Source organism: Cnephaeus nilssonii, assembly GCF_951640355.1.
Source record: "Cnephaeus nilssonii genome assembly, chromosome: 8".
NCBI lineage: Eukaryota > Metazoa > Chordata > Mammalia > Chiroptera > Vespertilionidae > Cnephaeus > Cnephaeus nilssonii.
In genome coordinates this window covers 48,201,598-48,273,686 of record NC_137079.1, presented here as the reverse complement: position 1 = coordinate 48,273,686, position 72,089 = coordinate 48,201,598, and the positions used below count along the sequence as shown (strand labels likewise).

The 72,089-nt window shown below is 37.0% G+C and overlaps 1 pseudogene across 1 annotated transcript; it reads right to left on the bottom strand.

Annotated features, from left to right (window-relative positions):
- Positions 1 to 44,472: 44,472 nt before the first annotated feature.
- LOC307104556 (solute carrier family 25 member 16-like) lies at positions 44,473 to 45,048 on the bottom strand (annotated as a pseudogene). The gene has a single exon. The product of its transcript is annotated as a solute carrier family 25 member 16-like (transcript).
- Between the last annotated feature and the right edge of the window lie 27,041 nt (positions 45,049 to 72,089).

Genomic DNA, 72,089 nt, shown 5'->3' with positions numbered 1-72,089 from the left:
ACTTATATTAGTAACTGAATGTTTCTATATACAAATAATGTTTTACTTAACATATAAAATTGAATATTAATATGAAATTAGGTAGAGTCTAGAAATAGGATTTGATGTATTTCATACCATTATTTATTCAGCAGGACAGCGAGTGTTATGACCTTTGCTATGAGTAATTAGTAAGTCTAAACACGATTCTGTCTATAACTACATGGATACAATGACTGGTGTAATCCTTTTTTACTTTATTTTTGCTCTTACTATAGTTTTTTCCCCCATTCATTCATGTGTTTATCTTTCTCACTACACTATAGGATTTTTTTTTCATGAAGTTACTATGATTTTGTCATTATTTAAATTTAAATAGTGCCCAACAAGTGTGTCTTGAATTTTTTTTAAATGTTCTTCAGTCATATATCAAGTAAGATCAATTTTATATCAGATTAGCACAATAAAAATACATTTTAGAAAAAATACACAATTAAATTGGTATCTAAGAAACCTGAAATAATTTAAATATACCTAGAAAACCATCATATTTTAATTTTTATACAATCTTTGAACTCAATAGCTTCTTTCATGAAGACTTTATACAACTAAAAATAAAAATTGGGCGCTTGAATCATATTTTAAAAACACTATTAATGGTAATAAAAAGAAAGACTTTAAAAGGGAAACTAATATCTATTAAAATATTTCACCCAAATCTGCAAAAATAAAGGTGCATCCCGTCCCCCCCCCCCCCTGTTCCAACTATGTAATTATAAGGTTACAGAGGCTATTAGCAACTTGATGGTTCAAAGATAATGGTGACAATCCTAGTCAAAGTGGTGATCTGGCAACCATAACACAATATGTCTCAAGTTCCTGGGGAAATTACTTGGAGCAACCGTCTGGGTTGATAGGATTGATGTTTATATTTCAGAACGATGTCTGAAGGACTCTACTTTCTCAGATGCCTGATCCAGAACCCTGAAAGAATCTCTGAAGCTTTCATTTCTCTAAGTTACCTAGTTGCAGTCACAGAAAAGGTTAATGGAAAACAAAGGAGATCAAGTCATTTCACACCTGTACTAACCTCTTATTCTGATGCATTGTACTAAATTATGTCACTTCCAAACATATTTTCCTTAGACATTCTGAAACTATAAATAAGGAATCAAACATTTTAAATATATATATATATATATCTCCTTATTATGACCACTGAAATTTGTCTGGGCATTTATTTTCATCAGAATAATAGAGATGCTTAAAAATATTCTAGGCGATTATAGAGACATTAACGCTGGAGGCTAATTACAGCAGGTCATAAATGCAAGAAGTTCATCAAAAGGTTGGTGGACCTTGAGCCTTCAGCAGGGGCTGAAGATACATATTATTGCCTACTTGGAGTGGCCGAAAGCATTTCCCCAAAGCTGAATTTACATAAATGATTGCTTGCTGCCAGACAGCTGAGGGCATTTTAATCTACATGTTATTGCCTCCTGCTGGCCAAACACCTGAACAGCCCAAGGCAGTTCCCCCAAAACTGACAGTGCCTACTGTATACTAAACCTTACCTTTGATATGTATGTCTACTTTGATATAGGGAAAAATGTGGGAATAAAAAGAACCCTGGTCAGGAGACAGGGAGAACTGGGTTACTGAAGCTAAGCCCTCCTCTGGCTCCCCCATGGATTACAAATTTATATTATATTTCTAGTCTCTTCATTAATTTATGCCGCAGCCACTTCTTCAGATTCCTGAACCCTTCTAGATGCTGGGAAAGACCCCCGGCATTACATCAAAGAATGAACTATCTTATTGCTTTTGTGCCATATCGAAAAGAACATTGGGAGAGAGAATTCTAGCCTTATCCGTGACCAGGCTTGATTGTTTTAAATGAAATGAAGAATGTGGGAAGAACTGTAGCTGAGGGGGAACAGGGCTGTCAGTTGCTCTCTGTGAGCATGTTCATACGCATGGCACCTTTTAAAGTGAATATGTTGACATGACATGATGTCTTGTTAGCGGAACCCATTAAAGAAGGCAGTGCTGAAACAAGTTCATGATATTCACAGAGAGGACAGGCATTAGGAAGTAGTATTTTTTACATGCTACTTTTCACACCAACTAAAAGCACAGGCTTAAAATTACTCTCAGTTATGCTCCAAGTCTGATGTTAGAAATTGTGCCTCCCTCTGGAATAAACAAATTCACATCAAAACCACAGAGCTGTATTAAGGCTATCTCTCCCATTTGAGTATGTGAATGTAGTTTAGAAAGTTTGACTTCTTGCTCAACAATGTCGAGGCTCTCTACTATTCTAGTACTAAAACTGTGGTGCTCACAATTCTGCTCAGAGGGAAGTTTGAATCTCTGTGGTGAAGGACACAAAGGCACTAAATTTCCTAGGACCCATAATAACTACTACAAGCCTATCATGCTCCAAACATGAGAAATGGCAGTGAGAGCTCTACAATGAAGCCAAAATGATTTCCTAACACTCAAGCTAGGTCTTTTAGGAGTTTCTTTCCTATGTGAATTAACAGCTGTTTTATTACGTGGGAGACTGGATTATAGAATTGATCATAGCTCTTTCATGGTGATGCACTGGCTTCATAGACTCTGACTCCATTTGTATTCTCACATTTTGTGCTGCAATATATGACTCACAAATAGCTCATGAAACTTACTATCCTTGAGAAAATTGTGTGAGGTTACTACCATGTACCCTATCACTGAATTTGCTATTAGACCAGAGGAAGAAGGGATAATAGTCCCAGTTTCAAAATTGGGAAGTAATCCAGTATTTATTAAAATTATTTCCCAAGTTATAGCATATAGCCAAGTAAATGACAAAGTACAGGTGACTGGCATATCAATAACTAAAACTGCATGTCCAATATTAAAATAAGAATCAACTCCTCAAAAAGAACCAAATTCCAAATCATGTAAAAGTTCATTTATAACATATTCTGTTTCTCTCTCCCAAGTATCTGCAAATGATTCTCTGAAAAAAAGACTGAACCTAAATCTTAGTTCATTAGATGCCTTAAGAAGACCTGACAATTCCAGATAACATTGGTACAATAGATTTGTTAACAGAGGGGACAAGGGCAGAATACTTCTCCAAAAAAAAAAAAAGGAGGTTTAAGTCATATATGTGCTTCTGACAAACAACACTGAACTAGTCCGAGTTTGCATCTTGGAGCTGATCGAAATGATCTTCACAGGGAGGTAGATATTTCTGCTTATGACATCATCAGGTGGTAGAATAATAATTCCTTCCTTTTAATTATAAATGCAAATCTGAACTTTTCATGTGGTTACTGAATCAAATGATAATATGCTTTATTTCAAAAGAGTGGCTTTTTAAAACATTTCTCATTTGTGGTGTTATTATCATTTTTTTAAAAGAGCACAGGAGTCAAGCTTGTCCTTTAGTGCATAATTAAGTAATCAGAGCCATGATAGTCCTACCCTGAGCTCAAAAGGTGAGTGACTTTTAAACTCACTCTCTAAAAGTGTTGGGGATGGATGAACAATAGAATGGCTTGCTTACAATTTAAAATCCATCCTGACTAAAAGAATTTCAGATAGTCGAGTGGAAGGTTGGTTTACACAGAACCCTTCTTTAAGCACAAGATGCATGATGAATCTGTTTCTTCATTACATTCGTCTAAGGGGAAAACAAGAGAAGGCCTATACAGGGCCCCACAATGTCTTAATTCAGTTTGTACTTTTAGAAAAACCATCTCTAACCCAAAAGATGAGAATTAAGACTTTAAAGCTAGTGGCTCTCATTCTAAAAAAAAGAAAAAGAAAAAAGAAACTGGATGAAAGTTATATAAGGGTAAATTACGGAGATAGTTTGAGGAAACAGAAGTAGTGACAGCTTTTCTTGGAATGAGCAGTCTTGACTTTCACTATATTCAGGCACCACCATAAAATCAATTTGTCATCTTCTGTGCATTAGTAAAGAAAAAGAATGGATCAATTGCCCTGGAACCAAAACAAACTTGGGAAGTTGCAGAGAATATGAAACAAACATTAAATTTATGTTACAAATAAGAAAGTAGGAAGCAGAGGTCAAGTGTGTTTGAGCCATTTAAAACCAAAGTCTACAAAAATCAGTCTTGAGAAGGTAATTTTGTCCAGAGTTGAATCCTGTTGAACTATTTCCCAGAACCATCGCCAATAGCATGACCTTAATGAAGGTCAAAACTTTTCCCACACATTGATAGGAAAGGAGACAATTAGTGGGACTAGCCATCTTGTATTGGAATCAGTTGAAAATTGGTCCCAAATATGAGAAATTAAAGGGAACAGGATGTCCTGAGACCTCAATATGTTGCTCACTCTCTCTAGACCAGTCATGTAAGCATTATAACCTAAATCAAATAGACTACAGAAAATGAGATATTTTATTGAAAGTTTGTTATTACCTACAGTGGTGGGAAACGTTGACATTTCATTCTAAATATAATTGAACAATTAACAGCCCAAATTTAGCCCATGACACAATCTCTTATAGGTCTCTTGCATAACATGAAAAGCCACAGTGCAAGTTGTCTTATTGGATCCAATTAGAAGTGGTTCAGTCCTGCAAGGGGAAGCTCGTGTTTTGTAACCTGATTCATGCATTTATTTCATTACCATCTGGCTCACTTGCTATTTTTGAATAACAAAAGTATCCGGTAAAAATCAAGACCTATTCCTCACCTGGTGGAAGAGGAAGAAAAGAATACCACACCTGGTAGATGCAGATGCAAGGTAAAATCTTCATAGGTGGGAACATTTTTTTACTCTAAATGATCTTTTAAGACTGGTATATTAATAGTCTAACCAAATGCTCACAAAAATATGCAAAAAAACAAAGTTGGAAACTGAATATCCTAGGAGGAAAGGCAGGTAGCTGGGGCCCCAATGCCTACAAGGCACAGACAGGAAGAAGCCTACGTACAGAGGTCTGTCATGGCAGATTTCAAATATAGGTTATCTGTACAGAGACTAAATGCTGAGAAATTTAAACTACTTTCACTTCTAGCTCTGGCAAATTGGATAAGCAAGATTATGATTTTTTCCTAATTAATTAATAGGATAAAAAGGTAAAATATTTAATACAGAACTGAGCTTACGGAAACTAAGGGAAATTCACACATAAGAAATACATTGTAAGCATGTAAACAAATGCTGAACAGCCCTTAGAGTGGAATCATTGGATCTTGTAATGGTGAGGGTCTTAGGAATTTTCGATCCTTTCTGTATAATATTTTTCACTTATAATACTCTTGAAGTGTATCGTGTTTTAGCATAAATTGGTACTTAAATCTTTCTTCTTATTGAGAAATAGTTCATTATATGAGCATTAAGTAGTTGATTGACATTTGGATTGGTTCCACATTTGTCTATTACAAGTAATGCTGTACCAGTTTTTGTATGGGTATATGTTTTCATTTTTCTTAGGTATAAACCTACCAATACATTTCTGGGTTATATAGTAACTCCATGTTTAGCATTGTTAAAAACTACCCAACTAATTTTCCCAAGCTACTACACCATTTTATATTTCTACCAGCAATATAAGGATTCCAGTTTCTCCACATCCTCACCAATACAGGTTATTGTCTGTTATTTTGATCAGAGCAATTCTCACGGATGTGAAATGGTTTTTCTTTCACTGTTCTAATGACTAATGACATTGAACATTTATTCATGTACTTGCTGGCCATCTGTACAACCTCCTTGGAGAAGTGTCTGTTAAAATTACTTGTCCATATTTAAAATTGGTGTGTTTGTCTTCTTTATTTTCAGTTGTAAGTGTTATTTATATATTCTATATTCAAGCCCCTTATCAGACATATGATTTACACATATTTTCCCCAGTGTCTGAGGTGCCTTTTATTATTTTATTTGTCTTTTTTAATATATTCCTCCTTAGTGAGATTTGATATTTTCATCATCAAGGAGTCTATTTTATCTAAGTTGTCAAATTGTTAGAAATAATGTTGTTCAGAAGGAATTCTTATTATCGCTTTACTATCTATCGACTCCATAAGGATGATTTGTCTCTGATTTCTGGTAAATTATGCATAACCACCTTTTGTTTTTCCTAATTTATTAATTAATTTGATTGGTCTTCTCAAAGATCCAGGTTCTGGATGGTGCATGCAGGCAGGCTAAATAGCCATCTCAGACAATGATTAAAGAAAATTGAATTTATTTAAGGGAAGGGGATGGGGATGGAATATCCAAAAGCACTGAGCCAAGGGGACATTGGCTCGATGTTGGCAGCAACCAAGGGGCTTGAGTTTCATCACCAGGATCACCTTTCATTTTGGTTCACTGGGCCTGGTTCTCTCAGCATCAATCTAACATAGAGGACTTCTCTTTGGTTTCTTGTGCCTTTGCCAGGGCCTACATACTCTTTCCTGGCAATGTGCTGATGTCATTATAGACCTTATCTCATTTGTTTCCTGTTTCTCAGGAGTAATTGGTTATTGTTCCCTGATGCTTAATATCTTAAGCATCACCAACAAAAAACTATCTTATTTATTTTGTTCATGTTTTTATTTGATTCAGGTGGAAGACTATATGTTGTCTTTCTTTCTAATTTTTGGCCAAAAGCTGAAGTTTAACAATTATCGAGTACTTAAGTCAATTTCTCCGAGTTAGGCACTATTATTTTCATTTCTCTACTAAATCAATATGGAATAACCACAAATTTGCTTGAAGGGTTTATTATGTTTAATATTCCAGAAAATTTCTATAGATAACACAGATACAAACGTATGGCTAATATGAAAATTGGAGGACATTTAGATCTTGATGAATAATACTACTTTATCTTCAAACATGGGGTGGGTTAATTTGAATCAATAGTGACAAAGCAGTTTCCACTGAAATAAAATAATTGTCAACAGCCTCTTGTCAACAGAAGGAGAAAATAAGGTTGAAAATAAAGTTACATTTCCTTTCTTATCTTTATATTCTCTTCTCTCTGTTGACAGGTAATTAGGAACATTCACGGTTTTTGTTTTTTCCTCTTCACTGAAAGTAAAGGAGACTGATGTGTCTCCTATTATAAATCAGATAAATCAGACTTAAAATGGTTTATTTCAATGGGCTCTTGCATTAACCTTCTGCCTAAATGTTTAGCACATGTTTAATTTTTGCTTACACTATATGCTCTATGGCTTAAAATGTATTATATGCATATTTTGTTTGTGCAAGAAATTTAATTAATCACATCATGTTTATTAATTTGCCTTAGGTTTAAGAAGAATGACTCTGTCTCTGTCCAGCATCACAAACTGTGCTTATTATTTTTCCTTCAGTTTCAGTGTGTTTATTGCATTTTTCTTCAGTTTCCTTTACTTTGTCAAATCAATGCCCTCTGCCAGTGACCTTGAAAATATCCTTGCCATTAATTTCTGGAGTCTGTTGTCTCTGTTATCTGATGTATTTTCTACATCTATTGGATTCTTTTTCTGTTGATTTTTTTATTGTGTTTAGTGTCTGTGATCCTTTACACCTGAATAAAGAGCTCAAGTTTCTCCTATTTTATAAAAGCCCTACATGACCATTCATTTAGCTTCAGCATTATATCTCTGAAATTTTCTTTAAATTGTGGGTTCTGGAACTCAATTTCTCCTGATTCCATTATTTATTAACTTCTAGTTAGCTCTTTGGTTTTGAGTAATCTAAATTTTGTCTTCTTTCTTTAGTGAAATTTTCTAGTTAAAGGAAGCCAACATCTTTTATATATATTATGAAATTATATATATATATATATATATATATGTGTGTGTGTGTGTGTGTGTGTGTGTGTGTGTGTGTGTGTGTATATATATATATATATATATATATATATATATATATAATAAAGAGGAGCCAGGGTCGTAACTACCATTACCACTGAAGACTCCACCAGACCAGAAGTCAGTGCTGGGTTGCAGTGGCGACTTAGCACTGACTGGGGCCACTGCCACCCCGACCCAGCACTGACTGCCTAGGGAGCTAAGGATCAGGCCCAGAGAGAGGCTGCAGAGAGAGAGGCAAGGTCTGATCTGTAGCCTCTGTGGCAGCCATTGATCAGAACTTGCCTCTCTTTCTCTCCCTGCCTGGCCAACAGCCAAGCCTCCATTTCTCTCCAGGCCTACACCTGGACTGCTGCTCAGCCCCGCCTTTCTGATCAGGTTCCTTGATAGGCCCAGAGATGCTGACTGGCATAGAAACTGACCAATCAGAACCAAATCTGGGTGAATGTAAGGAGCCAATGGCTGCCTAGGAGGTGGAGCTTTTGATGGTGACTGGCATAGAAACTGACCAACCAGAACCAAATTGGCTGGCAAAGGAGGGCAGCTGGGGGCTTGATAAGGCCAGCAGAAGAAGGCAGTTAGGGGTGATCAGGCAGGCAGGCAGAGAGGTTAGGGGAGATCAGGCAGGCAGGCAGAAGCAGTTAGGGGTGATCAGACAGGCAGGGGAGTGGTTCAGGGGTGATCAGGCAGGCAGGCAAATGAGTGGTTAGGAGCCAGGGGTCGCAGATTGTGAGAGGGGTGTCTGTCTGCTGGCTTAGGCCTGAGGGGTCCCTGATTGGAGTTCCCTCAGGCTGGGCTGAGGGAACCCCCCTCCATGCATGAATTTTGTGCACCGGGCTTCTACTATCCTATATAATAAAGAGGTAATATGCAAATAGACCCTCACTCTATCACACCATCACAAGATGGCTGAGCCCACAGGGGAGGCAGGGTTCTCGTAACATAAGATGGCTGTGCCCACAGCGGAGGTGGGGTTCATGTAAAGAGCCATAACAAGCGATCAGCATGGACCTTAGGCTGCGTGGTGCCGGGCTGGAGCAGGGGACCTCAGGTCATGCCCCCTGCCATGGTGCTGGGCTGGAGGACCAGAGGGTGCACCAGGGGACCTGAGGCTGTGCCCCCAACCTGGAACTGGGCCAGGGAACCTGAGGCTGCTTCCCCCACCAAGTGGGGCTTGAAGGGGGACCTCAGGCCGTGCCCCCTGCCCTGAGCCAGGGACCTGAGGGTGCTCCAGCGGACCTGAGGCTGTGCCCTCCACCAAGCGGGGCTTGACAGGGGACCTGAGGCTGTGCTCCATGCCCGGTGGGGCTTGATGGAGGTGGGGCCCTCTGGGTCTGGGTCTCGCGCAATTTCGAGGTGCACATGGGTGGGTGGGGACTTGACTCTGGGTCCTGTAGCATGCCCCAGACTCTGACAGGAGGAAGATTTTCATATACATTTTATTACTTTTCTTTCATCTGTGACACTTCTATTATAGAGAAAGGGCAAATAGCAATATTAAAATATTTCCTCTAATTAATTCCCTTTTAATGTGCATGAGTTTCATGCACTGGGCCACTAGTATATACTGTATTTTCTGGTGTATAAGACGACTGGGTGTATAAGATTTTCCTGGGTTAAAAAGTTGTCTTCTATGCCAGAAAATACAGTATATTGGACTATATTGATGGGATTAGATATAATGGATTAGATATATTGGACTACCGTATTTTCTGGCATATAAGATGACTTTTTAAACCAGGAAAATCTTATATGCCCAGTCATCTTATACGCTGGAAAATACGGTATATAAAATCCTTTTATTATTAGACATTTATGCTGCATTGAGCATATTACATGTTCAGTCTTATATGTTTAGTCACTGACATTCTACTTTAAACAAGACACCCCAGCCAAGATAATAATTGTTTCAAAGGATGTTACTTTTCAGATTGTATTTATTAACTCAGTATCATGCTCAAGTAATTGGAGATCATTTATAAAATAAACTTAGGTAAATTTTCATATAAAAAATCTTAAAAACCAATACAGACAGTAATATATCATGCAGAAACTCAGACAAGAATTATAAGATAACTAGAGGCCTGGTGCAAGAATTCCTGCATAGGTGGGGTCTGGCCAGCCCTCCCTGATTGGGGTGATCGGGCTGGGCCGGCTGGAGAGAGGGGCCTGGAGAAGACCCACTGAGCTGGAGCTGAGCGCAGGCCCCAGGCTTCCCAGGGAGGATGGCCTAAGAAGGAAACAGAAGCCACCAGAAGGCTCTGCACACAGGCCCTGAGCGCCCTCTGGCCAGGCGGACTCAGAGCTGTTATCTGTGTGCATTAGGCACAGCCGGCACTCGCCTTGCCTGTTGGCAAATCCACTGCAATGAACAATGTGTTCCCTTCTCCTCTTTGGGCCCTTACAGCAAACACAGGCCAATTGGAAGACGTGGGCTCCGTGACAGAGCCAGGCCCACAATCACCCGGAATTTAGGCCTAAGACAACCGGGTAGCAATCTCCCCAGAATAGAACACACTGTTTTAGAGTCTTAATTCTCCCCTGACATGTGCCCAGCTGCTCCTCTTTAGCCGGGATAGACAGAACTAAGGAACCAAAGACAGAGTTTCCTTTGAGGTGATCCTCCAGGAGCCGGCTGGTCGCAAGGCCCCTCACAGGAGGCTGCCTTTCCCCGAAGCTCGGTGTGCTCTGAGCCAGTCCATTTCTGGTGGTGCCAGGTCCTGGGCTGCTGGTCAGGTGGCAGGCCCACAGGGTTTCTCTCCACTGCCTTCCTGGCCTCCAGAGCAGTATCCTCTGGCCTGGCATGCCAGGCGGCTGTTGCAACAGCAGGGACTCTGAGAGCGAAGGAGCTGGCCTGCAGGTAGCCAGGCCATACTGTCACCCACTTCTCAGTCTCTCTCACATGGATTGAGCCAAAGCCTGCTGCCCGAGACTGGCGCCACGTGGAGAGGGTCGCAGCAGGGAGAGGGGTGCCCTGATCTGCCAGGCCTGGTGATGATCATGTCAGTACCCAGCTGAGTGAATTTGTTCCACAGAGCCTTCATCTCAAGTTGCATGCTCACGCTGGCCACCTTTTTTACTGGTGCCTTGGCGGTGGCCAGGCAACTGGCCCCACGCAACTGGTCCTGGGGTCCTCGTGCTCGGCAGTGGCGCTGGTAGCAGCCCCTGTGGCTGGCACGACATAGCGACTGGTCTTTTTTGGTCGTTCTGCCATAAAGGTCGCTGGGCTTTTATTATATAGACTAGAGGTCCGGTGCATGATATTTGTGCATGGAGGGGGGTCCCCTCAGCCCAGCCTGTACCTTCTCCTATCCAGGAACCCTCAGGGGATGTTAGACTGCCGGTTTAGGCCCGATCCCAGGAATTCCTGGGATCGGGCCTAAACCGGCAGTCGGACATCTCTCTCATAATCCGGGACTACTGGCTCCTAACTGCTCACCTGCCTGCATGCCTAATCACCCCTAACTGCCCCCCTTGCCAGCCTAATCACTCCTAACTGCCTCTGCCTGCTGGCCTGGTTGCCCTAACTGACCCCCCTGCTGGCCTGGTCGCCCCTTATTGCCCCTCCCACCAACCTGGTTGTCCCCAATTGCCCCCCTTGCTGGCCTGTTTGCCCCACACAGCCTGCTGTTCAGTCGTTTGGTTGTCCCTCACTAACCCCCCTGCCAGACTTGTTGCCCCATGCAGCATGCTGGTCATTATTGTTACTGTGATGGCGTCCCAGACAATTTGCATATTCCTCTATTATTAGTATAGATTTTTTGAAAGATACATGGTACTATCTTGTTTCCACAACTTGAGTAATGCTGCCCTACTTTCTTTCCTTCCATGGTATTACTCTTTCTTTCTTCCTTTCTTCCTTTCTTCCTTTCTTCCTTTCTTCCTTTCTTCCTTTCTTCCTTTCTTCCTTTCTTCCTTTCTTCCTTTCTTTCTTTCTTTCTTTCTTTCTTTCTTTCTTTCTTTCTTTCTTTCTTTCTTTCTTTCTTTCTTTCTTTCTTTCTTCCTTTCTTCCTGTCTTTCTTTCTTCCTTCCTTTCTTTCTTTCTTTCTTTCTTTCTTTCTTTCTTTCTTTCTTTCTTTCTTTCTTTCTTTCTTTCTTTCTTTCTTTCTTTCTTTTTACCTCAACATGTTAAGTACCTATGTGAGTCTATTTTCTAGTACCAACACTTGCAAATTTATTCTCATGCTTCTTCTTTTCACTCTCCTGTAGAGATCCTACATATTCTTATCATTTTAACATACAGTTACCTTACAAATACATGTCTCTAGCTTTAATGTGTATACTTGAAAATCCTGAAGCTACATCACACTTAATAATTGTAAAGCCAAAATTGTTAAAGTTTCCCCAAATTTGAACTACTTTCTCCACCCCCCATCTCTGAAAATTGCACCAGTGACCCAAGCTTTGAAACCGGAACATCATCTACAGCATGTTAGATTCCTTTAGAACCTGCACATTCTTCAAGTAATTATTCATAATATACAGTCAATATTAATTATGAAAGTGTTCTTTAGGGAGTGCTGGCTAGCAAGATGGTCATCAGTCTTTTATAATCTAACATGTAAAGCATATTCCCACAACATTACCATGTTCTACTGGTTAGAAGAAAGTTACACAGGGAAGGAGATTATAAAGAGGCTATTTGGGGTATTTTTATTCTGCCTGCCTAACATTCCATAGAATGTGAGTGCTTTACATGTGTGGGATAAAAGATTTAAAATATCATCATTATAAAGACTGGTTTGGAGAATGCAGCTTTGATGGAGGGCAAAGACAACCTTCCTACTCTACAGCCAGTAAAATGAACCTATTCCCTCATTCACTCATCTGCCCTTCACGTTCACTGGGCTTCATTCAAAAAGGAGAGGGGGAAAAGGAATGCACCTCTTAGGGTTGATAGTTCTGTACTGAGACCTCACCCTTTGTCAATACTTTTTAACAACATGGAAAATACTAACTCCAGCTTTGAAAAATTGATTGTTTCAGTTGTCAGATTTTCTATAGCAAACCATCATTTATCAAAGGTTAATTTTATATTTTTTAATATTAAACAGAAACATAATTGAGAATAACTCTATGCATGCATCACTTATGGACACTTTGTGGTCAAAAGTGATGTTATCATTAAACCACAGACTTAGTTTATTACCATTAATTTTAAAAGTGAATATTTAAAATGAAAAAATTGGTAACCAGGAAAAGTTTCTCAAAGATCTCTGCACTGTATCAGACGTCTGCCGCCCTTTTATTTACTTCATATTTCTCTGTTGTTATATCTTCAAATAAATCTATATTGATGCAGGAACTTTAGCTTCTATATATGTCAGTGGGAATTTCATCACTTTCAACCTCTCGACTTTATAACAATCTTAAGATCATATCTAACTTCAGTTCCAATTACTTTATAGAAAGATAGTGATCTGTTATTCAACTCTCTCACCAACAAAATACAAAGGAGTTGACTGAATCATTGGAGGTGATATTTAGGTCAGAGAAGGTAAAGAACCTCCTTCTATTAGGAAAGATACACACTGGGATGCCATTTTAAGTTTTTAAATTTTTTACCTTGAAATCAATCAAAAATAATATAGGTATAACATTGTGAGAAGACTCTGAACTTTAATAACACATCTGTAGAGCGTGTTAAGTTTAAGGTTTTGATGATTTTACAATCACTATACAATAAACTATGAACTAGTTTTTCTGTTTGGCAGTTACTCTCACCACTTTCCTCAGTCTACCTGCCACATTTTGCCATCTGCCTTTCATAACTTTTATTTATTTTTAAATTTATCTTTATTGTTGAAAGTATTACATATGTCCCATTTTTTCTCCATTGACCCATTCTAGCCAACCATCCCCTGCCCCAGGCCTTCACCACACCATTGTCTGTGACCATGGGTTATGAATATATGAACATAAGTTCTTTGATTGATCTCTTCCCACACATCCACCCACCCCCACCCTCCTTCTGAGATTCAACAGTCTTTTCCATGCTTCTATGTCTCTGGATCTATTTTGTTCATCAGTTTATTTTGTTCATTAGATTCCATATATGAGTGAGATCATGTGATACTTGTCTTTCTCTGACTGGCTTATTTTGCTTAGAATAATACTTACCAGTTCCATCCATGCTGTTGTAAATGGTGAGAGTGTTTGTATCTTGTTTCTTGTTTTTTTTCGGGGGTTTTTTTTTGGTCTTTTTTCTCTAGGTCCCTCTGTGCTGTCTCAAAGGGTGAGAGATCCTTGTCTTTTACTGCTGCATAGTATTCCGTGGTATAAATGTACCGCTCATACACTGATGTGCACTTGGGCTATAGGCAGCAAAATCTCAGACTTCTCTCATAGCCATATACATTTCCCAGGGCAAGGGAGACAAAGAAAAAAAAAATAAACAAATGGGATTACATAAAAATAAATAGCTTCTGCACAACAAAAGAAACCATCAACAAAATGAAAAGGGAACCCACTGCATGGGAGAACATATTTGCCAATGATATATCTGATAAGGGGTTAATATCCAAAATATATATGGAACTCATACAACTTAACAAAAAGGAAGACAAACAATCCAATTAAAAATGGGCAAAGGACCTAAACAGACACTTCTCTAAAGTGGACATACAGAAAGCCAAGATGCATATGAAAAAATTCCCAAAGTCACTAATCATCAGAGAGATGCAAATTAAAATGACATTGAGGTGTTACCTCACACCTGTCAGAATGGCTACCATCAACAAATCAACAAATGACAAATGCTGGTGAGGATGTGGAATACACTGCTGGTGGGAATGCAGACTGGTGCAGCCACTATGCAAAACAGTATGGAGTTTCCTCAGAAAATTAAATATGGAACTGCCATTTGACCCAGTAATCTCACTTTGAAGAATATGAAGGCTTGGAGGGAGGGAGAGGGAAATGGGGGGGAAAAAAAGGGACATATGTAATACTTTCCATAATAAAGATTTATATATAGCCTAAGAAACTCGAAACACCAGTCAGAAAAATATATGCATCCCAATGCTCATAGCAGCATAATAGATCTGGAAATTGCCTCTCATTACTTTTAGATATTACTTCTTTAAGTCAAATGTCTTCGTTTTGCATAGTAAGAAACTATAATGTGTTAAATGTTGTTTTATTGTATATTTTTGAGCCAGGTGTTAGAATTTCAATTTTAAATCAATAAATTTAGACAATTGTGTGCCAGATAAACAGTCTGTCCCATATAGTTTAAACACACAAAAAAAGCACTTTGTTAAAAAAAGTCAGTTTGCCCTTACCATGTTGAAAATCTGTTGCTTAATTTTGTGGTCTAAGATATCAAGTATTACCAAAGTCCACTAATTAACAACTTATTGTATTGCGTGCATTATTATAGCTGAGAATGTAGACCTGAAGATAAGAACTATTTTTCCATATCACAGCAGGGAAAAGTGCTTTTGAAGTGTGCATTTAAAGTATAACAAAATGTGCAATATATTTGTTATTAACACATTTAAGGAGCAGAGAGGTTGTAACCCACCACACCATTCTTTTGACATTGTTTCTGTAAACAGTGATTCTGACTAATATGTAACTTGTAGGTACACAGCATGTTTGTGTAATAATTCTAGAAACTAACTTCAAAAGATGCAGATTCTGACCTCTGGGCATTCCAGCTCCGACAGAGTGTCAACTGTAAAACGAGGATGATGGAAAACCAGGAAGAGAAAAACCAAGATGACGTACCCGTCAGTTCACTGGTTTCACGGTGAAATAGTTTTGACAAATTTTAGTAAAATTGACAATGTACATGCTCTATGACTCAATTTAACTCAAATTTCTTTAAAAATTTCTAGATCTCTACCAAAATTAAAGGCAAAATAATTGTCATAGCAGTGGTTTTTGTATTAAAACAAATACTCTAAACTTTCATCAGCGGTGATAATGAATGAATTGAGCTACACAATAAAATCAAATGAATTTGAGATACATATTATAATAGAAAAATGAAATTTACTAGAAAAAGAGTGATGACACAAAATATATTTTAAAAATCATGTTTTAATCAATATGTATATATATATGTTACATATAAATTTAGACAGATGTAGATGGAGGACTACAAACCAGCTATTAAAGAATATCTTGGGCACTACCCCAGTTGGCTCAGTGGATAGAGTGTCAGCCTGCTGACCCAAAGGTCCCAGGTTCGTTACTGGTTAAAGTCACGTACCTGGGTTGTAGGCTCCTCCCACCCAGCCTCTGGTTGGGACTCATGCGGGACGCAGCCAATCAATGTGTTTCTCTCAGTTTCTCGCACATTGATATTTCTTTCTGTCTTTCCCTCTCTCTTCCACTCTCTCTAAAAATCAATAGAAAAATATTCTAGGGTGAGGATAAAAAAAAAAAGAATATGTTGGGTATTGAAATAATAAGTGACCATGATAATATTTTTTATAATACTTATTATTCTCATTATAAAAATATTTGGATAGACAGCTTTACATTCATTTTGCATATAAGAAAATTGTACATTCTTTTCCATAAATTACTGCATACTTAATTCTGATTTGTTCTGAATACTGGGAACTGGAACAAATATAACTCCCTGCCCTTTGACAAACAAAACTTAGAACAAGCAAAAATAACTTAGCTGTTAGCTCCAGAATGTGCTTGTTCCTGGAAGACTGTGAACCAACTGAAATACATGCTTTGTCAAGACTTAGAGCTTTTCTATCAACAATCTTCCTTGTTTCCAGGAATCCAAAGCGAGCATGGCATAACAACCCAGTACCAACGAGTTGCTCACCTTGCAGTGCCACTGTAAAATCACTCAGCCTATTAGTATTTTCCTCTCTAATTTCTTTCTTACTGATTTTTCCTAAATCAACAAATTTTTCCTTTTACTTGTTCAACAGATTGGTTTGGTGTTTTTGTCGGAGGAGCCTATTGACAATCCAGTGTCTATGTTCTGTATCTTGTTTCTGGAACCAAAGAATATGCCATTTTAAACATTCTTAGTATTATTATAATTTCCTTTTGAGTTATTTTACAAAATATTTTATCAGCTATTGAAACAATTTTTAATAAGTTAAAATTGAGATTGAATTTTAGATGAGAAATTACTTTGTCATCTTTGTGCAACTTAAAGTTAATTAGTGGTAGTGATGATATTGCTGCTATTTTATCTCTCTCATGGCTATGTTTTTATAGAACATCTAACCTAAAAATTCAATCCATAGTATTAGAAGGTGGTGGTGTTGGTAGAGAATAGAAGAAGAATGCTAAAAAGAGTTGTTATTTTTTTAGCCCGAGCTGGTTTGGCTCAGTGGGTAGAATGGCAGCCTGTGGACCAAAGGGTCCCAGGTTGGATTCTGGTCACGGGCACATACTTTGGTTGCAGGTTCCTCCTCAGCTCAGACCCTGGTCAGGGCTACTGGCCTGATGTGGTATGTTTCTCTCAGATTGATGTTTCTCTCTGTCCCTCTCTCTTCCACTCTCCCTAAAAATCAATGGAAAAATATCCTTGGCTGAGGAATAAAAAACAAACAAACAAAAAGAGTTGTGTTATTTTTTAAAAGAGAACATTTTCTAGGCCTTCTCCTGGAAAAATACTCTTTAAAACATTCAAATATAATCAACTTGGGCTTACCCAAATGTATTTATTTTATTTAATGTATATGTACATTGTACCTGATTTTCACTTCTTTTTATTTCCTTCAGTTTATAATATCTTTCTAGTGATTTGTGTAAAATACCACATTTGAGATAAGGTATGGACAAAAATACTAGATGAAAAAGCTAAATATTTTTAAATGTTATCATTTGATAGAGACTATATGGAGAATTGTAATAAAAATGAATATTGAGTATTCTTTGAAAGGATATGAGATATTGGGAATGTGCACCCCCCCCCCCAAAGACTATCTTTGGCTGTCTTCTCTATTATTGATTAACAAATATATGTTTTCCCCTTTTCGGGGAAGTTCACCTCTATTATTCTGTCTTTGATGCTACCCTATGAATCTAATAATTTCACTATGGACTGAATACCTATTTTCCTGGATTATCAGACAACAAAAGTTTTACAGTATCATTCCTTATTTCAATTCTCATTTCAAAAATCTTCTGCATGTCTTCATCAGCAACCAAATCCTTTACACTCCCATTCTCCGTGTACCCTTTTTCCTAACCCTCTGCAACTCTAAGCCCACAAAGTTATTTTTAAAGAAAAATTCATCGAAATCCTAGCCTTTCCCTCAACCACTCAAGTAAATCCTATTTATCGACTTAAATTTTATCTGTCTTAAGATGAAAAAGGGTGCTCAGCATTTCCTTGCTTCCAAATATCATTTCAAATTGTTCCATCCTTTTTTTAAATTTTAACAGTTCCCATTACTTCAAAAAGAATATTATGTTGAGATCCTTGCTTCCTCACTAAACTAAGTTCTATCACTTGTCATTCCCATTATATGGGTATATTACATTACATAAATGTAAGAAAGTGGCTCGCCAAATATTAAATCTTTGGCACATTAACTTCAAAGCATAAAATCGAGAAGTATGTCCCACTTTTTTTTGTCTAAGGACTGCTTCTTTGAGGTTAATCATGAGAAATTTCATCATATTTAACAATGAGAAAACGTAAGTTTCATGCTTAACAAAACATGCTTTGAAAAACCCATTGTATTAAGGGTAATAGTGGAAATTGAGTTATATCTAGGATTGGACAAGCCTTAGGTGAGAAGTTCATGACCACAGAACACTGTCTATGTAGCCAGCATGTGAAATAACACCTTCAGAGTACCATACATTGATTTTTTTGTAGCAGGAATAAATTGGATTAATTTAAAAGGGTAGATTAATACATGGGTTTTTGATGGAAATTTTCTCTGCATTTTAGTGAATACAATATTATTATTCTTTGGCCAAACCCTGGATAAAATGAAGTATTTTAACAAGTGGAAATGTAGAAAACATTGTTTCAAGCAGAGTAATTATAGAAGAAAATGCAGGAGTAAAGAAGACATGTTTATGTTCATAAAGTTTATAAATAGCAAGTGGAGTCTATGAATGGAAGATTTTTCGGGCCACATTTTAAAACACTATGGGAAGTTTTCTTAATTGGATCGGGGGATTTTGATCAGGGACCTGTTTTAGATATATCAATCTGTAAGTGGAACTCTAAAGGATGAATTAGAGCATAAAGAGAAAAAGAAGGAAACTGGTGTCAGCAAGCCAATTATGAAGCCTTTGTAACAGTCAAAGTGAGAGGCAAGGAAAAGCTAATTTAGGAGGGTGACAATAGGAGGGCATGCAAGGAACCAAATAATTTTACAACTGATTGGAAAATAACGAGTTGGAAGAGAGAGTAACAGAATGTGTGGTTTCATTTTTAACTGGTAAATGGAAAATCATTTAGCAAAGGTTTTCATGTTTAGCTCATAGTTGTGACATGTATTTTGGTATTCAGATGCCAGTGTACTCATCTAGGTAAAATATTAACAAATATTCACAAATAGGAAAAGATATTCAAAACATTCACATAGTCTGAGAACTGCCTAATTTAAATGAGGACTATGATGATCAAGACCTACATGACAATACCTTTACAAAGCAAGAGCCTGACAGCCCAGGTCACAAACAAAATCACTTCATTCACACAAGTACATTACTTCCTAAAATATACCCATTTTTTTCAATTATCAACAGGAGGCTTTGTTTTTTCTTGTTGTTTGTTTGTTTTTGTCTTGTTTTCCCCCATCCCACGGTGTACTTTTGGACAGCTAAAAAGATTGACTGATTTTGAACATTAGGAATTTTCCCTGGTTATTGCTTTAAACATAGCCTTGACTTTAGTTAGCTTGTACTCTCTCTGGGCAACAACTCTACTTAACCTTATCCTAAGATTTCAGCAGAACCACCAAACTTCAGCCAGAATCCCTAGTTCATCCCTCTCCCTTCCCTTCTCAGAGACTGCAGTAGAGATAAAGAGTAGTTATATCTAAAATATTAATATAGTTACAAATCCTCTCACAGAAAAAAAAATTGCTGAGACTGAGTCATAGATGATTATTATGCATTGAATTGTGTTCCCTGCCAAGAAAATATGTAGAAGTCCTAATCCACAGAAGCCGTGACGTTATTTGAAAACTAGAAGCCCAGTGCACGAATTCATGCACCAGTGGGGTCCCTCAGCCTAGCCTGCAGGATCAGGCCAAAACAAGTTCTCCAACATCCCCTGAGGGGTCCCAGATTGAGAAAGGGTGCAGACCAGGCCGAGGGACCCTACAGGTGCATGATCGGGGTTAGGGAAGGATGCAGGAGGTTGGCCAGTCAGGGAGGGACTGTGGGAGAGCTCCAGAGCCTGTCTGGCCCATCTCACTCAGTCCCAATCAGCCTGACCCCAGCAGCAAGCTAACCTACCATTCAGTGTATCTTCCCCCTGGTGGTCAGTGCACGTCATAGCGAGCAGTTGAGTGGTTTTAGCATATCATTAGCATATTACACTTGGATTGGTTGAACGACCAACTGGTGGACCAGACATTTAGCATCTTAGGCTTTTATTATATAGGATAGGATAGGATCTTTGCAGATGTAATAAAGTTAAGATGAGGTCATAATAGATTAAGGTTGGTCCTACTCCAATTATTGTTGTCTTTATAACAAAAGGAAAATCTGTACACAGACACACAGGTGAGAAAGACATGTGAAGATGGAGGCAGACATTGGGTGATGCATCTACAAGGTGAGGGATGACAAGGTTCCCTGGCAACAACCAGAAACTGGATTGGATCCATGTTTCTATGTCTCTGGATCTATTTTGTTCATTAGTTTATTTATTTTTTTCTATAGATGGTTTCTTTGACTTAAAGAAACCATCTATAGAAAAAACAAAAACAACTGATGAACAAAATAGATCCAGAGACATAGAAACATGGAATAGACTGTGGCATCTCAGAGAGAAGGTGGGGATGAGTATTTATTGAGTGCTATATTCTAGGCACATTTCTATGTGCTTGGAATATATAAAGAAGCAAAACAGACATAGAAGTTCTTGCCAATAGGCAATAAAGAATACACAAAATAAACATATTATATAGAAAACATATATAGAAAACTTAAGAAGGTTACATATAGAACAGAATAACTTGGATTTTAACATCAGAGTGGCATTGGGTTTTAAATAGGGATGATAAGAGTTTTCAATGAGAAAAGAACAGTTGCAAAAAGTCTCTATTAGGCACATGGTAAGATCTAATCAAAGAAGAAGAAACTGCACTTATTTTTTTAAAGATCCTAAATGATGAAGCAAGGTGTGAGACCATTTGGAAAATGTGTTAGGCTATCAAATGTGAGGCTATAAAAGCATGCTTTTTTTGTGAAGACATTGAATCTTTCCTTAGGAGTACCATTTAGACAACAGATTTAGAACATTAGACATGGTTTAATTAGAAATATAGAAAACACATTACTTCACAAGTGATCACATTCCCTTTGAGGCATTTGAATTTAATTTAAAATATCACAATTAGATAATCAATAGTCTCTGCCACGGAAGTATTATCGTGCAGAAGATGCAGGCATTCCCTTTGCAAGAAATTTTCTCACTGCACTGCTTGTTTTCAACCATTATCCCCTCAAACGTCTGGCATCCTAACAAAGAATAAAGATAAAGAGGGATTTTAGTGCTGAATAGGGTTTAGTATTGAACAAAAAACAATGCACTAAAATATATTGAAAATCACATTTTAAATAAAAATATGTAGAGATCCTCTGCCACATCAATCATTTAAAAATCATTTGAGAATTCTTAATTACTAAGACAGCTGGGTGTTAAGGGACAAATGTAGGATTGAGTCAAGCAATCTGTCTTGCCAAGCGTATGTCTCAGTCGAGTATGGATTTTGCTGTAAATCATGTAATCCATAATATAGCCACATAGAGTATCCAAAAAATAGCAAATATCTCATAACAAATCAATACATTATATGAGTATAATTAATTTATCTAACAAACAACATTACAATATAGTCCAAGTGGTTTACCTTTTGCCTTCAACCTTTCTTTCCTTAAAGATTGCTCATGTTTATTACATCAACTAAACCCTTGTTTAATTTATTAACTGTCACATTAAGGGATTAAACAATCAAAGCAAGTCTTGTACAGTAAATTATTTTCTATCAGGCCAATAAACTTACTATTGAAGCATATGCATTTTAGTTTTTTCTTTAATTTTTATTAAGGTATGACTGCCATACAATATAATATTAGTTTTTGGTGTATAACATAGTGATTCAACATTTATATACCTTGCTACATGATCACTAGTAGCCATCCGTCAATGTACAAAGCTGTTTTGATATTATTGACTCTATTACCTGTACTGCACATTAAATCCCAGTGACTTTATTTTTGATAAAGAATATGTGATTTTATGTAAATATATATGTTGGGATATTACTCAGCAATAAAGAAGCATATGTATTATTATGAAATGTAAAGTCCACTTTTGATCTTTGAGAAACATGGCCATTTAATTTCACAGGTTCGAATAAGTAAAGGACATTTGATTGTATCTCTTTATGAATGTTGTTTCTTTCTTCTTTCTCTCTTTTAGGAAATATGGCCATAATCACTGATATTAGCATATTGCATTTTGGAAGAGTCCAGAAGGGTCTTCTGATCCCCTTTCTATTCATAAAATTTGATCCAGGCATTAGGAATATTTTGGAAAAAAGTTTAATCTTATAAAATGACTGCTTTGCAACCTTCACAACTTGTTATGAAATTCAATAATACATAGAAATATTTTATACTTTTCAATGGAAAATATTGTTATTTCTCTTTCTACCACACATTATATACTAAATGATTTTAAATTTTCTAACTTTATTCTTTCCTCTTGCATGCAACTTACTATTGACTCTTTGATCATCTTTCACTTCTCTAATGCATAAATAAATATGTTAAATAAAAGTAGCCTCTCATTTTTTCTTGTTTTAAATCTGAAGTTAGTGTTCTCTCTCTCTCTCCCTCTCTCTCACTCTTGCTCACATCTTGAATTACTAAAATTAAGGCACTTTATATATTTACACAATTTAATCCTATATATCTCATAAAATAAAAAAAAAACACAGCAAATTAACTGATCAAAAAGTAGGTTAAATAATGACAATTTCTACATTGAGGAATTAAAATATAACATGACAAAGATAAGGAAAAACTTTGGTGACCAATATAATTTTGAAAATTCAACCTGTTAAAAATAATTCATTTTAGTAAAGTGAGATATACATAGAGAATAGACACTATACTTAGAAAATAAAATTTAAAAATAAAATGTATTGTATAGAAATAAAAAGTGCAAGTAGTTGATAAAAGCGTATTTCACAAACAAGCACCTTGTTTTCTTTCTATATCAGGCTTTTCTTCCCCTCAAATGAAAATGTTTATTACAAGAAGACTGTAATATATTGAAATGTGTCTTATCAGTTAGATCCCCATTTTATTAAACTGCCCTATATAATAATGGTCTTAATGAGTTATGCTGAATTTTGTTCAGATCTTTATTTAGGTCTTTGCCAGAAAATGTATTATGAAATACACTGGTATTACAATATGAGAAATTCATAAATTATATGAAACATTTTTCCAGGTAATTCATGATATGAAATTTGTTCTAATAAGTTTCTTTTTCATTTTTATCATGTTCTTATGAGAGGAAATAAAAGTAGTGATACCATTTTAAAAGACTATGAAAGCAGTGGTGCAATCAGATTACTAAATTAGGTTTTGAGATCAGACAGAAATATATTGGAAGTGGCCTTTATTACTTATTAGCCATATTACATTGAGATTCAGTTTCTTTATCTGTAAAATGTATAACCATAATACATCTTATTCACAAGGATGTCTTCAATATTTAATGAAGTGATGAAAGTTTTTATGTCCGTAAATGGTTCACAGGGCTAAAAATTTTTAAGGAATGCTATGTTTTCATTTGTATTATTAATGATAAGGATTATTTAAACATTATCTTCTAATTCTTCCTTTACTTATTGGAGATCAATTTGCCTTACTAGAATATATAATGGTTAATTGGAAGATAATATTCCTTTTGTTATCACGGGAGAGCCTTACTGTTATTTTTTAAATGTCATCTGTAAGTGAGGATAAAGGCTATAAAAAGTTTCCACTGCCTATGTCACTGTGGTGTTACCTTCCGCCAAGGGGGAAGATGTGAGGCTCTTTCTACACAATAAACAGGGGCTTTCATTTCTCCCTGATAGTCGGAGATGAGATGGAGGACACTGTGAAAAGGGAATTATAAGGAAAATGACTTCTTAGTTAGATAGAGTCACATTTGTCACTAGTCGCTTGTTTAAGCCACTTCACATGGTCAATGTTTAGCCCCAAATTGAAGTTTCAATCTTTCTCTGTTCACAATCTTTCTCTGCTCTCTTTCTCTCTCTTCAGGCTTTGAGTGAGAACCTTGCATCTCATATTTCAGACACAGAGTATTTTTGCCATGAATAGTGTTCTTTGTGTATTCATGGCAGAGCCTCATGTATTTACGACTATTTTTCTTTCCTCAATCTCTGACCAAGAAGAGAACAAGGCCCTGATGAATGTCAAGTAACTCAGAGATATGAATACAAAGTTGATCTGAGTGACACAGAGAGGTGAATTATTGAACATAAATGGATCATGTCAGCCAAGAATTGTGACCAGAATATGTAACAGTTTATACTCTTTTTCCTTTGAGGTAAACAGAAATGGGAAAAATACAGATACAATGATTATGTTCTATATTTAAAACAGAACAATAATTACAAACCAAATAAAATCAACATCCTACTAGTATATTCTGAATAATTAAAATGTGGCAGTTAGGTTAAATATACTGCCTGTTTAACTCACTTTTATATAAAGATTTAAATATTGACTGTATAACTCACAATGAATTTAATTCCCATGAATATACAAGACATGACAGACACAATATAATTAAATACATATTTATGTACATGAAAAGGCTGTACTATTCCAGTAAAAATAGTTTATATTCCTATTACATTATACTTAAATGAATAAAAGAAAAAATTGCTATTCTTGCAAAATGCACTATATATTTATTTTAAATACATCTTGACTCATCTAGTCCTTATTAATTAGATTAGTATATTCTCATTCATTCATTTGACAAAGAGCACATGTAAGTAGCTGGTATATGTGGAATTTTTAAAGTTATGTTAGTGATTATCTCACTCCTAGAGGATGAAGCAATAAGCACTATTAACTACTTGTGCATAATTTTCCTACATAAATTATGTTTTGTCATCTAATGGAAGCATTAGTGAGAGAAAATGTATTTGAAAGTTGCTAATTTTAAGTAAATAGAAATGCTGGCTGCTGTGGTCAAGAATACTGTCCTTTTTTTTTAATGTATTAGTTTCTACTAACATGTTTATTCAAAGAAAGGTAAATGAATTGAACTGATAATAATTATATGTCAGTCCTACAAATTATTCCTTGAAAGAGAAATGAGTTGCCAGATCCTACTTCTGAAGTAAGATTCTTAGGAGAAAGAAATCACTGGGAATTTTGTCTCATCCTCATGGACAAGAGTCTGGAGCAGGCAGATGACAAACATTCTGAGGTATCAACACAAAGTAGAGCTGCTATGGTTGCCTCATATTTATCCTGTTCAGAAAATACCTGAAACCTACTCTCTGACTACACTTCTGAATTTAAGGTGAGTCTTCAATGGCTTAATGTAGCCAATAAATATTACAGGAAAATATTAGTAAACACACTCATCCCCAGTGGAAAACTGACCTGACTATGCGATGGAAAGACCCGGAGGAAAGGAAAAGAGAGGTGACATCACTGATTTACCCCTTCTTTCTTTGTCAACAATATTATTTAAGTAGCCCTATTAGCACTCAACTGCACTCCTTAACACTCACCCCCCAAATATACTTCTCTTAATTGACTGCTGCTCTTGTTAAAGTTGATTTGTATAAAGTATTTTTCTAGTCAACTGAATAGTTATTCTACAATGACAAACACTACATAAATGCTGTATAGAATGGTGATGAAGTAGACATGCACATTCTTGAAAGAGGGAGATTGTTTTACTTGAGTCAATTTTTTGAGGGGGCTCAACTGGAGAATTACCAGGTTAAAAATAGTTCATGCATAATTTTGATATTCTATGCAATTGGTTTAATTATTTAATTCACTAGTAAAAAAGCAGGGGCCAATACAGACCTTTTCAAAGTAGCTATGTCCAACACAATTTTTTGCATTGATGAAATACTTCATAATCTGTGCTCTTCAGTACTATAGTCTCTAGGCATATTAAGCAGTTAAAACATGGCTTATGTGATCAAAACTGAATTTTAAATTTTATTTAATTTCAATTTGACTTAAATTTTAAAGACATAGATGGCTTTTGCTATTGTATATATATATATACATATATATATATATATATATATATATATATATATTTTGGTGACATATAATATATATTAAACATTATATGTTTTATTACATCTAATTATACTTTACATATAAATATAAATAAATATCTATATTTTTATTTTATATATTTATATAGAATTGTAGCCTTACAAAAATTTATCAACTATTAGGAGTTTTTATAAATGCCTTATTTTATATAACCATACTGCAACTTTGAAAATAAAGCAATTAATATCTGCATGATGCATTATATTGTATCATACTATTAACCAAACTAAAGTCTTTATTTAAATTATATCAAGTTTTTCACTCAGGTACTTTTAATTTTTTCTAGAATCCAATGTACCTTCCATATTGCATATAGTTGTTATTTCTCCTCAGTCTCTCCCATTCTGTGCCAGTCCTCAGTTGTTCCTTCTATTTCATGACCTTGACACTTGAAGAATATTGTTCAGTTATTTATTTTTTAGAATGTCCCTCAGGTGGGTTTATCTGATGTTTTCTCATAATTAGATTGATTGAGGTTATGTATTTTTGGCAAGAATGTCACAGAAGTAATGCTCCCTCTCAATGTATCACATCAGGGATATACTGTATAATGCTGATGTTTCTAATTATTGGTGGCATTCACTTCATTCAACTGTTAAGATGACTTTTATGACATCTTCACCCTAAAGTTACTTTTTTAGATGATTATTAAAAAATTTCTTGGGGGAAATAATTTGAGAATATGCTAATTTCCTATTTTTCTTTAACTTTTGCCCAATATTTTTCATCCATTTACTTTAATTAGAATAAACTCATAGATATTAATTTCATTCTGAGTTGTAATTCAGTAATAACATTATTTTTTTACTCTATTTCATTTTATTATTTATTTTATACTAAAATTGTTCTGCGATTGGCCTTTGGGAGTTATGTATATATATATATATTTGTTATCATATATATATATGATAACAAATAAACTATTAAATAAGTTGTGTAGTTTTGTCATAAGATTAAATATATATAAAAGTCAAGTTTTAAATTTTTAAATATTTAATAACAATAAACATTTTAATAACTATTTAATTATATTGAATATGTATAAATCAACATTTGGAACTTCCTAACTTATTTAAATATTATTTCAGTTTTAAATATACAGTAAAATTTTGAAAATATCTTTTTAAAATATCTCATCATTTTACATATGTGGAAAGTTCATCTCATAATGAAAAAGTAAATGGGAAGATTGTACAAATGCAGAATTATAAATAAAAATAAGTTTGTTTTGATTAGTATCTATAGTAACTACATTTCTTTCTTTTTTCTAATTTTCCCCCTCTCCTTATTTTCTTGACTAATTTGTCTTTCTATTTTCTAATTATGCATATACACATATACATAATTGCATAGATATTTGCTTAAAATGTAAATTTTTGGCAAAATTTTATTTTATTCAGCCTTTAACTAGATACTTTAATATTCTTTGAATACTTTGTCCTTGGTACATAATTTATTTAAATGGGATCTTGTTTACTTTTCAGTAGTAACTCATAATTATTGTTTAACTTTCAGGAAATTTTAAGGGCTAAATAATTGTTTGCTACACTACCAAGCAATTTCTGTTTATTGTGGTCTAATGAAAATTTTGAGAATTAAACACTTTTATGGAGTTATTATTTGTGAATAATAGATCAAGGCTGGGAAAGCCATGATAAAATGGACTATAATTGGCCATTAATACCAACATACATGAAATTTGGGCATATCATATTTGCTAATTAGAAGGTAAAAATAACTTATGTAACAAATTATCATTTAATACATACAAAATACTAAAACCATCAGTAATAGTGCAAATATTGGCCCCAGATTATATTGACCAAAATGTGATAGAAGCAAAAAACAAAATATGTAAAAGTGATTTTATATATTAGCTGTTTAAAAAAATCATAATATTTTTTCAAAAGTTGATATGTTAAATAGTGATGTGAATAGTTGAAAACTACTCAATGATGCAACTGAACAAAGCAGGTATATCTACAAAATACACTGACTATAAGAACATAAGATTATTGCAATATATATTTCTTGCCTGAATTACTATGTTTTAGAGATAACACTGAGATTTCAGGAGATTTTATGATGCTTTTTGATCTCTGAAGCTTTAGAGAAGCTTGAAAGTTGTCATCAGCAATAGCAGGAAGTTGCCACTTTATGTTATCCCTTTGATATATGCCTGTTTTTAGTTCTATGAATTCAGATGTTTTTTGGTGGTCATACATTAATATTCAGTGGACAATGCTATTGTCCTAAATTCCAGATGAAACTATTTTAAACTATTTTTAAATATTGAGTACTTTATTTGGTCTCATATTATCAAAACTCCAATATTTTTTTTTCACATTGACCTTCTTATAATCTGCCTAGAAGCAGTATAAGAGTTTTATGTCCCAATTTCAGTTTTGTCACAATTTCAGGCAAAGGGATTGAGGTTCATTATTGTTTACTGATTAAATGACATAACATAAATAAATAAAACAATAATGTAATAATAAAGTATCAATGGTTCATCATATCTTCTTCCTTAGTTTCAGTTCTCTGATTGAATTAGAATTGATGAAAGTTGCTATACAAATTAAAAGTTAAAATGAAATAATTAAAAGTGATTTATCAAAATTATTACTCAAGTGTCATTTATTTGATAGATTAATTAAAAAGTAAAATAGAAAATAAATGACCTGAATAAAAGTTTAGCTGAACAGTGTCCTTTATTTATTTTATTTTTCAAAAATCTGTTTTCTCTAAGATAAAAGCAAAACTATTTTGGAACTTTTAATTAATGTTAAACAGATATAGCCTTACTAAGCATTAAAACTTAAAATTTCAAAAGGTAGAAAAATACAATTTATATATATACTAGTAGCCATGTGCACAGATCCGTGCATCAGTAGCTCTCTGCTGCCCAACTGTAGCTCTCCCATGGCCCCCCTCTCCCCTCCCTTTAATAGCTTGATTCCCTGCCCCCTCCTGTAGCTTTTTGCTGCCCCACTTATAGTTTGCTGCCCCACCCTCCTGCAGATTCATCATCTGGTCATTTCGCAGTGGTTGTTACACCTCAAGGCACAACAGATAATTAGCATATTCTTCTCTTATTATATAGGATATATATATATTGCATAAAAATGTCTTAACTTTCTTCTATGCTCTATGAACAACTATGCCAATTCACTTTTTAAAAATTCTTTATTGTTTAAAGTATTACAAGAGTCTTCTTTTCCCCCCATTGATGTCTAATTATTTTTGTATATTCCTTCCACATATAAAATTTAATCAATTGAATATTTTCACTAACATCATTATCAAACATATCATACAGTCTTATCCTATCTAATAAAGAGGTAATATGCAAATTGACCATCACTCCAACACAGAAGATGGCGGCCCCCATGTGGTCAAAGATGGCCACATGTGGACACAAGGTGGCTGCCACAAGAAGGCCAGCGGGGGAGGGCAGTTGTGGGCAATCAAGCCTGCAGGGGAGGCCAGTTGGGGGCAACCAGGCCAGCAGGGGAGGACAGTGAGGGGTGACCAGGCCTGCAGTGGAGGGCATTTGGGGGTGACCAGGCCTGCAGGGGAAGGCAGTTAGTGGTGACCAGGCTGGCAGGGGAGGGCAGTTAGGGGCAATCGGGCTGGCAGGGGAGCAGTTAGGTGTTGATCAGGCTGGCAGGGGAGTGGTTAGGGAGTGATCAGGCTGGCAGGCAGAAGCAGTTAGGGCCAATCAGGGAGGCAGGCAGGTGAGTGGTTGGGAGCCAGCAGTACTGGATTGTAAGAGGGATGTCCCAGATTGGAGAGGGTGCAGGCTGGGCTGAGGGACTCACCCCCACCCCCGCCCCCGTGCATGAATTTCATTCACCGGGCCTCTAGTCTATATATATATGTGTGTATATATATATATATATATATCTAATATGCAAAGTGTCCCTGTGGGAGTTTGACTGGGAGATCATTATTTCTATTGCTCACTAGCTAGCTATGATGTGTGTTGACCACCATGAGGAGGCACAGAACAAAGGAAGGCCCTGGCTGGCAGCTGGCAGCAGGGGGAGGCCTCAGCCGGCAGCTGGAAAGCCCCAATTGCCGGCCAGGCCTAGGGACCTTACCCATGCATTACTTTCATGCAACAGGCCTCTAGTGTATTATAAGTTAACTGCACAATTAAAATATTTGCATTGTACTATAAACATACAAAAGTATATATTGATATATGTATGTAGTGAAGAATAACAATAAGCCCTATCTGGTTTGGCTCAGTGGATAGAGTGTCAGCCTGCAGAGTGAAACATCACAGGTTTGATTCCAGTCAAGGGCACATGCCCTGGTTGCAGGTTCGATCCCCCGTGGGGGATGTGCAGAAGGCAGCCAATCAATTATTCTCTCTCATCATTGATGTTTCTATCTCTCTCTCCTTCTCCCTTCCTCTCTGAAATCAACAAAACTATATTTTAAAAAAAGAATCATTATAAAATGAAATAATGGAACTACTGTTCAGCTTAAGAATCTGTACTAATAATAGACACATATGTAAATTTACCATCCCTCCATGATGCCCAGAAATAAACGATTTATAAGTTTTAAATTGTACCGCATTCTGAGTCACTTGATGAAATCTGGCAGTGCCCATTTCACCACTGATCATTTCTTTGTCCAGCATACCTATGCTACCTATCAGTTACTTAGAAGCTTTCTTGATTATCAGATTGAGCACCCTGGCATCACAATGAGTGCTTTCAACTTACCTTTATTTTAATTAAGAATGGTCCCTAAATGCAGAAGTGATGCTGGCAATTCAGATATGCCAAAGAGAGGCCATAAAGTGCTTCCTTTAATAGAGAAGGTGAATACAGTAAGATATTCAGAGAAAGAGAAAAAGGGAGAGAGACCACATTCACATAACTTGTATTACAGTATAGTTTTATAATTGTTTTTACTATTAGATGTTTATCTCTCTCTTCCTCTCCCTTTTTCTCTCTATTCAATCAATGAGAAACATATCCTCTAGTGCAGTGGTTCTCAACCTTTCTAATGCCGCGACCCTTTAATACAGTTCCTCATGTTGTGGTGACCCCCAACCATAAAATTATTTTTGTTGCTACTGAGTAACTTTAATTTTGTTACTGTTATGAATCATAATGTAAATATCTGTGTTTTCTGATGGTCTTAGGCAACCCTGCTAGCGGTTCTCAACCTGTGGGTCATGACCCACAGGTTGAGAAACACTGCTGTAGAGCCTAAGTCCATCGGAAAACACAGATATTTACATTACGATTTATTAACAGTAGCAAAATTACAGTTATGCAGTAGCAACAAAAATAATTTTATGTGAGTGGTTAGTGAGTGGTTAGGGGCAATCAGGCAGGCAGGAAAGTGGTTAATGGTGATAAGGCAGGCAAGTGAGTAGTTAGGGGTGATCAGGCATGCAGGCAAGTGGTTAGGGGAGATGAGGCAGGCAGGTGAGTGGTAAGGTGATGAGGCAGGCAGGTGAGTGATTCTGGGTCATGAGGTAAGGTGATGAGGCAAGCAGGTGAGTGGTTAGAGGTGATCAGGTAAGCAGGCAGAGTGGTTAGGGGAGATCAGGCAGGCGGGCGAGCAGTTAGGGGCCATCAGAAATGTATGAGGTGATTAGGCAGGCAAGTGAGTGGCTATGGGCGATGAGGCAGGCAGGCAAATGGCTAGGGGTGATGAGGCAGGCAGGCAGAGGAGGTTAGGGGCAATCAGGCAAGCAGGTGAATAGTTAGGGGTGATTAGGCAGGCAGGCAAGTGGTTAGGGGTGATCAGGCAGGCAGGTGAATGGTTAGGGGCAATGGGGCAGGCAGGCAGAGGTGGTTAGGGGTGATGAGGCAAGCAGGTGAGTGGTTAGGAGAGATCAGGCAGGTGGGCAAGCAGTTAGGGACCATCAGGAATGTATGCAGAGTGGTTAAGGTCAATCAGGCTGGCAGGCAGAGGTGGTTAGGGGTGATCAGGCAGGCAGGTGAGTGGTTAGGGGCGATCAGGTAGGCAAGTGAGCAGTTAGGAGTCAGCAGTCCCAGATTGTGAGAGGGATGTCCGACTGCCAGTCATCTAAACTGGCAGTCTGATGTCCCCCAAAAGGTCCCAGATTGCAAGAGGATGCAGGCCAGCTGATGTCCCCTTCACCCCCAGGCATGAATTTTGTGCACCGGGCCTCTAGTAAAAAGAAGACCCAACTGACTACTTTTACTATAGGTGAGTGATTGTTAATTAGTTCTAATCACATAAGCATTGCTGATGTTTCTCTAACAGATGAGAAAATACCTCTTTCAGATTTGCAAGTTTTTAATTTTAATGAAGAGTGTTAGTTTTTGGGTAATTACTTTTTTCTCAAAGAGTTTATAGCTGTTATCTGAAAAAGTATTAGTTACTCTGACATTATTGAAACAGAAAAATATTCTAGAAATTTATATTTTATTTTATCTTTCATATTGTAAACTCACCTAAAAAATCAAATAATGCAGTTGCTTATAAACATTAGAATAATGTATTTAAATCTAAGCTTTTTACTCATACTGTTATGTCTTAGGGAAAAAAGAAGGCGTAGTTTGGAAAATGTTATATAAGTGAAGTTTCTAAACAATGTTTTTCACTAATTTTCAAAAATTTATATTTAAAAACAAAGCCCATGTTCCATATTTACAAATAGCAAAATAATTAATTAGATTTATGGCTCTCAGGTATTTTTACAGAAGCTTTCTCCATTTTTAAAGTTAAAGACAATATTGCAAAGTCTAACTAAAATCTATGAAGCATTACAGATGGCAAGTGTGATCCCAGAGCTAGGGAGTGGGGCAGTTGGGGAGGCAGATACCTATTAAGTGAGGCTAACTGGCAATTAAATTATATATATATTAGAGGCCTGATGCACGAAGATTCGTGCAAGAATGGGCCTTCCTTCCCCTGGCTGCTGGCACTGCCTTCGCTCTGGCCGGAGCCGCCTTTCCACCTTTGCTCCACCCAGAGCTGCCTTTCCGCCTTCCCACGCTGCCCAGAGGCCCAGAGCGGCTGGGGCGGTGCAGAATGCCTGCATCGTCACCATAGCGATGATGTAAGCATCCCACCCCCGGCCGCTTGGCGCCTGTGTATGCAAGTTAACCTGCCATCTTTGTTGGGTTAATTTGCATACTCACTCTGATTGGCTATGGGCGGAGCAGAGGTATGATCAATTTGCATCTTTCTCTTTTATTAGTGTGTGTGTGTGTGTGTATATATATATATATATATATATATATATATATATATATCTTACCTAATAATAGACAAACATGTAAATTGACCGTACCTCTGCTACGCCCACAGCCAATCAGAGTGAGTATGCAAATTAGAAGGCCAAAGATGGCGGCCGCCCAGCTGCTCCAGGCGCGGAGTGACCAGGCAGAGGAGGACGCCTGCTATGAGAGGGAGGGCAGGGGGTGCAGGGATCTATAGGAGCAGAGTGGTGCAGCGAAAACAAGACTACAGACTCTGGTGTCTGCAGCGAAGACGAAGATGGCAGACTTTGGCCAGAGTCTGCAGCAAAGAGGAATAAGGCAGACTCTGGCCGGAGCGAAGGCTGGGTTCCGGAGGCTGGAGGAAAGCTAGTGCTGGAAGCCAAGGGAATGAAGGCCTATTGCACAAATATCTTTGTGCAATGGGCCTCTAGTATATATGAGACTAATAGCCATTACCCATTTCTACACTTGGGCTTCTCATACAAACTGCACTTCAAGAAGAAGCCTGTGCTGAACTGCCTGCCTTTGCATTGATCTACCTGCCTGTACTGTGTTTTTGCCACCTAAAGCAGACCTTAGAAATATTTTCTGAATTCTTTCTCAACCAATATGGTTGAGGCTTTCCCCAACCAATCAGAGCTGGGCAGCTCTGACCAATCAGAGCAGCTCTATTGTGACCAATCAGGATTATGCCTTTTGAGCCAATCAAATTGTGAGGATTTTGGGACCTCATTTGCATGAGGACAGACCAATCAGGGACCAGAGCTGAAGACACTCTCCTTTGGCTTGGTAACTAACTTTCCCTTTCCACTGAAGAATGAAAATGTGTGTTCCTGCCTGAGGTGAGGCACCTGAAGATGTCCTCCCAGAACAGAGTGAAGCCAACCATGGCAGAGTGGAACCAGCATAGCTGAAAGCACAAAGCATCAGCGAGCAGAGCAGAGATGTCTGTTAGAGAGGAGTCTGGCCCCAGGACTATCTGGCGACAGGACCACCTGATCCCAGGACCACCTGGCCCTAGGACAATCTGGCCCCAGGATCAGCTGGCTCCAGGAACACCTGTTCCCAGGAACACCTGGCCCCAGAGCTGTTCTAGAGCTGCGCTGTACCAAAACTAAGTTGTTTTGTTCTTCACTGCACCCAAAGTTAGGGATAATTGCTTAATTATCAACATAAATAAATCAATTATACCTGACACAAGTGCAAATAAAGATTTAGTGTTCATAAGAAAATTTTGTATAGTTATCAGGGCATAAATAGTTGAGCTACACTCTTTAATAGAAGCTATTGAAATGTTGGCTCCTAGAAAACAAAATAATAACAACAAAAATCCCATCTAAATTTTTAATTCCAATAGGAAATTATTTCAATTGTAATTTTATGAGGTATCACTATTTAATTTGTTGATTGTTTAATAAGTTTTAAAGATAATTAAGAATTCCCTGAGATTCCTTTTTATTTGTGTGTATTAAATACATGTAAAATAAAAAATCTTTTGCTATTTTCTTGTCCTTAAAACAGAATGTTTATATTTTATAGGCTTTTTATTCTGGTACATTTAAATATTTTCACATTATTCCATCCAACATACAGGCAAATATATTTAAAATTGTGGAACTGATTTAAGTTACTAAAATTTAAGGGTCATTTACTTATTAAATACAAGGTCATAATTTTATTGTGTCTTCTTATTTTATGACATATTACATCAACTTTTCTAGGTGAAGATTGATCTGTATCCTCTTCCTGCCATCTCGATTGTCAGATATATAGTTTTATTAGGATTGACCTGTCAACCATGAGATGTTGTCAGCTATAACCCTGGAAAATAAAAATAGTTTGTATTTTTTCAGAGCTCCAATATGTGCTCAGGCAAATCTTCTAGTATGTATGCTCTATTATAAGGCATCCTTAAATAGCCATTCATTTTAGTTCAAGGCCAAAACCCTTACATTAAAATGAATGTTTGTGATGCATATTTGGCAGGTGAGTAGAAATATACTTAAATGTTAAAATACTTCCTCTAGAATATAAGATGCACTATATCACTGTAAATAACTCTTCTATGTGATTGAAGTTCCATTGTGAGAACAATTATTACCATAATTTAGAGTATATCTTTTCTCTTTTCTCCCATTAGAAGTTGTTTAGACCTTGTAGAAATCAGTTTGTATTTGATGAAAAATTCTCTAGTTCTTATATTTCTTGGCTTACTGATACATTGCTTTACTGCTAAGAAAATTAGTTAATGGGTATTGTTATCATATGAAATTAGTAATGCTAGACATTGTGAAACTAAAAAATTAAAGTGATAAATGAAGCAGAATCCCTGCTTAAAGAGCTCATAACTTAATAAATCTGTATTCCCCTGAGGCCTCTAAATATATGGTGTAAAAACTAATCTTTAAAATGGCTGTCCTATGTAATGACTAGCATCAAACAAGGGTATATTGATGATTTTCAAAGGCTAAAACTGAAGCCTATTAACTTGTCCTACCTTCTACTGTATTTTCTCATTCCTTTCTGATACCTTTAACATCCAATTTCTTTCCATAGTCACCTCTGCAAAAAATCACACACATTTGGCCAATGCTTAGTGCAGCTCCACTTCCTTTTATTTTTACTGAGCAGTCAGGTCCCCAGTTGTTCACAATGCCCAAGTAAGCATCACTCCTGGTCCTGAGCCTAGTCCTACCTTTTGCTTGACATTCTAAAGAGGATCATAGTAACGGAGCAAAAGCGAATAGGACACTTACAATTCATATTATTAAAAAACACTCTTCCCTAATGACTTACATTAGTTTTCAGAAACCCTATGAGAACTATAAAATATTTGTACTTAAAAGAATGTTATTAAAATTTTGTTTTTCCCCAAATTCACCAATTCAATGTATTTTCTTTCTTTTATATTTTAACCTACTTTATTTAATGCATTCACAAAGAATCCTGGCTGAATTATACAATTTGTGTCCATGTATTTAGTAGGAGTCCATTTTCAAGGTGAACCTGGAAGACTAGAGTCAGGGTATCATCAATGAAGGTCAGGCTATTCTTGTGAGTATTTAAAAAGAAGTAATAGCTAAGCAACCAGAGTTTATTGTGCATTTATTGTCTAAAGTAATTGTATCTTATCTGAAGAAATGTGGGATATTATACTCATGATGTAGCCTCTGCCTATTTTTTCAGCTTCTTATTTTTGCTGCCTTTTACTACCTTCTATTTATCCTTGCACATACATTTGCTTTCTTGGGTTATCAGGTTATTAATACTTCCCCCAAGGCATAATGAAATTTCATAACTCACTATATATATTTTTATTTTGCCACATAACTAGGAGCTCTTCTTATTCTTTTCAGCTTAAGGTCCTTCTATTTAGGCTATAAACATAGCCCATTAAGTCATTTTTATGCATCTTTGTTGTTATAGTTCCCACCTTAATGCACATCTATTATAGTGATTATATATAAGTTTAATTAATTTATCTGGCTCTTATGCTATGTTGGAGCTCCTTGAAGGCTGAAATTGTGTTTCATTCAATACTCAATTAACAGAAGTTGCCACTTCTATTCAACATAGTACTAAAAATTCTAAACAGAGCAATTAGGAGAGAAAAAAAAAATAAAGGCATCCAAATCAGAAAGTAAGATGTAAAACTATCATAGATGACATGATATTATATGTACTAATTCTTAAAGACTTGGGGGAAAATTGTTAGAACTGATATTCAGTGAAGTTTACTTAACAAATTAAAATGAGTTGCATTTGTATACACTAGCAATGAACTACCCCCTCAAAAAATTAGAAAACAATGCCATTTACAATGGCGTCAAACAAAATAAAATATGTAAACATAAGATTAACCAAATAAATGAAAAGTGTGTATACTGAAAACTACAATATATTGATGAAAGAAATAAAAGACAAATGATTGAAAAGACACCCTATGTTCATATATCAAAAAAACGTAATATTGTTAAAATCTTCATACCGCCCAAAACTATCTTTAGAATCAATGTTATCTCTATTAAAATCCCAATGACATTTTGTAAAGAAAGAAAAATAAAATCTTGAAATTTATATTAGGCCACAAAAGACCCAGAATGGCCAAATTGATCTTGACAAAGCACAACAAAGTGGGACACATCATACTTTCAGAATTACAAATGTTACAAAGCTATGGTAATTAAAACACTTTGACACTGGCATAAAGATAGACATATAGACCATTGAAACAGAATACAAAAATATGTCCAAACATGGATGATTAACTGATCTTTGACAAGGATACCAAGAATACACAAGGGAGAAAGGAAAATCTATTCAACAAATGATGTTGGAAAAAACTCGATTTCCAGGTGCAAAAAAAAAAAAAAAAAAAAAAAAAGAAAAGAAAAGAAAGAAAAAGAAATTGTACCCCTGTCTTACACCTTATACAAAAATCAATTTAAGATGGATTAAAAACTCAAACATAAGACCTAAAACTACAAAAATACTAGAAAAAAAACATAGAATAAAATCTTGATATTGTTCTTATCAATTATTTCTTGGCTATGCCACCAAAGCACAGAAAACAAAACCAAAAATAGACAAGTGGGATTATATACTAGAGGCCTGATGCACAAAATTCATGCAAGAGTAGTCCTTCCTTCACCCGGCTGCCGACACCGGCTTCCCTCCAGCACCCAAGACCCAGGCTTCCCTCTGGCCACCAGCAGGCACCCAGGACCTGGGCTTCCCTCGCAACCCTGGCTTCATCTGGAAGGTCGCCCAGAAGGACATCTATTCTAATTAGCATATTACACTTTTATTATTATAGATATAAAAGTCTAATATGTTAAGTGTCTGACTGACTGGTCGCTATGATGCACACTGACCACCAGGGGAAGACGCTCAATGCAGGAGCTACCATTACACACACTGGCCATTTACAGAGAAATGGCACCACGCGACTGGTGACTACAAAGCAACACTCGGCTTCCCCCAAGTGGGATACTGGCCTGCCACCACCCCAGAGCGACAGCCCACCAAATTGCGGCTGATGCTGCCAAGAACCCATGGCGCAAAATGTGGCACACAGCACAGTCCAGCCCAGAAACGGTGGCTGTGGGCACCCGGTAATTACGTCACGTATCAATGCCTGGCTTCCTCTCCAGAGCGACTAGACTCCTTGGTGTTTCTTCAACTCAGGAACATGACTTGCTTTATAGCCAGGTGCAAACATTTTACACTTTAACCAAATGTCTGTGAAGCGTTTTCCCATGCCTCATCTCATTTGATCCTCACAGAAGTCCTGGAGTAGGTAGATAGGAGACTCAGTGGAATCTTATTTTCTTTTCATTAGCCGGAAAATGGAGGTTTAGAAAGCTTAGAAACTTGACCCAACTAAAAAGAAGAAATGGTGCACCTTGAAAATGACTTCAGGTTTTCTCATTGTGTAGAATATAGTCAAACACTGCTGCAGTTAAATATTTTACCATTTGTTCTCCCTGCATGATCTACAATAATAATCTGTTTCATGTTGATATTTACTGCTGTGTTGCTGACAATTACCTGAAAGAGAAGTTGGGGTGCTTCGCTGGGCTGTAAAAAGTTTAGCTAAATCAGAAAGCAGGTCTAATTAAGCAAGTTTATTCTATATCTATAAAAGGTTAAGTTGACTTGCACATGCATGATACATATAAAGCTCTTGTGTGTCTTTCAATCTGTCATTGTCAATCTTGAATTTGGTTGACACTTCTATTATAAAGAAAGGGTGAATAGCATTATTAAAATATTTCTTCTAATTAATTTCCTTTCAATGTGCATGAATTCATACACCGGGCCACTAGTATAACACTGAAAAGCTGCTTTCTGCAGAGTAAAATAAACAATCATATCTCTCAATTTAAATACTTCATTTTGAATTGTTATCCTTTTGACCTCAATATTCCAGTATAACTCAGCTTGCAAGTTTCACTTTATCTTTATAAGTGTGAAAACTAATTTCTGTTAGCCCTAGGCAATCAAAAGACTCCATCAGTGCTGAACCAGTTTCTCCACAGTTATCATAAAAGAGAAGGAGAGAACACTGACACATTTAGATCCATGCAAAAATTTGGAGTTACAAGAACAACTTTATTTTTAAAATTCAGGGGATTTTCTTTCTATCATTTTAAGTAATATAAAATTTCAGAATGGTTCCTGTATGAAGAGTTACACAAAATATTCTCTATGTTGGGGAACACTGTAAATTAATTTTTATATATTTCTACCTAATTTGCTCCATATCTGATAAACTTCTATTGTTTTTGCTCATAAGTTAGTAAAATGTCAACTGTCAACTAGTTGACAAGATATATCATTTGGACAAAGATACCATAATATTGCTTTAAATGAAATACAGTCATAATGATATTTAGTTTTGAAAACTATTTTTAGCACACTTTCCTACTGGGCTCATTGAATATCAGAATTGATATTGGCAATGTAGCTCTAAGGTAAAAATTGAAGTAGTTTTCATAAAGTTATTTCTTGTAGCAAGTTAGTTACATCAAGTAACTAAGATAATGGCCTCAAATTACTTCTTTAGAAAATATTTGCAGTCCTTTTATTGATAAAACATAACTAAGATACTTATACATTTAAATTATCTTGAGATTTGGTAATAATATTTAGCTATTGTGTAATCCAAAAATGAAACTATACAAAATAGTTTTAGAAACACATGTATTTCTACCTGCACATACACTTATAAATCATACAAAGATACATATTTATTTTGAAATAAAGGCTTTGAAAAATGAAACCATTTCATCTAATTATTACCAAGGTGTGACAAGAAATCTTTCATACAAAAACAAAAATTGAAGTAGAAATAACACTTTCAACTTAGTTTTCTAATGTCTTAAAAATCACATCAATTTTACAAATCACTACTTTTGAGAACAAAACTATAACTGTTCCCCTCCCATTTCTGTTATGCTTACAATAAAACATAAAAAATACTCTAAAAACAATAAATGTAATCCATACATTTTAAGCCATTTTAATATAAAGGATAGCAATTCAAACCATTTTTACATTTCTATTTAAGTTTATATTGTACTGGAATTATTTTACATGGAAGGACTAGTTGATGTATCATGACAATACTTGAGGAGCAGTCTTTGACATCCCCATCTACATTAATGGACATTTCACAGTTTACTTAAATAAATTTTCTAGTATGTACCCAATTATCTAACAAAACAAATCTATAATGCTAATCTGTTTTGAGAACAGATAGTCAGTATTTACTATTACTGCCTTTTGGAAATACATTGACTTTTTAAAATACTCAAATTAGTCATATTACTTGGTAATAACATTTGAGGAATACACGAAAATTCTTGGAGAAACCAAGATGGCAGCATAGGTAAATACCTAAACTGCTGCCTCGCACAACAATTTCAAAACTACAACTAAAAGACAGAACGGACATCATCCAGAACCACAGGAAAGCTGGCTGAGAGGAAATTCTACAACTAGAAGGAAAGAAAAAAGCTCATGGAAAATCAGAGGAGCTGCAAAGGACTGAGTTACAGAGACACACGCGCAGAGAGGAAGGGCGGCTGAATGCCTGGCTGGCTTTCTCTGGTGGGAGAGGGAAGGAAGCCCCCGACTGCACTGAACCCCAGTTCCGGGTGAAACCCCGTGGACCCAGGCTCATATGGGGGGAGTCTGGACTGTCAGGTAGAGAAAGGCACACAGAGACTCAGAGACTTGGGGAAACCGTGGTGGGCAGGGGTCTGGAGGCACATGAGCGCAGAGAAGACTGACTGCTGAGGTTGCCGCTAGCTCTCCCTAGTGGAAGGGAGTCAGAAGTTCCTGACTGCACTGAACCCCAGTTCCGGGCGAGCCTGGGGGAATCTGGACTGTTAGGAGGAAACTCAGGGGAGCCATGGAAGGCAGAGGTCTGGAGGTGCACTCACAAGGGCAGGGCTGACGGGATGCCAAGACTGTCTGCTTAGCCCTGAGACTCCGCCCCATCCAAGCTGAGCACAGAGGCTTTTGCAATTTTGCAAGTCTGGTCCTATAAGGCTGTCTCCAACACAGGTCTCCAGGCGTAGACACAGCTGATACACATAGCCAATTGGCCTGGAGGTCAATTCCTCCCAGTGATACCAAAAACAATCAAGACTTAACTACAATAAGGCTGTACAACCAGACCACAAAGGGGTGCACCAAGAGTGTCCACCTCAGGTGACTGGGAGCCGACCCACTGGACTATATAGGAAACCTAGCACACAAAGCTACCCTACCACCTCAGGAAAGCAGTGAAAATGTGGAGACAAAGTAACAGATCACAAATGAAAGAAATGGAGGGGAAAAAATGACTGGATATAGAATTCAAAACCACAGTTATAAGGTTTTTCAAGAATTTCCTAGAAAAGGCCGATAAATTTAGCCAGACTCTCGAGGATATGAAAAAGGACCAACTAGAAATTAAACATACACTGACTGAAATAAAAAATATTATACAGAGACCCAACAGCAGACTAGAGGAACGCAAGAATCAAGTCAAAGATTTGAAATACAAAGAAGCAAAAAACATTCAACCGGAAAAGCAAAAAGAATCCAAAAATTTGAAGATAGTGTAAGGAACCTCTGGAACAACCTCAAGCGTACCAACATCCGAATTATGGGGGTGCCAGAAGAAGAGAGAGAGCAAGATACTGAAAACCTATTTGAAGAAATATTGACTGAAAACTTCCCCCACCTGGTGAAACAAATAGACTTACAAGTCCAGGAAGTGCACAGAACCTCAAACAAAAGGAATCCAAAGAGGACCACACCAAGACATATCATAATTAAAATGGCAAGAGCAAAAGACAAAGAGAGAATATTAAAAGCAGCTAGAGAAAAACAGTTAATTACCTACAAGGGAGCACCCAATACGATTGTCAGCTGATTTCTCATCAGAAACTATGCAGGACAGATGGGAGTGGCAAGAAATATTCAAAGTGATGAATAGCAAGAACCTACAACAAAGATTACTCTACCCAGCAAAGTTATCATTCAGATTGGAAGGTCAGATAAAGAACTTCACAGATAAGAAAAAGCTAAAGGAGTTCATCATCACCAAACCAGTATTATATGAAATGCTGAAAGGTATTCTTTAAGAAGAGAAAGAAGAAAAAAGTAAAGATAAAAATTAAGAATAACAAATACATATCTATCAACAAGTGAACCTAAAAATCAAGTGAATTAAAAATCTGATGAACAGAATAAACTGATGAATATAATAGAATCAGGGCATAGAAAGGAAGTGGACTGATAATTCTTAGGGGGATAGGGGTATGGCGGGTGCAGGAAGAGACTGGACAAAAATTGTACACCTATGGATGAGTACAGTGTGGGGGAGGTAAGGACAGAGGGTGGGGTGGGAACCGGGTGGAGGGGAGCTATGGGGGAAAAAAGGAGAAACTATTGTAATAATCTGAACAATAAAGATTTATTAATTAAAAAAAAAAATCAGCCGAAACCGGTTTGCCTCAGTGGATAGAGCGTAGGCCTGCGGACTCAAGGGTCCCAGGTTCGATTCCGGTCAAGGGCATGTACCTTGGTTGCGGGCACATCCCCAATGGGGGGTGTGCAGGAGGCAGCTGATCGATGTTTCTCCATCATCGATGTTCCTAACTCTCTATCCCTCTCCCTTCCTCTCTGTAAAAAATCAATAATATATATTTAAAAAAAAAATAAAAGGAAACCTGAAGCTAAGAAAGCTACAAAGCGGGAAGCAAGAAGTGACAAGAGTCTAGATCTGGCACCTACTCCTGCCCCATGGAGCTCAACACGAAATACTATCTCCCAGCCAACTTCTGGACACCCTGAAGTAGACAAAAAAAAAAAAAAAAAAATGCAGAACCTAAAGAAGAAACTGAAAGCAATCGAACAACTGTAAGAACAAGCAGCAACTGGAAAACAGCTGGAAAAAAATCAGTTGGAGAAAATTCAAAAAGAGAAAGCCCTTCTCCAGGAGCTGGAAGATTTGGAAATGGGTATTTGAAGATTCACAGAAAGCATGTTGGTCACCAGAGATCAGTAAAAACATATCCTCTATTAAGTTCACTGGTGTATACGGAATAGTCATGTGTCCACATTTAACACCCATCTGTAATTTTAACCATTTTTCCAAGATTCTACATGTGTGTGAAAATATTTAATAATGCCTATTAAATTTGTTTTTGCATCCTGCTTCCTATATCATGTTAACATATGCTATAAAAAGATATTAATATGAATTTTCTAGCTAAGTTTAACAGATTGAAAGACAAATGTCATTGTTTTTTAGTAAGGGACAGTATTTATCATATAAGTGAATAAAATCCTTTCTTTAAAAAAAAATTCTTCATTGACTGTTGAGTCTCTACATGACTACTTTTTAAACACATTTTTTAATAAAGAGAAAAAGTGTTTGTCCTTTTGTCCATTGGAGCAGAATTTTAAGATGAGAAGTAACAAGGATAATATTTCAATGCTGGTTTCTAAGCTACAAATCTTATTTGTTATTATAATAATAACCAATGCTAGATTCTTTGAAAATCATGATTACAATTTTAAGCTTGGAACAGCATGATAAAGCTAATGGCAACCTCTTGAATCCCATTTTAACTTAGTTCTATTTCCAAATAACACTTTTAAATGGTTTCAAATAATGTAACTCATTAGCCAGCATTAGTCTAGGAATTTTTTTCAGTGTTTTGTTATGTAACTTTTGGCATCAAAAAGGATATAAAGCACTTTTGCTTTGTGATGAATTAAAAAAAAAATCAAGTACTAAAATACCAGTGGTTTCTGTGACAGGGTAAATATCCTTATTTAAGTAATGTTCTCCCCAAAATTAAAGTAACATTTTACTTCTCCCTCTGAGAGTTTATTAAAGAAAGGAAATCACAATTTTTTTTCGGTTAAGGATGAAAAAACTTTTTCCTAAGTTTATATGCTGTAAGCCACTGCTTGAGAGGGAATGCAGTAAATGTAGTTCAGAGATAAACCACTATATACTGCTTTTCCAAGTCCATGGTGTCCATAGATATACTTCATAGTTTCCTGCATAGTAAGGAACTTTTCAAATTCTGAAAGAACAGTTCCTAATTGCATTAGCCTAGGAGTTACATCAAATGGGTAGGATATTGTCTTTGTTGATACTCTAGCAACACCACCACAAAGTAAGTTTATGTGAGTTTTCAAAACTAAGACATTAGGATTGTCTGGTGAAGGTCTGCCAAGAAGGGTGGGCACATGGGAAAGCTCAACACTCTTTAAAGTGAAAAATGAAACACCTACTAGTAAATATGGAGCCTATCTTAGTGTAGCAGGCATCAGGCCTCTGTAACATCCCAGGAACCACCTTCCTTTGCATAAATTGTTTTAAATGCTTGAATAATACCTGTGTAAGTGTGTTCCCTTTTCACCTAGAACATTAGGTGTGCTCTGACCGTGTCAAGAGGGTAAGTACAGACAACTGCTATTATACCTGCCATGATCCAGCCATTAATCTGTGCACATGACCAGAAATTCCCAGCTTTGTAGTAATTAACGTTTTATAATGCACAAACACCATAAACTGGATTGCACCATCAAAAATTTGAATCATGCTCAGCTGGTGTGGCTCAGTAGTTGAGCATCGACATAGGAATCATGAGGTCACAGTTAGATTCCCTCTCAGGGCATATGCCCAGCATGCAGCCTCAATCCCCAGTAAGGGGCGTGCAGGAGGCAGCCAATCAATGATTCTCTTTCATCATTGATGTTTCTATCTATCTCTCCCTCTCTCTTCTGCTCTGAAATCAATAAAAATGTATTTGAAAAAATTCGAATCATCATTGCACCCTTACTTTTATAGAATCCAAGGTATCCCTCCTTTTGGGGAACAGCATGTAATGCAGAAAATACTCCTAAATGTTTATAATGATGATTGTGAGCTTATAATAAAGCTTTTACTCAATCCGAAGAAGCAACTGTTGTTTTAGCACAGCATCTCGCAATACCTCTGGCCAGGAAGGAGCCAAGCCAGTGTGAGTCTCTGCCTGTGGTGATCCCTCTGGCTTCTGTCTCCTGCCACATCACTGGAGGGCATCCCAACAAGGGGTCAGCGGCTTCCAGGGCCACCACCATCAGGGCCAGGGAAGAGTTTGGCACTTCAGTCGCCAATTCACAATCAAGGGCTGGGTCCATGGTCCTTGTTGGCGCTGACATGGCACCTACAGCCCCGCGGGAGAGGCGGAGTCTCAAATCATGTCTCAATTTAAAGCAATTATTTACATCAAAATCATTTGATTAAAGTAAACAGTTTCTAATGTCATTATTGAATAATTAATCCCAGGTTATCAAGAATGAATATCTTCTCTATTTTTTAAATAATTCATAAAGTCTATATTCTTATGTGAAAAATCTAAAGTCCACCTCTTTAACTTAGATAATGATTATTCTATTTTGATACCAGAGTTGGATTCAAATTAACAGTTAATCTTGTAAAAACAAACATTGATGATTAAATAGTTCTTTTTCTATGACTCTGGAAGGCAACAAAAATACTCCTATTCTTTCCTATTTCTAGTGATCTAATTTATTTCCTTAAATTAAAAATAAAGTATTAAACTGAACCCTATATTAGGCAGATAGATGAAATTTAAATAAAAATTGGGTGCTCAATGTATTTTCTATTTTTCTATTATGAATGCAATTCATTCACTCTTTAGTAGATGCTTTTGGATATTTTAGTTTTGTATAGTGAAATTATTAATATTTATGTATTTTTCCAAGTATTACTCAGCATCATAATGAAAGTGAATGCCTACATCTTTATTTTTATGCATTTTGGGGAAAAGCCACTAATGTTATGAGGTGGTATGACATATCCACATAGTAATGTGTGTTTCTTAAAGGTAAAAATAAGTGTCCTTAGCAATTAGTCAGAGGTCTTTGTAAACTTATCTGTACTCTGAAAGAATAAATTGGATATACAAATCTATTGCTTAAAGCCACTAGCTCTTTTTTTTTTTTTTTGTGGGGGGGGGGGGGGGCGGGCAGCAATCCTGCTGGCTGCTTTTTTTCCTCTCCAAAACATATTAGATTTGCTTCTATGGTAGAGCCCACATATTAGGACAAAGCGCTGCACACACAGCTACAAATCATTTGAAGGGAAAAAAACTTAAAAAATAAAACTGCAATTGCTTTTGTCATGCAGTCCCAGCTTGAGGACTCAAAGCCCGCTGGCAAAGGAGTTCTGGCCCCTGAGAAGAACTTCCCCCATGTGGCTGCCCAGATTTCTGCAGGCTCTGGCCTGGGTCTCTGACCAGGCCTCTGTGGTGGAGGCCACCTGGGGTCTGTGAGGGTCTCTGCCTACAGCAGGCCTGGGTGTTGGTCCCAGCAGGCGAAAAGGCATTTCTAATGAATCTAGATCAGCAAAACTTTGCATCCTTCAAGGATCTGAGAAGGACTTCCTTTTTTCCCCTTTTATTATTATTTTTTTAAAGCCTCTTCCTCAGCTCCCACATCCCTGAGGTGGAGGAGGCACCAACCCAGTCTGCAGACCTGAACTCTGGCCTTGGATGTGTGCTCCTGTCAGACAAAGGTTGGCAGGTGCCTTCCTAGGGAGATGACATGGGAGGAAGGCCCACAAAAGTCCTATGTGGCAGAAAGGAAAGGGAAAAGAAAAAGCTAGGAGAACAAAGGAAAACAACCTCAAAACTATTTCCAGCCCTGGCCTTTGTTACTCAGTGGTTAGAGCATTGACCCGCACACCAAAAGGGTCAAGGATTTGATTCTTGGTCAAGGACACATACCTGGGTCACAGGTTTGATGCCAGGCCCATCAGGGCTCGTGTGGGAGGATGTGTCTCTCTCCCATCCCCTGCCATCCCATTGTCTCTCTCTCTGTCTCTGTCTCTCTCTCTCTTTCTCTCTCTCTCTCTCTCTCTCTCTCTGTCCCTCCCTTCCTTCCACTTTCTCTAAAAATCAATGGGAAAAAAACCCCAAACTATTTCCATAGTTTAGGAAGAAACATGTCCCTGTTTTAGCAAATAAGGCAAAGGAAATGTGTGAGTATTTTACCATGTTACTATAAATTACCAAGAAAAAGCTATAAAATTATTTGTAGATCGCCTGTCCTTCCTAAAATTTGTGTCCTGCATTCCCTAAATTAGATATCAGTCTGCAGGCAGATGCGTCTGTCCCTGCTCCCAGCCACTCAAAGAGCAACATAGCACTAGGCCCAGAACTGCCTAAGGGGGTGACGATTTCCACCCTGAGGCAGAGAACTCTCTGCTCCACATGTGGCTGAGCATTTGGTACATTACAAAGAGCACATGAAAATACATTATTGACTCCTATTTCTGGGTATTCTAAAATTTTGAATTTTTCCTCTGCTACGGTAAATAAACTATAATCTGCTGTAGAGAAATTGAGGTAGCAGTAATTTTAGGAATCCTTAAGATAATTCCAGAAGCATAAAATACTGTAAAATGTTTTCCTTATTTTGCTGTTTGACTATCCACACCCCTTCTCTTCAAAGTTTCCCCAAATTTTCTGGAGGTACAGGATGATAAGAAGGTTCCCCCCTGCCAAAAAAAACAACAACAACACACACACATATTCCTGAAAGAAAAGATAATCTTGTGCATGATTTTTCTATTTTTAGACTCATGTATTTTTTTATGAGAGATCACAAAATCTGATGTGACATACTATCTTTTACTCATTTTTTTTATTTTTAAGTAATAAAATTATTTTCTATAAGTAATAGCTTACCTTCTCTCCTGAGAATATCCACAGTAACATGGTCAAACCTATATTATGGTGAATACCATTTAAAAACAGTTAATGGACCCTTTTTTTCAGAGCAGTTTTAGGTTTATAGAAATAATGAGCAAAAAGAATAGGGAGTTCCCATATAACCCCACTCTCACTCCATAGTTTCCTCTATTATTAACATTTTGTATTAGTGTGACATATTTGTTAATATCAATGCTATATATTATTAACTAAAGTCCAAAATTGGGATTTACACTCTGTGTTGTGTAGAGAGCACCTGGGAAGGCACATGGGCATTTCTTTAATTATTGTCAGGTGAATCCAGTGGCCTCGGCAAAGCCAAGTCCTGGAAACACGCTTTGCCAAAAGGCAGGAGTGTTGTCAGCTTGACCTTCAGCCCAGGTGCCAGGGGGTGGGTTTTGTTATTTAAATCCAGCCAAGCACCAGGAATGGATATGACTCAGGCCCACCCAAGAATGCACATAATCTCCTTTGTCTTGACTTTTAGTAAAACTTCCTGCTTTTTTTGCTGTATAAAATAAACACGCTGTATTGGCTCCAGGTCACTGTCCCTGTCCCTGTCCCTGTCAGAGGACAGTAGTCCCACCCAGCCCCAGCTTTTTCCTTCTATCTCTATGTCTGTCTCTTTCTTTCATTTTCTCAACTCCCAGCCACCCCTACTCAGGAACCGGATTGCTCTCTAGCTGCGCTGGACATGGAAAAGAGAGAAATATTTAGGTCTGGCACCCAACGTGGCATCGGCAAAGTGTGTTTCCAGGATGTGGCTTTGCCGACACCACTGGATTCAGCTGACAATAATTAAAGAAATGCCCATGTGCCTTCCCACATGCTCTCTACAGTGTTGTATTCATTGTATTTTGACTAAAGCATAATGTCATGCCTTCACCATTATAATGTTATACAGAACAGCTTCATTGCCCTAAATGTGCCCTGTCCTCCAACTGTACATCTCTTCTACTCCACTGCCCCCAAATCCTGGCAACAAATGATTTTTAACCCTTTGCACTCGCTTTCTTTTTTCTCGATTCCTTTATTCTACTCGGGATTTAATATTTTAAATACCCCAGATTTTACAAAGTGCGGCAGTAGAATAAAAAACCGGAGCTTCTTTTCATACAAACTTATTTATTTGGATTTTTTTATATTTCAAATTATTGATACATTCAAAGAGTATAAAAAGAGCTGCTACTGTGTCGAGTCACACTCGACATCCGAGTGCAAAAGGTTAAAATTGTCTCTATACATTTCCCTTATTCAGAATGTCAAGTAGTTGGAATCAGACAGTAAGCAACCTTTTCATCTTAGCATTTTTTACTTGCCAATATGCATATAAAGTTTTAATATGTGTTTTTATGGCTTGGTAGCTTAATGTTTTCTATTGCTGAATAAATTACATTATCTGGATGTATCACAGTTTGTTTATCCACTTACTTATTGGTTGCTTCCAATTTGGGGCAGGTAGGGATAAAGCTGACATACACATTCATGTGCAAGTTATGTGTGCACATTGATTTTAATGCATTTGTTAGTGATTCCTACAAACATCTGAAGTGCACTTGCTGGTTCATTTAGTAAGGCGAAGTTATTTTATAAGAAACTACCAGCCTATCTCATAAAGCAACTGCTGCATTCCAGGAGCAATGAATGAGAGTTCCTGTTCCACATCCTTGCTAGCATTTGGTATTATAAGTGCTATAGATTGTAATCATTCTAATAGGTACATAGTGGTATCTCTTTGTTTTAATTTATAAATCTCTCAGGATATATAATGTCAAACATTTTTTCATTTACTAATTTGCCATTAATCCATGTTTTTTGGTGAGATATTTATTCACATGATATGCCCATTTTTAAATTGGATTGTTTATTTCCTTATTTTGTCTTAGGAATTCTTTTTATACTTTGGATACAAGTCCTCTGTCAGCTATATTCTCATAGTTCATAACTTACCTTTTAATTATCTTAACAGTTTCCTTTTATTTTTCCCAGAGCAGAAGTTTTTTATTTTAATGAAGTCTAGCTTATCAATCTCATCTTTCATTGATCATGCTTTTGGTCTTGTAGCTGAAAACAAATAATTGCCAAACCCAAAGTCACTTAGATTATCTTTAGTTTCTACAAGTTTTATAGTTTGTGTTGTACATTTAGGTCTATGATCCATTTTGAGTTAGTATTATAAAGGTTTTATCATTTTTAGTATAACTTATTCCTGTTTTTCCTGCTATAATATAAACTATAAGAGAACAGCAACTATCCCCTAATTTAAATTATATCCCAAATACCAATATCATAAAAAAACCCTAAAGACTCCATCAAAAAACTATTAGACTTAATAAATGAATTCAGCACTGTAGCAGGATACAAAATTAAAGCCAAGAAATCTATGGCATTTCTATACACCAATAGTAAACTTACAGAAAGAGAGACCCAAAAAAAACAATCCCATTTACCATCGCACCAAAAAAATTAAGATACCTAGGAATAAATTTAACTAAGGATGTAAAAGACCTATATGCGGAAAACTACAGGACACTGAAAAACGAGATAGAGGAAGACATAAACAGATGGAAGAATATACCATGTTCATAGATTGGTAGAATCAACATCATTAAATGTCCACACTTCCCAAAGAAATCTATAGATTCAATGCAATCCCCATTAAAATACCAACAGCATATTTCACAGATCTAGAATGGACTCTCCAAAAATTCATCTGGATTAAAAAATAAAAAGACCCTGAATAGCTGCACCAATCCTGAGAAAGAAGAACAAAGTAGGAGGAATCTCAATACCAGATATAAAGCTGTATTACAAAGCCACTGTTCTAAAAACTGCCTGGTACTGGCACAAGAACAGACATAGATCAATGGAATAGAATAGAGAATCCCAATATCGACCCAAACCACTATGCTCAATTAATATTTGACAAAGGAGGCATGAACATACAATGGAGTCAAGACAGTCTCTTCAATAAATGGTGTTGGGAAAATTGGACAGATACATGCAAAAAAAAATGAACCTAGACTACCAACTTACACCATACACAAAAATAAACTCAAAAATGGATACAGGACTTAAACATAAGATGGGAAACCATAAAAGTATTAGAGGAATCCACAGGCAGCAAAATCTCAGACATATGCCAAAGCAATTTCTTCACTGATACAGTTCCTAGGGCAATGAAAACTAAAGAGAAAATAAACAAATTGAACTACATCAAAATAAAAAGCTTTTGCACAGCAAAAGAAACCATCAACAAAACAACAAGAAAGACCACTACATGGGAGAACATATTTGCCAATGTTATCACCAATAAGGGTTTAATCTACAACATTTACAGGGAACTCATACAACCTAACAAAAGGAAGGTAAACAACCCAATCAAAAAATGGGCAAGGGACCTAAATAGATGCTTTTCTAAAGGAGACATAAGGAAGGACAAGAGACATATGAAAACATGCTCAGAGTCACTAATCATCTGAGAGATGCAAATCAAAATGACAATGTGGTACCATCTCACACCTGCCAGAATGGCTATCATCAACAAACTACAAGTGCTGGCGAGGATGCAGAGAAAAAGGAACCCTCGTGCAATACTGGTGGGAATGCAGACTGGTGCAGCCACTGTGGAGAACAGTATCAAGTTTCCTCAAAAAACTAAAAATGGAACTCCTATTTGACCCAGTGATCCCACTTCTAAGAATATATCCCAAAAAACTAGAAATACCAATCAGAAAGGATATATGCATCCCTATGTTCATAGCAGCACAATTTACAATAGCTAAGATTTGGAAACAGCCTAAGTGCTCATCAGTAGATGAGTGGATTAAAAAACTTTGGTAAATCTACACAATGGAACACTATGCTGCTGTAAAAAGCAAGGAACTCCTACCATTTCCTACAGCATGGATGGAACTGGAGAGCATTATGCTAAGTGAAATAAGCTAGTCAGAGAAAGATAAATATCACATGATCTCACTCATTTGTGGAATATAATGAACAAAATAAACTGATGAACAAAAACAGATTCAGAGAAGCATTGATCAGACCTTCAAACATCAGAAGGAAGGTAGGAGAGGGTGGGGTAATGGGGCGAGATTAACCAAAGGACTTGTATGCATGCATATAAGTCTAACCAATGGACACAGACACCATGGGGGTGAGAAAATGAGTGGGGGTGGAGGGCAATGGGGAGATAAGGACACATATATAATACCTTAATAAATAAAGAAAATAATTACAAAAAAAGATATATTATAAAGGAAAATACATAAAATGCTATAACATATTTAGTTCCAAGCATTACAGTGTTTTTGTTTTTGTTTTTCCTATGTAACTAGAGGCCCAGTGCATGAAATTTGTGCATAGGGGGTGGTGTTCCCTCATCCCACCCTGCACCCTCTCCAATGGGACATCTTTCTCACAATCTGTGACTGCTGGCTCCTAACCACTCACCTGCCTGCCTGCCTAATCACCCCTATCTGCCTCTGCCTGCCTGCCTGATTGCCCCTAACCCATCTGCCTGCCTCATCACCCGTAACCTCTCTGCCTGCCTGCCTAATTGTCCCTAACTGCTTCTGCTTGCCTGCCTGATCACCCCCACTGCCCTCCCCTGCCAGCCTGGTTGCCCCCAACTCCCCACCTCTGCTGGCCTGATCTTGTCCCCAATGGGACTCCCCTGCCAGCCTGATTGCCCCTAACTATCTCTGCCTGCCTTATAACCCCTAACTGCCCTCCCCTGCTGGCCTGATCTCACCCCCAACTGCCCTTCCCTGCTGGCCAATTTGGTTCTGATTGGTCAGTTTCTATGCCAGTCAGCGTCAAAAGCTCAGCCTCCTAGGCAGCCATTGGCTCCTCACAGTTCATCCAGATTTAGTTCTGATTGGTCAGTATCTATGCCAGTCAGCATCTCTGGGCCTATCTTTAGGCCTGATCAGAGAGGTGGCGCTGATCAGCAGCTTCCGGGGAGGCCTGGAGAGAAACAGAGGGCTGCTGGAGAAGCCTGGAGAGATAGAGGCAAGGGTTGATCAACAGCTGCCACAGAGTCTGCGGATCAGACCCTGCCTATCTCTTCAGGCTTTCTCTGGGCCTGATCCACAGCCCCCTCTGCAGTCAGTGCTGTGTTGCATCAGTGCTGGGTCACCCCGGCAACACAGTACTGACTGCAGAACTGACTTTCAGTGTTTGTTAGAGTCTTCGGTCAGTTGTTATGGACCCTGGGTTTTTATATATTAGGATATTTGCCATGGCTGGTTTGGCTCAGTGGATAGAGCATCGGCCTGCAGACAGGAAGGTCTTGGGTTTGATTCCAGTCAGGGGCACATGCTCAGGTTATGTGCTCGATCCCCATTGGGGGGTATGCAGAAGGCAGCTGATCAATGATCCTCTCTCATTGATGTTTGTATCTCTCTCTCCCTCTCCCTTCCTCTCTGAAATTAATAAAAATATATTTTAAAATGATAATCTGTTTTAATTTAATCTGTTATAATTAATTTATATTTTTGGTAGGCTCCTTTGTTTGCAAAAAACAAACCTCAGTCATAATAAATAATGTTTTTGTGATTAGAGAAATGATATAGGGGCTGAGCTGTGCTAGCCACTAGCCACATGTACTAGTAAATACTGAGCTCTTCAATTACAGCTAGTTTGGACTGAGATGTGCAGTAAGTTAACCCTTTACACTCTTGCTTTTTTCTCGATTCCTTTATTTTAATGCTAACCATGTCGAGTCACACTCGACATCTGAGTGCAAAAGGTTAATACACACTTGATTTTTCAAAAAACAAAGAAATGTAAAATATTCTATACATTTTGTGTTAATTACATATTGAAGTGATAATATTTTGGATAAATAGGTTAAATAAAATATATTATTAGAATAAATTGTACTTGTTTTCATTTATTTTATTTAATATGCCTAGAAAAATTGAAATTATATATGTGACTTTTTTATATTTCTATTTCAAAGCTTTGTTGGCAGATAACATTTTCACAGTCCATAGTCAGTATATCCAAGTCATGGGCCCTGGAAGATTTAAGGCAGTTCTAGACAAATAAATAACTGCAACAGTTAATAAATCTTTCTACTAATGTTGCACGATTGCTTTCTGTCTATTTATTTTTGTCATGCTGCTATAGAATCTCCTACATCTTCCAAGTTTTTCTTTCCTTCTGGTTTTAGACATTCACATAGTATTTATACCTGCTGTTATATTTCTATACATAATTGTGGAAAATCATTATCTCTCTTTCTGCTTTAACATCTGACCTCATTGACATTTTGAAACACTTGATTTTTTATTTCAAGTTTCCAAGAAAAGAAACTTGAAATGGATTGCTATAACAATGTCTTTTAATAAGAGGAACATTAAAAGTTCTTGGATACTCTAAGCATTAAGATATCATGAGAAATGTGGTAACCCTGTTTGTCTTACAATACATAATAAAAATACAGAAATACTATGGATTCTTTTTATTTACAAAGAAGGAAAATGTATAAATGTGATATTCAAAGCTGATAGAAATGAAGTATTCTAGTTTTTTTTACATGCTATCTAGCTGATATATTACCTATGAAAAAGTCTAATTATTCATGTGTTTCACTAAGGAACATAGTCAAATCAGTCAAATATGTGAAAATCTGAACCACTAATAGACCAAAAGCAGAATTTAACTATAAAACAATTTTTCATGCAGCATACCACGATAGCATGTAAACTGTTTAGTTTAACCAGATATTTATTTTAATGATAATAAGAAGTGAAATGATTTGTCTTACACTTATGATATATATTAAGAAAAAATTTATTAAATTTTAATTTGAATTATTGAACATCTTCAGTTGACTGGATATTTGTTGATTTTTTATTACAAATTGCTAATTTCTTCAAATTCCTTTAATCCAGTAATTTATTTTTTTTCAATTTCACTGTATTAAGTTTAGTGTTTGGAGGTTATATTATTAACCTTTTTTTTTTTTTGCAGGAAGTATTCTGATTCTTATTTTATTTTAAACTGGGATGATAAAAGAACACAAAAAATATACTTTTAGTGACTTTTTAAAACTTTATTTAACATACTATAAATCATTTATTCATTTACCCTTTAAAATTCAAGAATAGTATGTTTTAGTAGTGTGGGATGTTATATTCTAAGCAAAGATTGTGGTTTTAAAGTGTTGGGTTATTTTAATTAACTTCCTGAAAAAATAAATAAATAAAAGAATCTCGATCAGACCATAAAACCTCAGAGGGAAGGTAGAGGAGGGTGGGGGTAAGGGGGAGAGATCAACCAAAGGACTTGTATGCATGCATATAAGCTTAACCAACGTACACAGACAACAGGGGGTTGAGGGCATGAGAGGGGGTAATGGGGGGGGTAATGGGGGAATAAGGACACATATGTAACTCCTTAATTAATAAAGAAATTTTAAAAAAGAATCTATATATCCCCCTAATAGATTTTAAAGAAAAATAATAAAACCTCATCACTAGTTAAGTTGAGAAATTTATAGTATGTAATGTGGACCCTAGTAATATGAATCTCAATGGTTCATCAGAATCTTTTGTAGTTATACCAAATTAGCATTCAAGCACTATATTTCTCCAAATATATAAAAAGACATTTTATTTTTATTTTGATAGAAGTTAAGGTTAATTCTTGAACCTAAAATACATTTTATAAAACTGTACTCAGAGAAATTTAAAATTATTCCTTAAGATCAATTTTGGTCCATGGTTGTTGATATCCAAGTTTCTGTCTCAAATATAATTTTTACACAAAACATAATTGTCATTAATATCTATTAGGTTATACCAATACATCATTACACAATTATTTTTTGCATATCTTAAGAGCTGACATTCTCTCTTGGCTTTCATTAAGTAGTAATATATTCAAAACTTCAGAACTAATAAATCATCACTTTATAATGGAGGGTGAGTATAACCCTTCTAGGAATTGCTAGTATCTATTCTACTGATATTGAATATTTTTATCCTCTTCAATGACATTATACCTTGCCTCTTATCACAACATTGAACAACAAACTGGTTATACAATTATATAACAACTAGAGACCTAGTGTGTGGAATTCGTGCACTCAGGGGTAGGGGGTCCTTCAGCCCAGCCGGCTCCCTCTCACAGTCTGGGAGCCCTCAGGGGATGTCTGGCTGATGGCTTAGGCCTGTTCCCCGGAGGGCAGGCCTAAGCCATCAGCCAGACATCCTTAGTGTTGCCACAGAGGTGGGAGAGGCTGCTGCTACCGCCGCTGTGCTTGCCAGCCATGAGCCTGGCTTCTGGCTGAGCAGCGCTCCCCCTGTGGGAGCACACTGACCACCAGGGGGCAGCTCCTGCATTGAGCGTCTGCCCCCTGATGGTCAGTGTGCATCATAGCGACTGGTCATTCCACTGTTCAGTCCATTTGCATATTAGCCTTTTATTGTATAGGATGCCAGATATTGAATCAAAGACACCCCAAAAAATTTTGGGCTCAAGTTTTCATAGTACTCCCCAAACTTAATTATGATTTATAAAATGATGCTTTATGTTCTATGAGGAGAATAGACAATGTTGGTACTACTTGACCATGGCACTACAGATTTCATTGAATCAAGTAGTTTATTACCAATGTACTAATTTTTAATTTCTATACTAAATGGTCTAAAAAACGCCATTTCATTTTCTAACAGTTCTTTAGATCAGAATTCTGTTGGGCTAAGTACTTTGATTAAGAGTTCACAGGCTTAAAGCCAAAGGGTTTCTGTCAATTATACTTCAATAATGCTAGAAAAATAAAAGAATAGATTTTGCCCAGCTGAATTTCAAAATTGCTCAGGAGTGGTGACTCCTTTGTCTTTCCATTTTATCCCTTTTTTTTTAAACCCTTACCCAAGGATATGTTTTAATTGACTTTTAGAGAGAGAGGAAGGAAATAAAAGAGAGAAAAACATTGATGCGAAAGAAAAAGATGAATCAGTTGCCTCCGGTACATACCCAGGCCAGGGATCAAATGCTCCAACCAGCGGGGCCACAGTGTCTTAATTTTTCTCCTATTTTGAAATGGGTCTTCCCATAATTATTGTCCTATGTTCCACTGTATATTTAAAGTTAATGCTTGTTTTCTAGGTTAACAGGTCAAAAGATACAGAAAATTTAGCCTCCAGATGGATTATATCGAGGACTTTTTCCAAACATGAATGTATGTGTTTAGATGATAAAATTTGGAACTTTTGAACTGATAAAAATTTAAATGAGATTTGGGACATTGATAGCATCATGGGGCTGAGACTTGAGGGATTTGGGGATAGGGAGAATGTACTTTGTATGTGGGATGGATGTGAATCTTTAGGGGCCAGAAAGTAGATTGTTTGTAGGCTGCATAACACCCCCAGCCACAAAATACGTCCATGTTTTAATCTCTGGAAATGAATATGTTACCTCACATGGGAAAATGGACAATGCAGATTCAATTAAGTTAAGTGCTTTTGAATGGGTGATTATTCTGGATAAGTCTTATGGACCCAATGTAATCACCAGTGTTCATACAAAAGGGCACAGGAGGGTCAGAGTTTAGAGAGAAGGCAATGTATCATCAGAAGCAGAGGTCGGAGAGAGTGAGTCATTTAAACGTGTTACACTGCTGGCTCTGAAGATAGCAGATAGAGCTCTGGTTCGTGGAATGTTGGTGGCTTCTAAACTGAAAAAGCAGGGAATCATTTCAACCTCTGGATCAGACACAGTCCTTTCTACACCTTGATTTTAGGGCTTGGATATCCAAACAGTAAGATAAAAATTTTCTGTTGTTTTAAAGCCATGAAATTTGAGGTAATTTGTTTATAGTAGGAATAACAATGTATACTGTTTGCATCCTGACAGTAGATTCTAGGGGTGGGAGTTTGAATGTTTCTTTTATTTTATACTCACGCTGACCTTTTCAGACCAAGTCAGCTTATAGTGATACAATGTTCACAAGAATCTTGTGAGGTGTGCATAGATTTCATGTGGGTTTGAACCAATCAGAAAAAAAATCTTACCCAAAGATATTTCTAAATTAATACCTTCTTTATTTTAGGCTTTTTCTGCTAGATCAACAACAAAAAAAAAAAACAAACAAAAAAAAACAACCACCTTTCAGCTTCCTAGAAGTCCTCTAGTTTGAGTGAGAAGATCTGAGGCACATCCTTCATCTCTCGTGAATGGACTGTGATTTTATTTTTACCTTTCAGTAGTTTCAGTTTGTACAGGAATACACCTGATTTTTTTCTATACCACACTTTTAGAAACAGTGTCTTAATTTTATCACATTTTGCCATCTGGGTAGGTTTGGAATTTCTCAAATCATCAAGTCCCCCTCTATTTGATTTGTTTTGTTTGTTTTTTAACTCAACGGTTATTCTCTCAATTTATCCCCCCCCTCCCATATCCTATATAATAAAAGCCTAATATGCAAATTGTCCCCTCAAGTGGGCGTTCCGCTGGGAGTTCGACCACTTGCTATGATGTGCGCTGAACACCAGGGGGCGGCGCAGGATATGTTGGGCATTGGCGACGCAGCACTGGCAGTGGGTGGCAGTGGAGGTGCTGCAGGCCCCGATGGGCCCTGACCAGAGCAGGACCGAGGCGGGATGGTGGAGCAGGTGAGTGGGCGGTGCCATGCCAAGGAGGGTGAGAGCCACTGGTTGCCGGGCTGGGGCCCATTGCCCCACCAATTTGATTGCAGGGCAACAAGCAGAGGCAGTGGGAGGCGGGGCCGCTGTCCAGTTCCCTCAGCCTCTGGGAGCCTGGTGGCAGCGGCAGGGTGATAGGGCCCCGTAGACAGTGACCAGTGGAAGTGGCGGGGCGGAGGGGGGAGGGCGCGCAGGCAGCCGAGGGAAGGGAGGGAGTCCCTGGCTAGCAGCCAGCAGCCACTAGGGACCCTACCAGTGCACGAATTTTATGCACTGGGCCTCTAGTTTTACTATAAGCAGCAAGAAGAAACCAGGCCACATCTATAACCGTTTGCTTGGAAATTATGTGATTTCTACATAAATGGATGAGACAGGTGTTCTAAGCTTTCTTCCACTACATAACAAGGATTCTTCTTCCAATTTCCGATAACATGCTACTTGTTTCCTTCTGAGTCCTCAACAATGTCTTTAATGACCATATTTCTCCTAACAGTTTGTTCAAGGAAATCTATCATGCAGCTTAAATCCTTCCATTCTCCACCCACTGACCACTTACAAAGAAACTCCCATATTGAAGATATTCATTAAGACAATACTTATTTCAGGCAGCAACCTTTGAGTTAGTTTTCCAGAGTGTGCAACGAGTTCCCACAAACTTAGCAGCTTGCAACAATACTGATGTATTATCTTACAGTCCTGTCAGTCATAAGTCTGATGGAGTTGGTGGGGTTCTCTGCTTACCAGTCACAGAAGGCTCAAGTCAAATTATCATCTGGGCTAGGCTCTTATCTGGACACTACGGGGAAGAAGCATCTCCCAAGCTCATTACCATTGCTGGAATAGTCCAGTTCCCTGTGGCTGTAGGTATGAAATAGTATTTCTCTGCTGGCTGTCACTAATGGTTTGGTCCACATCTGTGAGCTGCCTGCATTTGTTCTTGTGGAACTACCTTCTCTTCAGCCTAGCAGGATGCAGTGAATCCTTTGCACACTTCTAACCTCTCTGACTTCTTCTGTTACCAGCCAGAGAAAACTCACTGCTTCTAAAGGAATCATGTAATGGGATTAGACTCACTGACAAATCTGCATTTTGCCGCATAATACAATATAAACACAGCAGTAATACCACAGGGCAAAGACCACGGGGGCATCTTAAAACTCTACCTGCCATACACTAATTTTTAATTCAATTATTTGTTTAGTGACTACCTCTTGGAAAGCATGATTTTAAATATATTAAAGTTAAAATGTTAGGACGGTTGATCTTCATGGTGGTTACCTGATTAGATGCCTGAAAGAAAATCTTCATTATCAATTGATCCAAATGCACTAGTTTTCAGCTTCTTCAATAGAAATTAGCTTTACCGAGTTATTATAGACTATACACTTCTCTACCCCAATGACTCAGTCTTCCCATAAAAGGACAAATAGCATCTAAGAACACAAGCTACAGAAAACATTTTATTCTAATTTTTGATTTCAGAGATAGAAACATCAATGATGAGAGAGAATCATTGATCGGCTGCCTCCTGAAAGCTTCCAACTGGGGATTGAGCCCGCAACCTGGGCATGTGCCCTTGACCAGAACCAAACCCAGGACCCTTCAGTCCACAGGCTGACCTTCTATCCATTGAGCCAAACTGGCTCGGGCCAGAAAGTATTTTAAAAGAAAATAAATATATCCACAAAATCTTGCCCACAGATGTTTATAGTAGCTTTACTAGTATTCATAATTTACAAAAGTTGGAAACAACCAAAATGTCCTTCAGTAGGTGAATGGATAAATCAACTGTAGTACATCCAAACCATGAAATGTTATTCAGCACTAAAGTGAAATGAGCTAGCAAGCCAATAAAATATAAGGGATAACCTTAGATGTATATTACTAAGTGAAAGAAGCCATCTGCAAAGGCTCCATACTGTAGAACTCCTTTTGACATGTATGTTGTATGACATTTTGGGAACAGCAAAATGTCATACAACTGGAATGGACATAGAAAAAAAACAACCGTGGTTGTTGGGGTGAGGGAGATAAAGAGGCAAGTCATAGAAGATTTTTAGGGCAGTGAAATTACTCTGTATGGTATAATGAAGATGGATATGTGTTATTATATACTTGATCAAATTCACAGAATGTACAACACTAAGAGTGAATGGTAATGCAAACAATGAACTTTGCTGATTATGTGTCAATTACAACAAATATACCACTCTGATGGAGGGTATGGATAATGGGGGATACTATACTTGTGTAGGGGTACTTTATAGAAAATATTTGCACCTTCCTTCTTTTAAATTTTGCTGTGAACTTAAAACCAGTCTAAAAATTTTTTTAAAAAGAGGATATTCATGACCTACTTCTACCCTGTCCTAATATTAAGTATATTCTTAAGCTAACTGGTGTAATTTTGACATCTTATTTACCTCCCAAATAGTATTGTATTCTGTAAAGAAAACACTTATTTTCTTCTGTATCTTCCAGCAATGGTATTTAGAAACATCAGATACAAGTTATGATGAGAATCAACTACATCCTCTACAGAATTCTTAGATATTTCACAAACTGGTCAAACCCCATCAGATTCAGGATCACTTATAAAAGCCTATATGCATGTGATGTATCTGTTATCATACAAATCTGTGTTTGAATTCTAACTCCTCATCCTACTTTTTTGCATAATATTGTACATTGATCTCATTTGAGTGAGGCTTATGTGTAAAATTAAGGATTAGTAGTGAAATTTCTTTGAAAATATACAGTATATTTCTTTTTTAAAAATATATCTTTATTGATTTCAGAGAGGAAGGGAGAGAGAGAGAGAAACATCAATGAGAGAGAGTCATTGATCGGCTGTCTCTTACACACTCCTCACCAAGGACCAAGCCCACAACACCGGGCATGTGTCCTGATTGGGAATTGAACCATAACCTCTAGTTCATAGGTCCATGCTCAACCACCACGCCATACCAACTGGACTATATGGTATACTGCAATGATATTCTCCCTCTCTCATAATCTATTTCAAACTGTGATTGATTTGCTATTTAAGAAATTGGGAATGCTGGCAAAAAATGAAATAATTATGTCATGAGTGATATTTGCTTTGTATTGCATTTCTGTTTCTTATATCCTGATTCATGATTCTAGTTAATTGACGGTATAATATTGACTTTCTGTGACTGAATTGGAGTAAAATCTTTCCTAAGAGAAAAAACGCTATAATGTGTTCTGATTACCTGATGACACCCTAAAAAACTTGTAAAATACCTTGTCAGTTCTGTTGTGAGAAGACAGCCTTAGAATTAACTAACACACATACATACACATTCATATACATATATCTTTTCACAATATTAAATTTTAAAAGCTAAAACTTAGGAAAAGCATAAAATACATGTTATTAGAACCTGAATTAGAGTGAATTGAGAGATGAAGAATTTGCTTATCACTTGTCTTCTGCTGAGAAAACAATAAAATATATTTTTACAATACAACTACAAATATTTTTAGTCTATAAGAAAACAGAAAGTCTCAACTCCACAGAAGTAATCTGAAATGAGACATGTTTGAAAAATATCAGAAGGAAGTATTAGAGATTTTGAAAGTGGAAATTGGTATGGTCTAGTCTCCTGTGAAATTGAGCAATGCATATTCCTCAGCTTACAAAGACAAAGAAAATAGATCAATACCAGTTTGAACCCCAAGTCAGCAGTGCTATCAGGCTAGGAGCGTAAACACAATGTATTATGCTATTTCACTGTGAACAAACTCCTCTTAGTTATGAGGAGTTTTTAATAAAATTTCAACTAGAAATAATAAATGAACAACGGTAATTCAAGGTATAAAAGAATTACTAGATATAGGTATTCATTTGAAGGAACATATATTCAATTTGGATTTTATAAGAATTTTGCAACTTAAAACCTTGAAACTTCTGAGAAACTGTAAAGAGATTAAACCACTTTGGGCAGTTTGTAGATGATTTTCTTGTGTAAAAAAAGAAAGATCAAAGTTGAATACTTAGTAGGCAAGTCATTCATGAAAACTGCTTTTCAGAAACCACGTTTACATTCTTACTAGAATAATAACATATAACTCCACGTGTTCTTTGCTAGAATTCCTTTCTTTAAAAGATGCAAGTAAGATAATATTTGTAAAACACATAACTGATAAAAGTCTAATATTCAAAATATAGATAATGATTGTGTGTAAATCAAGAAAGGCAGTCACCTGATTGAAAAATAAGCAAGATACTAGAAGACTTAACCAAAGAATAAATGAAAAGGTACTCAACTACATTAACAACATGTAAATGCACACTCACAAACAATGAGACACAACTACACATTCACTTGAATAGTTAGAGGAAGAAGACTGGCCAAGCTAAGTGTATTTATGCTGTATAGCATTATTATACATTAAAAAAGTCAACTAACTACAGCTATAAACACCATAGGTAGCAAACTTAGTCAATGAAGCCAAATTAAAAGAAATGTACATTACATAATTTCATTATACAAAGTCCTCTATCAAACAAAATACCTATGGAATTAGAAGTCAGCACAAGGTTATGTTGGAAAAAATACAAATGCCTTTGGGAAAACAAACATGGGGGAGGGTTCTGAGTTGAAGGTAGTATTCTGATTCAGGAACCTGGATAAAATTTACATAGGTTCAAATTACATTAACACATTGATATGTCTGTTTATAATATTTGCACATTTCTCTATTTTAAAATATGAATTATAAATAAATTCAAAGCATTATCAAATAACTCATAGGGTCACTTTGTTCATTTCTCTCCTTTTAGGAAAGAATACAACCAATTAACCTCAAGAAAACAATATTTCATGGCTATTGCACATACTGCAAATAAATATATGTACATTAGAAATTCTTCTAAATATTATCTAGTATGCTCACTGAGATGTATTAGTGAAATAATAAATATACTTTCAGTGAAAACATTGACACAACCTTCTAAATTTTATTTTTCTTCTTAGGTTAACCTATCCATGCCACCAGAAGAGAAAAACAAATACATTTTTATATCAACTTGGCAAGTGCCAGCTGTTCTACCAAAATTTAGTGACTTCTAGAATAGTGTCCATAATTTTATATTTTCAGAGTCTATATTACAAAATAGTTGTCAACATGGATTTTTAGTCTAGGAGGGAGAATCAACTTCAAGCTCTGGCTTTGGACCTTTTATTTTATTTTTATTTTTTTATTGATTAAGGTATTACATATGTGTTCTTATCTCCCCATTGCCCCCCACCACCCCTTGGCTCATGCCCTCACCCCCCTGGTGTCTGTGTCCATTGGTTAGGCTTATATGCATGCATACAAGTCCTTTGGTTAGTCTCCCCCTCTTACCCCCACCCTCCCCTACCTTCCTTCTGAGGTTTGATAGTCTGATCTATATTTCTCTGTCTCTGGATCTGTTTTTGTTTATCAGTTTATGTTGTTCATTATATTCCATAAATGAGTGAGATCATGTGATATTTATCTTTCTCCAATTGACTTACTTTGCTTAGCATAATGCTCTCCAGGTCAATCCACGATGTTGCAAATGGTAGGAGTTCCTTCCTTTTTATAGCAGCGAAGTATTCCATTGTTTACATGTACCACAGTTTTTTAATCCACTCATCTGCTGATGGGCACTTAGGCTGTTTCCAAATCTTAGCTATGGTGAATTGTGCCACTATAAACATAGGGGTACATATATCCTTTCTGACTGGTGTTTCTAGTTTCTTGGGATATATATTATTTGGCCAGGTTACCTCACCATCATAGGTCTCTTTACTGGCAAATAACTCATTGTATTAAGACAAATCTTGTATGGTTTCTGTGCGGTCCATGAATAATGCAAATAAATCACTTCTCAATCTCAAGATTCATGGCACATTGAAAATGCTTAATAAATATAATAACATTGGTTTAAAATTAGAATGTATCATTAATAACAAAATATAAAAACATTAAATAGAAATGTCAGTAGAAATCTGCTTATCACAAAATTATACTATGCTACATATAATTAGTTTGTACTTCTCTCTTGAGGAGATCAAATATTTTGGGCTCTTTTTCTAAGATTCCATTGTATTAAATTCTTTTTTTTATTAAAACACATTGAATTACAGGTGATACATGAGTGACTTAGTAATCAGTACCAGACATTGTTACAAATAGCTAAGCATCAAGGATGAATTTTGGAATTGGCTCTGACCTCCTTTAGGTTTAAAGGTGATGACGATTAAAATAACATTATATAATAGAACTATAGTTAAATAAGATTATATAGGTTTAAAGTATACATTTCTATGACACACGATATGTATATTGTATTGTGTGCCCACCACCCAAATTCAAATCATCTTCTGTCTCCTTATATTTGACCCCTTTTACCCTTTTCTTCTTCCCACCCTCCTTCCCTTTGGTGACCACCATACTGTTTTCTGTGTCTATGAATTTTTGTTTTCTCTTGTTCGTTCATTTGTTATTTCAGTTTTATATCCCTAATATGAGTGAAACAAATGATTCTTAACTTTTTCTGACTGACATTTCACTTAGCATGATAGTCTCATGGTCCATCCACATTGTTGCAAATGACAGTATTTCATTTTTTCTTATGGCTGAATAATAGTTCCTTGTATATATGTACCCCATCTTCTGTATCCAATCATCTATCAAAGGACACTTCAATTGTTTCCATGTCTTGAACACCATGAATAATGCTGCAGTGAACATAGGGGTGCGTATATATTTACAAACAAATGTTTTCAAATTTTTCAGGTAGATACCCAGTAGAGGGGTTGCTGGGTCACATAGGTAACTCCATTCTTAATTTTTTGAGGACCTTCCATACCATTTTCCATAGTGGCTGTACCAGATTACATTCCGACCAGTAGTGAATGTCACAGCCTTTCCACAACCTCTCCAAAACTTGCTATTACTTGTCTTGTTTATCATAGCCATTCTAACAGGTATGAAGTGGTATCTCATTGTAGGTTTTATTTGCAATTCCCTAATTGCTAGTGAATTTGAGCATCTAACCCAGGAATGTCTTTCTCCAGGAAATGGGAGCCATCTCTATGATAAATAATCATCAAGGGTGATAGAGCCCTTATCTTTCCATTTCTATGACACTATAGGGCAGGAACCTTGCCCCAACTTGTAAAACTACATCTTATAATGAGGATACCAGAGAGCTTACTTTTCCTTTGCATATAGCTAGTTAGCAATTACAGACAGCCTATGATTGCCCCTACTCCAGCTCTTAAAATCTTTCTAATCCTTTTTATTTAGTGGAGTTAAGCTTAGGTTGAATTCTGGCCCTTTTCCCTATTGCAATAATCTTGAATAAAGTATTCCTCGTTTGTTTACTTTTAGTATAAATTTTGCTTTGATAGGAGATTCAACAATGCTTGCATTGTCCTGAAAGCTTAGTTTCACTATCAGCCATTAATTAGTCTTATGTTACGGGACCAACAGACAAATATGAGAAGATGATGAAGACTGAAATGGTGGTTGTTTTTGTTATAAAAATTAGTTACATCAGACCATCAAACCTCAGAGGGAAGTGTGGGGGTAAGAGGGAGAGATCAACCTAAGGACTTGTATGCATGCATATAAGCCTAACAAGTGGACACAGACACCAGGGGTGTGAAGGCATGAGTGTGGGGGGCGGGGGGCAATGGGGAGGCAAGGACACATATGTAATACCTTAATCAATAAAGAAAAAAATTAAAAAAATAGTTACATTGTGGGTGTGAAGAAGATTATGCCAGGAACTTGTGGGGTACTTTGCTCATCCTCATAGTACTGTCATTCTAGTCATAAAGTTAATAAAAAATTACAACAACCCAATGTAAGCAAGATCACTGAAGTCTAATATTATCCTAAATGAGGATATGAGCTGTGCTACAAGGTATAAAACATTGATAACCCAAGGTGCATCCTGGTAATTAACAGAAACAGCTGAGAACAGAAGATATATAAGAATAGGAAAAATGAATATGAGAAGAATGATAGAGGAAGGTTTTTGCTCATTTCACTACAGTTTAGTGACAAGTTAAAGAAATAAGGGCAGTTAGCTACCCATAATATTTCCCTTGCTCTGTGGGTCTCAGATTCACATTCATCCTTCTATTGCTGTTAGTTTTGAGTTAAGTTCTGCCCATGGGAGACATTCATGTGTGATTGAAAGAGGGAGAAAGAGAAAAATCATGGGTTTTCTCTCTTGCTTTTTGCTCTGGCAGGGACTGTGTTTATAAAAAGCAGAAACTGAAAGCACATATAAGTGATCTCACACAAATTTATGAACATATCTCACACAGGATATTTAATAAAATAAATATCCCACAGTATAAAATAAATAAAGTACTACTAAATTAAACATGGCAACAAATTAATTAATAAAATCTGATAATGTATGATTTATGCTAAAAATCTGGTCATATCACAATAATATAGTCTGTTATTTTTATTAATTTTTTTTACAGAGAGGAAGGGAGAGGGATAGAGAGTTAGAAACATCAATGAGAGAGAAACATTGATCAGCTGCCTCCTGCACACCCCCTACTGGGTATGTGCCCGCAACCAAGGTACATGCCCTTGACTGTAATCAAATCTGGGACCTTTGAGTCCGCAGGCCAATGCTCTATCCACTGAGCCAAACTGGTTAGGCTAGTCTGTTATTTTTAATGCAACTATTAAAATATAATTTGGAGGCATATTTATTATGTTAATAGGTGACACTAAATTGCTCTTTAAAAAGAAAATTGCAATTAATTACTTGAGATACAAGATGAAACCTCAAGAGTTTGGGTGCTTGTAGAACTACAAGATACCAGAAAAGGTAGACAATTTTTAAAGCTTGGTTAACCTGCGTGGGGATTTCAGTTAAAAAAGACTTGCTTCAGAGTCAGATAAAACAGACAGATGCCCCTCAGGAAGTTTCCAAAACTCTGGACTCTCTGAGGCTGTGGTATTGCATGGCATTAACGTCAATTTCACTTTGGGTTTCTGGGCCAAGTTTACATCTGGGCTATCAATCCCCTTGGCTGTCCCTGAATCAGTTGAACAAAGGTGCAGTTACCACCCGCATATCAAATGAAATCAAAACCCTAGAACTCATGGACACAGAGGCTGGTGATAAATTGATTTGAATCAATTTAAATCTGAAGACATTTTTACAATCTGCTTTTGCATTAGTTTAATTGGCTTACGGTTAAGTGTTTGTACATGTATACATGTGATAGAAACCTGTCAGTATACAAATGTGTGGACTATGCACAGTTGGGGAGTTTGTTTTAGACAAAAGCTATGCTTAATCTGGAAGCAATTTTTAAAAATTACTATTCAAATATGTATCAAAGTGTACATTTTCAACATTTCATTGAAGCACAAATGAAGTGCATATCAGATAAGCACGGGCTGGTTTGAATATCCCACTTGCTTCCAGTGCCAAGATAAAATCGCCTGGAGATCTGGACCCCACTCTGTGAGTGCTGATTACACAAACACTGCTTCATCTCCAGAGGCTACAATATGTCAGAAACTAGCAGTATTCTTGGAAAGTGCAATGTCAGGGAATAGGAGGAGAGTTTTAAATCTCGTTCAACATGCACCAGCAGAGGAGTTTCACTCCTGGAGGCAAAATCGTGGAAGAAAGAGATTGATAAAGAGTTTCTGGTCCTGCCACTGGTAGTTAAATGTTATTGTATCAAGGTTGCCAGTGGCTCAGAACCCTGGCAAATTGCCTCATAAAAATAAAGGAGTCTTCTCTACTATGGAAAGGAGGAAGTCAATTTTTTTACCATGAAACTACACTTAGGAGAAACAGTATCTGGATATAGGAGATTAGACATCATTTTACAACCAACAACAGATAAAATTCTTTTCCATGTAGTATGGTAAAACAGTCTGGCTATGAGTAATTGAATACTGGAGCAGTTTGTACTGGGCTTTATAACAGAAACTGAGTTTTGCTGAAAGAACTGAGAAGCCCTTCACTTCTCAGTGTTATCAAAATCATATTAGTATTAGAAAAAGGTCAATCTTTTTGTAGTGAACCAATGGACCCCCTTACATTTCAGTTCTGAGAAAATGGCATTGAATTTGAGATATAGCAAAAGAGAAGTAGCTGTCCTGAGATGAGAAGTAGAAAAAAATAAGCATAAAATCATAGGGTGAAACAAAATGGCCTATTTGAGGTTCTGGAAGATAAGGAGTATGTCCAACGCTTGGTGAGCAAAAGGAGGTACAGAATAAGGTTGGAAAGTAGGCTGGGGACTGATCATGCCAGCAGTTAGGTTTAGTATTTAATGGAAGCCACTGAAGGATTTTTAGCAGGAAAGCTGAAATCATCAATACTTGAAGGTGGGGGCAAGGAACGAAGAACTCACTAGATGGAAGAGTGATGATGAGAAGACTACAAAGCAGGCGGAACTTGTCTCAGAGAAGCTGGCATGTGGAGTGACAGCATTTCATAACTTCAGGAGCTTTAAATGTTGGAGAGTTGGGAATCTCTTTAGAGCAGACAGCAGGGAAGTAATATTTCTTCAGGAAGCAATCAATTTTAAACTGAGATAAAAGTCGTAAAGGGATAGGGAAGTTTGCAGATAACAGTGTCATACAATCCAAAAATCATACTTGCCTTATTTGAAAAGTAAAAATGTCAAAATCACAATTCAGATAAAATAACAACTAATAAAACACTGTTCCCAGTATACCATAGAGATGTTACACAATAACTTCCTCTCTTCAACTCATTCTGTTGGGTGTTAGCATATATCATCTTTACCTGGTTATTGCAACACAGTCAATGCAAAAAAGACCTACACTCTGACAACGCTCTAAGATAAGGATGCTTAGCAGATGTGTACAGTGCTGATACCCAAACTAGGAAAGAATCTGATCTTGTAATCTTGGAATTTTATACTTAACTAGAGGCCTGCTGCACCAAATTCATGCACAAGGGGGGGTGTCCCGCAGCCCGGCCTGTGCCCTCTCGCAGTCCAGGACCCCACAGGGGATGTCTGCCTGCCAGCTTAGGCCCGCTCCCCATGGAACAGGCCTAAGCTGGCAGGCAGACATCCCTTTTGCAGTCCAGGACCCCTCTCTCCTCACCGCCCACCTGCTCACTGCTCCTTACCTCTCGGCTCACTGCTTCTTAGCACTGCCACGGAGGAGGGAGAGGCTAACCTACTGAGCTTGCCAGCCATGAGCTGGGCTTCTGGCTGAGCAGTGCTCCCCGTGTGGGAGTGCAGTAACCACCAGGGGGCAGCTCCTGCATTGAGCATCTGCCCCCTGCGGTCAGTGCACACCATAGTGACCTGTCGTTCTTGTCGTTCCACCCTAACAGTCGCTTAGGCTTTTATTATATAGATTTTTCAGAAAGATAAGGTGAAGAATCAAACACAGCATTCCTATTAGCCTTCCTTGTATCCTTTTCCCAGCTATGGGAAAGAAAAAAAAAAGTAAATAGATGCCTTAGGGCTTCTGGGAGACTTCAGAGAAACCAGTATAATCAGGCAGTGGATAGAGTAAAATGTAGGTACATTTAAGTCTGCTGCTATTGTATTCTCTTCTGCTAATTTTGCAAATCTATTATCTTATTCTGTTTTGAATAGATTATAAGTTTTAAATTTCTTATTTAGAATTTCATGATGGTGTCTCTGTTTAACCCAATTCCAAGTAGAGGGAGCAGTACTTCTGCTAAATGGCATATGACCCTTGAAAGCATAAATTGTTTTTGAGCCATTTTCCCCCTAAATGCACTAAATAAAATTTGTAACTAATTTAACAAATACTTCTTACTTTGAAAGGAATTAATTTTAATATGTTATTCTGAAATAAGCTTGGAAATTATCTTTGCTGACATGACACTGGCTAAACGACATGTGCAATTTAAACAGAATAATTATAATATAACCAATTTCCAGTGGAGACTGCAGCAATGCCCCACGAGGGAAAAATGCTTAGATATATTAATCATGTAACAGTGCCAACCGACAAAATTACAATTTCAAAAGTTGCAGCACATTTGAAGTAGCTTCATTTTAGTTGTGGAACTAAATTTTTCTTGTTAAAATCTGTCCCATCTTACTTGATGAACTTATCCCCTCTCTCAATGTAAATAGCCCCCCAGTTTACAAATGAGATATTGATTTATGTTTAATCAAGGATTAATGATTGCTTCAGTTAAATTTCTTTAATTAACATAATTAATTGAGGATTTTATGGTCTACTAAAAATCCCCAAGATTCAAATTCTGGGCTTCCAAAATGTAATGGAAATGAATTTTTTGTGAAGGGCCTGTGCCTGAGGATTCCATTAATTCTTTAGGGTCTATATCTGTCCAAAGCTGTTCTACCTAAGGGTGCGATAAAGACTCCATTGCATGCTTTGATTTATTCCTCTGGTGTGTTTTATTACTTTAGCATCAATTTCAGTATTGCAATTAGTAGAAGTACACTGATCTCTTATGAGATGGTATATAAATTAAAACATGATCAAGCATACTACAGCATCTATTTGTAAGCACACCTTTAGAAAGTTTTGTATATTGAATAAATTAAAGCAGATCCTCGTCAGATTATCCTATATAATAAAAGGCTAATATGCAAATAGACCAATTGGCAGAACAACCGGAACAACCAAACAACCGAACAACCTGACCATCGGTCACTATGATGTGCACTGACCACCAGGGGGCGTGTGCAGAACATGGCGGGCATTGGCCACCGTGGGATGGTGGAGCAGGTGAGAGGGGGCACCAGACCAAGGCAGGGTGCTGTTCATTGTCATTGGGGCAAGCCTCCAGTGATTACTAAAAATTCTTTGCTCCCTGCGTGCCACAGTCCCGCCTGGCACTCACACCTGCTGTGGGCACTGACCCCGCTCGTACCCACTGCCAGTGCCAGCCCATTTGCACCTGCAGCTGGCGCTGGAGCCTCTGCTTGCACCTGCTGCCGGTGCCCGGCTCTGGTCCTGATCACTCAGCACCATCAGCGGGTGTGAGCCCTGATAGCCCCTGAGGGCTTCTTCACCTCGCCCTGTGCCCACCGGCCCCACTAG